The sequence below is a fragment of the Muntiacus reevesi genome, chromosome 2, assembly GCF_963930625.1.
Source record: "Muntiacus reevesi chromosome 2, mMunRee1.1, whole genome shotgun sequence".
NCBI classification, from domain to species: Eukaryota; Metazoa; Chordata; class Mammalia; order Artiodactyla; family Cervidae; genus Muntiacus; species Muntiacus reevesi.
Window position 1 is genome coordinate 262,036,725 of NC_089250.1, and position 69,900 is coordinate 262,106,624.

The window sequence follows — 69,900 nt, forward strand, 5'->3', positions numbered from 1 at the left end:
AAGTTTTTTTTCCCAACTATGGTGTTGGAGGACTCTTGAAAGCCCCTTGGACAGCAAAGAGATCAAACCAGTCAATCCTAGGACATTCTGGGAGATCACTGTAAGTTAACGATAGCCTCAAGAAAGCTTCTCAAGTGGCACAGGGTAAAGAGTCTGCCTGTTAGTACAGACACAAAAATGCAGATCTGAAAGATGCAGTTTCAATCCTTGGGTTGGGAAGATCCCCTGGAGTAGGAAATGGCAACCTGCTCCAGTATTCTTGCCTGGAAAATTCCATGGACAGAGGAGCTTGGAGGGATACAGTCCATGGGGTTGCAAAGAGTTGGATATGTCTGAGCGACAAAGTGCACACACACACACTAGAAAGCTATCAGTATGTCATGGCACGAAGCAGGCTTGCTTAACTATAAAGCCATCAATAAAAGCACGATCCATGTCACAGGTCATCAGGTAAAAGAAAAATATCACCAGCCTTCTACTGATTTGAATAAGTGCTATGATAATCCTAGTTTGACCTTAGAGGGTCAGACCCTCTCCTGCCCAACATGAAGAAGGAGTTAGTGATGTAAGCCTGATGTCAATTCAAAGAAAGCAGTCTTTTCCCCTTCCCACTTTCCTTTGACTTTATTCTTTTTTCCTTTTTTATTTTTCCTTTGACTTTAAATTGTAGCCCACTTAATCTGTGGGGTAGAGCCCCCTCACCTGCCTGCTTGCATCTCTTACAGGTGTCCTATATTAATAAATCTACTTCTTGCTTATCACCTTGCCTCTAGCTGAATTCCTTCTGCGCTGAGACACAAAGCACCTGAACTTCATTAAGTCCTGAAATCAAATACGTGGAAGACCAGGTTTTGGCCAGGTTTGAGTCCCTGCTGTGGGGGTTCAGGTCCCAAACTGGATTTTGGCCGGGTTCAAGTCCCAGTCTGAGGTGACTGGTTTCACTTCTCTGGATGAGGTAAGTCTCAGAAAACCTCAGTGACAAGGAGCAGCCTTCCAAGAAGCCATTAGAAAAGCTAGTGAGTTGGAACGTTTGTAGTAAAGAGTCATTTCTGGTTCTTCCCTGGTGGTCCACTTGTTAAGACTCCACACTTCCACTTGATTCCTAGCTGGGGAACTAAGATCCTGCATGCCAGGTGGCACAACCAAAAAAAAAAAAAAAAAAAGAGTTGCCTCATTTCTATGCCACAGGCTAATTAAATGGATCAAAAGTCATGTCCCAAATACCCACTGCTTAGCACATTAAGTGTCATGGAAATAGAAGTCCTACGTGGACATTCCTTGGATGTTTAATTCTAGCTCATTTTGGTAAGGAACCTGAATCCAATGCTCCAAATTGGTCTCTTTTAAGACATTAGATGTCCACCTTATGTCTTAGTTCTCAGTCTTCTAATGTCTGAAATAGACTAGATAACATCTCCCAGAGTCAAGACTAGTTTATGATACCTGCTCACCTCCCCAAGTTATTTTAAGAGTCAAACATGACTGTGTCAGCAGGAAGGTTATACATGGCCAGTTGCTTGGGAAAGGAGTTTTTCAGCTCTCGATCACTGGAAGGCTTTGCTCCAAATGAACTTCCCCCACTTATTTACTTCCTATCCTAGCCATTTGGGCTTCTCGTCATAGCTCTCGTCACTGGCTGCCAGCATCTTGTTTATTTCTTTTCTCCCCAAGTTGGTGTTAGTTCCAGTAGGGCAGGGACATCTCCCTGGTTGCTTGCCTAATCCCAGGCTCAGCAGCATGCCTGTCTAAGTGTTTCACACATTTTTGCTTTCATCAAGTTGTGTGTGTGAGTTGCTCAGTCATATCCATCTCTTTGCCACCCCGCAGACTGTGGCTTGCCAGGCTTCTCTTATCTGTGCGATTCTCCAGATAAGAATACTGGAGTGGATTGCCATTCCCTTCTCCAGAGGATCTTCCTGACCCAGGGATCAAACCCTGGTCTCCTACATTGCAGGCAGAGTCTTTACCATTTGAGCTAAAGGGAAGTCCTATTTATCATCAAGTTACTGTTCTGTTTTCATGTGTCTGTAGGTAGAAATGTAACTGAAAGTGGGGTCTGGCTACTCGCTGCTCAAAAGCCAATAAAGATGTAAAGTTGGTTGGAAGGAAAGTTGACTTTGTTTTGCATGCTGGCAACTGGGAGTAGGGGGAGGCTAAACGTCTGTCCCCCTCCCCCTCAACAATCTTCGGGCAAGAGCTTTTATAGACTGAGAGGGGGGGCTGCATGCAGAAAAACACAGTCAGCTCTGACAGTCTTTTATTTATTTTTTTTAAGGTTTTTTTTAACACTACATTTATTTATTTATTTTTGGTTGTGTGGGTCTCTGTTGCTTTGCACGGGCTTTCTCTAGTCGCGGCGAGTGGGTGCTACTCTTCCTTGTGGTACACAGGCCCCTTACTTGTGGCTTCTCCTAATTTGGAACATAGGCTTTAGGCGCACAGGCTTAGTTGTGGCACACAAGCTTACTTGCTCCACAGCATGTGGAATCTTCAGCACTGGCAGGTGGATTCTTACCTACTGTACCACCAGAGAAGTCCTCCGTTAGTCATCTTGAAATTGGTCATCAGTGATCGGACCAGCATCATCTTGATTCTTCCAAGTGCAATTCAGTTCCAGGGTCAGTTTGTTCCCATTTTCTTGAGGTCTGTTCTTGGAATCATGGTAGCTTAAGTCATGGCCACGGTCTTGTAGTAAACTTCTTCCACGCGGTGGGGGTTTTAGTATCTGGAAAACAGTTCACAGAATATGGCTTAGAATGTTATCTATATCTCTTGAGTAGGAACTAAAAGTCCTTGACTTTGCTTAATGACTAAACTATTATTGTTTTGTCCTGTTTGACTGCTTTTCTTTGCTTCTGCATTTTCTCACTTTCTGATAAAACTTGTTCTTTGGCGAAAGTTTTTTCCACAGACAAAAGGCAGTCAGGACATCGTGGGGAATGACCGTAGTGTCCTGTTACATTTCAGAAATAAAGCCCTTTGTGAATGGCCACTTCTTTGTGAGCAACCCAAATGATTTATTGACATATGTACTTTGTAAAGTGAAAAATCACTTTGCAGCAATGTACTCTGCTAAGGTATTTTGTAGACAGAAATATTGCTATCTGTTATGAAATACTTTGTAAACCACCCAGTATTTATCTATGCTGTATCCTATGTACATAGTAGAATCTTTGTAAATGTTAAAGTGCTTTGTAAGTTTAGGAGTACTTTAAAAAGTACAAAATGTTCTGTAAACAGCAAGAAGTTCTGTGTACGGCAATATACTCTGTAAACATTACAGAGGTTTCCTAAAGGCATTTTTTTTTTTAATGTGAAGTGATCCATACAAGTTGAATTGTTTTGTAATCATCAGGTGCTCTTAAAACTGTAAAATGCTCTATAATTGGAAAGATGTAAATTGCTGTATGCTTTTGAATAATCAAATTATTTACTAGAGGCAAAGTCTCTTGCATATTGTAAAGTACTGAGCTCACTAAATAACAAAGTAATGTGTAGACAGCAGTGTGTTTGTCAGTGATACCTGGTTTATTAATATAGGATTTGTTCTTTATAAAATAATTTGTGACTTCCCTGGCAGTCTAGTATATAAAACTCTACACTTCCACTGCAAGGGGGCATGGGTTCAATTCCCGGTCAGGGAACAAATATCCCACTTGCCTCGCAGGGTGGCCAAAAATTTTAAAAATTAAACAAATACTTAAAAAAATCAAATAATTCAAAATGGGATAGCTTTTGATGGACATGACCACTACAGAAATGGTCTTAACTACTTTGAAACATTTGACCCCAGGAGCCTAGAACATGCTTGGCACACACCAGAGGCTTAATAAGTGTTTCTGGGATGAATGAATATTTTGTAAACTTTAAAGTATTTTGCAAACACTAGAATGATTTTAGATATTATACCATAAATTACATAGATTATAAAGTATGATGTTTCAATAATCAGCAAATTGATTGTAGACTGTAAAGCATTTGGTCATTTTTTAACGCAGTTGGATATCTTCAAGGCAGTGCTTATTGTTAGTTGTTCACTGTTCATTTGTCAGTTGATCAGTTGTCTGACTCTCTATGACCCATGGGCTGCAGCACGCCAAGCTTCCCTGTCCTTCACCATCTCCCAGAGCTTGCTCAAACTCATGTCCATCGAGTTGGTGATGCATCCAACTATCTCATCCTCTGTCATCCCCTTCTCCTTCTGCCTTCAATCTTTCCCCGCACCAGGGTCTTTTCCAATGAGATGGCTGCTCTTTGCATTAGGTGGCCAAAGTATTGGAGCTTCAGCTTCAGCATCAGTCCTTCTAATGAAAATTCAGGACTGATTTCCTTTAAGATTGACTGGTTGGATCTCCTTGCAGTCCAAGCTACTCTCAAGAGTCTTCTCCATCACCACAGTTCAAAAGCATCAATTCTTAAGCGTTCAGCCTTCCTTATGGTCCAACTCTCACATCCATACATGACTACTGGAAAAACCATAGCTTTGACTAGAGGGACCTTTGCTGTAATGCTTGACATTTTAAGATCCATGATATGCTGACAAGTATTTGGAAAAGATAAACTTATTTTAATAATGCCTTCAAAATAAGTATTTTGTACACATAAAAATGTGATTTGAACTGCAAATTACTGCATCCCTTATAAAGTATTTTTTATAATTTAATTAATTAATTATTTGGGGCTTTGATGGGTCTTTGTTGCTGCACGTGAGCTTTCTCTAGTTGCAGCGAGCTGGAGCTACTCTCTGGTTGTAGTTTCTAGGCTTCTCATTGCGGTGGCTTCTCTTGCTGTGGACAGGCTTTGGGCACTTGAACTTCAGTAATTGTAGCACACAGGCTCAGTAGTTGTGATGGACGGGCTTAGTTGCACCGAGGCGTGTAGAAGTTTCCCAGACCAGGCATCAAACCCATGTCCCCTCTGTTGGAAGGCAGATTCTCATCCACTGTGCCATCAGAGAAGTTCTCATAAAGTATTTTATAACAATGTTTTGTAATACACATGAAGTAGGATTCCATTTATATGAAACTTCCAGAATAGACAAAGAAACATACCAGTGGCTAGAGGGATGGAAGAGTGGTGAGTTACTTGATAAGGGGATGAAGTTTCCTTTTGGGGTGATTAAAATGTTTTGGAAGAAAAAGATTATGGTGCAGAACATAGTGATTGTACTCAATGCCATGGAACTGTTTAAAGTGGTTAAATGTTAATTTTACAATATATGACTTTTACCAAAGACAGAGAGCAAGGGAGCACAGATAGCCATTGGCCAGAAAGAACAGAACTTTATTTTGGTCTCACTGGTTTTGGAGGATAAAATCAGATAGGGGAGGAAGATATACAGCATAGAAGTTGAGGGGCGAATTAGCCATGTCAATTCAAGGTAGGAGGAGGAGGGCAGGGGTGTGCAGAGCAGATGGAGACAAGGGTGGAGGCAGGAGACCTGGTGCTGATGCTGCTGTTCTGGGTAAGCTTGGGTCTAAATCTTGTTGTCCTCCTTTCGGGCCTCAGTTTTCCTAACTGTGCTGGGGATTTGCTGGTGACACTAAGATATTGCAGGTATTTCTTGACCCTGAAATATCCTCAGTTAACAGTGCAGGCCATCTGGGGATGAAGGTGACTACAGCAGGTTGGAGATGATGGGGAGACCACACAAGGGACTTTCCACAGGAGAGAGTGAGCAGGGAGGAGTCAGGAGCCTTCACACGTTAATTCTGGACAGAGGGAAGGGGCTGGAGGCAAAGACTCCGAGGGGATCTGGACCTCCTCTCGCCTTCCCCCTCCCCTGCAAGGCAGGAAGCTGACCTGGAACCCAGGGGGTGGTCGCGTTGCCGCTTTCTCCCTCAGCGTGAGGTCGATGTCTTCTGGGCCTTGGGAGACCCCAAGGAGAAGTTGTGCAGCAGAGAGGTCAAGAAGAGGAAGAGCTCTGAGCGGGCCAAGCTCTCACCCAGACAGAGGCATTTTCCTGTGGATGTAAGGGAGAAGGTGTCAATGGAGGGGGATCCCTGGAAAACGTGTGGTTGCCCCATCCCCACAGTCCTGAAATATGTGCATGCTCATTTACATAGATTTGCAGGCAAAGTACTTGCGATCCTATTCTTGTCCTCAGTACCAACACCAGTGTGTGTGTGGGGAGGTGGGGGTGGGGAGAGGGGGTGTATGTGCCAGTGCATGCAGGGGCGTGTGCCTGTAAGTTCTACTTCAGCTCCACCTCTTCCCAGCCTAACCCATACAAATGCCCTCCTGTGTCCCTCCTGGCACCTAGTCTTTTCCTATCTAGAAGTTGTGTGCCTCTATGTGTTAATTATAATCTCAACTAAGCCAATTTATGAGAAAATGGGAAAACACTGGAGAAATCTCTGGCAGCGTGCCCTGGCTATGAGGTACAGGGGAGCTGAAACCTCTGGCCTGTCCTGGAGTGGGTGGGCACTTGGCTGTATAAATGGTGACCTACTTCTAATCAGTGGATAAACTGCCTTTGCTCTAAGCTTCTAAGTGTCCGCACTCTTCTGGTCACTTTGGCCCTCCTGCCAGCTCCCTGGTTCTGCCCACCATCAGTAGGCAACAGAGTCAGCCTGCCAGACCCAATCCCCAAACCCCAACCCCTGGGGCTTCTGACTGCTCATGCCTGCATCATGCTTGATAAGTACCCTTGACTAGTGGCCTGCTTACCCTTGAGCCTCATTTTCTATCATAACACCCACTCATGTCTTCCCAGAAGATGAAGTCAGCCATCACAGAAGTGTCCATGTAGGTGGAGCCCTGAGTATCCACAACTGACTTCAGCACAGGCTGTGTCCACTGGAATAACCAAGAGAGGGACCAGTGTGTGCTTAGGCTGGGCCACAGTTTCGACTGCATCCTATTGACCCACAGTCTCAGTGGGAAGGAAAGGATCCCAGAGAGCTGCCTTGTGTGCGTGGCAAAGTTCATTACAGCTCATAAGTAGTCACAGCACATCTCTGGGCGCATAAACATCTCTGGCACATTGAACTTGGAAGGGACATGCTTTGTCCAATGACCTGCGAGCTAAACGGGTGCATGTTATTCTGTTTTCCTTGTTTCTTTGTGTGTTTGGATAGAGTTCCCACTAGCTCCATTTATACACGATTGTGATGACCTGTGGTGGGCATGTTGCCTGAGCAGAAAAATAAACTTTTTGACTTTTAGTTCTTGAGATATTAAGCATATTTATCATAGCTTAGCTGTGCCCTGACCTACATAGACCCTGAGTTCCTACTGGGTCTTGAGCAAGCCCTCTGCCTTCCTGGGCCTCTCTGTTCCAATTCTACAAGACAGAATGATTCAACACTCAGACATTGACTGTTTCTTTAAGAGGTCAAAGGAGAAAAACAATTTGATCACTTGACAGGAGCTGAAAAAATTATCAAGAATACTCAATGGGAGTATTAAATCAAAATTTTAAGAACTTGTTGTAAAATAGCGAGAAGAAAGATATTTCCTTTGGTAGAGTAGTCATAAAATATCTGGAATAGGCAATAGCCAGCATTCAGCTTCATCGAGAAAATAAAAATACTCTCAAAGTTAGGACTTGGACAAGATTTCTCACTATCAGTGCTACTACATCACATGATTCCAGAAATGCTAGCCCATGATATTAGGGAAAACATGACATGACATATGGCTTTAGCATAAGAAATAATTAAGTCATAATATTATCATTTACAGATGCTAACACCAGTTATTAGGAACACCCAAGAGAATAAATGAAACACTGTTCATTATGAAAGTAATACAAAGAGTTTGTTCAGTTATGACAGAAATATACACCCCAAAACCTCAGTGGATTTCTGATATACTTATTAAAACAATTAAAATGTTTTTAGAAGAGTGTTTCTGGACTGAAGTGTGTTCTTTCTGAAGGAACCTTGGAAGATAATTAAGTTTAAATGAGCTCATTAGGGTGGGGCCTCCTTGAGGGGAAAGGATTCTTACAAGAAGAGGAAGTGGTTCCAGAGCCCTCACTCTGCCGTGTGAGGCCACAGCAAGATGGAGGCCGTGTGCAAGCCAGGAAGACCAGAACCTGACCACGCTGGCACCCTGGTCGCAGACTTGTGGCTTCCAGAACCCTGAAAAATAATTTTTTTTGTTAAACCATCCAGTCTATGGCATTTTGTTACAGCAACCCACGGCTCAACCTGACAAAGAGGCTCTACGAACAATAGCCACAGTCTCCTCCTATGTTTCTTAGCAATAAATTTAGCAAGAAATATACAAAACCTAGCTAGAAAGTTCAAGATGCCTCCAATGATATGAGAAGGACTAAATGGACACACTATCTTTTGTCTAGGATATATTCAACGTGTAGACTTGTCAAAGCTATGTGAATCAAATTACAAATTTAGGTTAATCCTAATAAAATCCCAGTGGAATTTTTTTTTGAGTCTTTGACAAAATGATTCTAAAGTATGCTTGGAAGAAAAATAAACATGTTACAGGAAAAAAGAAGAGCAATGGCACCTGTAAAATATTAAAACACATTGTACAGGTAGAATAATTCAAATAATATTGTATAGCTAGAAAAAACAGATTAGACAGTCAATGTGAATGTGCATCATTATGAAAAAACAAACAGAAATATACCTAAGGAGATTAAACATTTTAAATATAAATTTCAAATAGTGGCTAAAAATTGAATCATTTGATAGGTGATGAATTATGGGTAACTGCAAAATTCTGGGAGTAAATATTCCTTAATTCCTCCTGGATCTCATTCTAAACTGGCTTGTATTTTAAATGTGAAACTAGCTAACAAGAAGTAAATCAATGAATGTTTCTTCTTTCTCTTCCTTTCTGTCCCTTTCTTTCTTTTTACTGTTCTTTCAGCTACTTAGCCATTATTTATCTGTCTACATCACATACCTTGAAAGTGAAAGTGAAAGTCACTCAGTGGTATCTGACTCTTTGCAACCTCATGGACTATACAGTCCATGTAATTCTCCAGGCCAGAATACTGGAGTGGGTAGCCATTCCTTTCTCCAGGGATTCTTCCCAATCCAGGGATCGAACCCAGATCACCTACCTTGCATATGTGTAAATGTTAAAAATATTTTTAAAGGACATCCTCTGTAGTATTAATATGTATGATTTAGCAGTGACTTAAAGGTTATTTTTAATGTCAACTTTTTACTTTACATCCTTATTTGTGTAAGTTAGAAGAAAAATGACTATTTTAACTTAGAAAAATTGTAAACACATTTCCTCATTGTTGGGACATAGCAGGTTCTTGATAATGGATCATTTATTTGTCTGTTCTCTGTGTTCAAGTGTGTGTCTGTGTCTCTCACTTTATCACTGAGTCTCCATCTTCCTCCCCCATCATACCTCATCCCTTCCTTCCCCCGTCCCCTCCCCACACCCCTACTATCCTTGTCTCTGTAGATGTCTTGCTTTCTCTGCCCTTCAAAATCTCATCTTTGCCAAAACGTGTTTGGGCCTGAACTGAGTCAGAAAGTTACACACAGAACAGGAGTAAGCAGGCATTCCCTTGGGGGAGAAAGAGCATGGCTTACCTATGGAGAATGGAATGAAGACTTCTGACTTCCTGAAGTTGCCCTGCGCATCCAGGAAGTGGCCAGGGTAGAAGGTATCTGGCTTCTCAAAGTGGCATGGGTCATGGAGGGCAGAACTCAGGATGGGATACATGGTAATGCCCTAAGAGGATGTTAAAGACAAGTGGACCCAAGTTACCATCAACAAAGAGTGGCTGAATCCATTATGGTGCCTCCACAGCTGATAATGAGCTTCACCCACTGTGTGGCTCTATAGTTGGTGGCAGGAATGTTGAAATGACTCTCCCCATTCAGTTACTAGTGTCCCATCCCTCCAGGTATCGTCACCAACCACCCTGATCCCTCATCCCCAAGACCCCTTGGTCTACTTTATGATCCATCAACTAAAAGGCTCACATCTGACTCAACAGAGCCCTTTAAGAAGTTGACTCCAGGACTAGGGCTGGAATATAATCTGATGGGTGCTGGTATCAATCAACCATTGGGTGATCAACACTGTAAATATCACCCCTAGGTGCACCTAGACTCAGCAACGTAAGCTACCATGAAAAAAATAAGTTAGAACCGTAGGCGTCGACCTGGATAATATATCTATACGTTATGCTGCTATCTGTGCTCACTCATGTCTGACTCTTTGTGACCCCATGAACTGTAGTCTGGCAGGCTCCTCTGTCCATAGGGATTATCCAGGCAAGAATACTGGAGTAGGTTGCCATTTCCTTCTCTAGGGGATCTTCTGATCCAGGGATTGAACCTGCAACTGCTGTGCCTCCTACATGGGCAGGTGGATTCTTTACTACTGGGCCACCTGGGAAGTCACCAGGGAAGCCCCTATCTATACAGTGTACTGTTATATTAAAAAAGGAAAGCCACACTCATACACACAGACACGCACCAACAAGTTTCAAATTGTACTGATATGGACTTAAAGACCAGAGGGGAAGGTGACGTGCACACGCGACACAAGTTGCAAAGTGACAGACACGGTATCAGTCAATTGTTGTGTATGTGGAAAATCGCTGCAGACAGTAACTGCAGCCATGAAATTAAAAGATGCTCCTTGGAAGGAAATCTATGACAAACCTAGACAGGTAGGTTTTAAAAAGCAGAGACACCACTTTGCCAACAAAGGTCCGTATATTCAACGTGATGTTTTTTTTCTAGTAATCACGTACGGATGCAAGTGTTGGACCAAGAACAAGGCTGAGTGCAAAAGAATTGATGCTGTTGAGTTGTAGGGCTGGAGAAGACTCCTGAGAGTCCCTTGGACTGCAAGGAAAACAAACCAGTCAATCCTAAAAGGAATCAACCCTGAATATTCATTGGAAGGACTGATGCTGAAGCTCCAATACATTGGCCACCTGATGCGAAAAGCCGACTCATTGGAAAAGACCCTGATGCTGGGAAAGATTGAAGGCAAAGGAGAAGCGTGCAGCAGAGGATGAGATGGTTAGATAGCATCACTGACTCAATGGACATGAATTTGAGCAAACTCTGGGAGATAGTGGAGGACAAGAGGAGCCTGGCATGCTGCAGTCCATGGGGTCCTGAAGAGTCAGACTTAGCGACTGAACAATAACAGTAACAAATGGGTTCATATAAACATAAAGGTGAGATGATAGAATAGCTTTTAAAAAACTAACTCTATTGTATAACAGATTTCAATACAGATATATTGCTTTTCAGCAAATCTAACATCTTGTAAAAGTAGAAAGATAAGATAGAATAAACAGGAGAGGACTTTTCTCTTTTTCTAAACTCTCCCTTTCTCCCACAAAAATCTAGAAATAAAAATTCTTCTTATCGTCCAACAATCAGACAACATCCATAGGACTGGGTGCAGACAACACCTTCCAATTGATTCTGTAGCCATGCTGGTCTCACCTTAGGGAGGTAATATCCCCAGAAATCAGTGTCCTTGATGACAGAGTGGGGAACACCAAAGGGGAGGAGATCACTGAATCTTTGAATCTCGTGGATGATGGCCTTTGTATACAGCATTTTTGCCTGATCTTTCAGGGCTGGGAGATGGTGTGCACCAATCACTCTGTCAATTTCTGCGTGGGCTTTCTCTGAGAATGATAAGGATGGGAGGAGGGTACACAATAAATGCTCATAACAGTGGACTCAACCAAGTGACCTAAAAATGACCTGCAGACTGTTGAGAGGCTTTTATAAATTCTTAAGTAAGATGTTGGGTTATCATTCCTTCTCAATGAAAGCATCAAAAAATAAAGTCAGAAGCTTCTTTGTGGGGAAGTCTTGTGTGATGTTTCTACTTAAGTTATGACAGAGGGTAACTTGGGTAAGGTTGGGTGGGTAGAAATTCATTCAACATTTAAGGATGCTTCCCCCTCTCCACTCTTCTAAAAATGAATTGTAGCTTAAAATGATGTCATATCCTTTTGTGCCACTGACAGCTAAGTGATATTAGATAAGTCACTCCCTTCTCTAGTCTTAAATTCATTCCTGTGGAATAATGGAGTTTGATCAGTTTCTCCAAGAAACTTTGAGAGCTTCTCCAAGTCTTATCTGCAGACCATCAACAAGAGAACCACAGCAGGGGCTTTTTAATTAGTTGTAAATCAGCAAAGTCGAGTTCTTAGTCAACCCCAAAAAGTAGTTGGTAAAAATGATGTACTTTGGTAGACGATGAAATGCATTGCAAATGGTAATGCTTTGTATTGAGCCTGGCTTATAAACTAGAAAGTATCTTAGTGTCACCCAAGAATTTTTCAAATTACAAAAAAATTCATAAATATAAACACCTTCTACACCAGAAGGTGCTTCACTGATGAAAAAACATTTTGTAAACCCTAAAGTGTTTTGTCAAATTCAAAGAGCTCTGCCTGCAACAAATCTTTATTACAAATTACAAATCCTGATAAGGGTGATTTTTTATTTTTCAGACTGCTCAGGATAGAACTTGTCTGTCTTATCCCATCAACCAACCACCTTCCTTAGAGATGGAAGGCATGATCTTAGAAACAGTCAATGTCCCCCGTCCCCACCTCCCATAAGCCCAGCTCACCTAAGACATCAGGGTTCTTGAGAAGAAGTAGAAACCCATAGCAAATAACGGATCTAGAGGTCTCTGTGTCAGCGAAGAACAGTGAGAGCACCGTGTGAATGAGATTCTTCTGGTGAAACTCATTCTCAGGATCTGAGTGCTCCTAGAGATGGGGATGGTTGATTTTTAATGTCTCCTCTTGTGAAGATTCCCAATGTCTGGGTATTCCTATCTCCCTACCAACACGTTACTCTATGTCAGTTATTCTTTTTCCTGATCATTTTTTCTTTAATCAAGGTCAACAAGGTAATAAAGGGGTGAGATCTGGAGCCAAAGTGCTTGGATTTCAAACTCAACCCTACCATTTACTAGCTCTGTGTCTTTGGGCAAGGGATATAAACTCTCTGTCCCTTAGCTCATCATGTGGGGTGTTTTGAAATAATATGTCCTGAGTGTTCATTGGAAGGACTGATGCTAAAGCTGAAACTCCAATACTTTGGCCACCTCATGAGCAGAGCTGACTCATTGAAAAAGACCCTGATGCTGCAAGGGATTTGGGGCAGGAGGAGAAGGCGACAACAGAGGATGAGATGGCTGGATCACATCACTGACTGGATGGACTTGAGTTTGGGTGAACTCCGGGAGTTGGTGATGGACAGGGAGGCCTGGCGTGCTGCGATTCATGGGGTCGCAAATAGTCAGATACGACTGAGCAACTGAACTGAACTGATGACACGCACCATACACTTGGGGTTAATTTGTTGTTAATATTGCTGATGTTGTTGTGTCCTTGGGTGTCATTGTGCTCTGGATTGGCCCTTGTGGCTGACATTCCAGGAATGATACCAAAAATGTTTAAAAACTAGTAGGCACTTGCCTACTAACAGTGAACTAAAATGGACTGGAATGGGTGAATTTAACTCAGATGACCATTATATCTACTACTGTGGGCCAGAATCCCTTAGAAGAAATGGAGTAGCCATCATGGTCAACAAAAGGGTCTGAAATGCAGTACTTGGATGCAATATCAAAAAACGACAGAATGATCTCTGTTCATTTACAAGGCAAACCATTCAATATCACAGTAATGCAAGCCTATGCCCCAACCAGCAATGCTGAAGAAGCTGAAGTTGGACGGTTCTATGAAGACCTACAAGACCCTATAGAACTAACACCTAAAAAAGATGTCCTTTTCATTATAGGGGACCGGAATGCAAAAGTAGGAAGTCAAGAAACACCTGGAGTAACAGGCAAATTTGGCCTTGGAGTACAGAATGAAAAAGGGCAAAGGCTAATAGAGTTCTGCCAAGAGAACGCACTGGTCACAGCAAACAGCCTCTTCCAACAACACAAGAGAAGACTCTACACATGGACATCACCAGATGGTCAACACTGAAATCAGATTGATTGTCTTCATTGCGGTCAAAGATGGAGGAGCTTTATACAGTCAGCCAAAACAAGACTGGGAGCTGACTGTGGCTCAGATCATGAACTCCTTATTGCCAAATTCAGACTTAAATTGAGGAAAGTAGGGAAAATCACTAGACCATTCAGGTATGACCTAAATCAAATCCCTAACGATTATACAGTGGAAGTGAGAAATAGATTTAAGGGACTAGATCTGAAAGATGCCTGATGAACTATGGACGGAGGTTTGTGACATTGTACGGGAGACAGGGATCAAGACCAATCCCAAGAAAAAGAAATGCAAAAAGGCAAAATGTCTGTCTGAGGAGGCCTTACAAATAGCCGTGTAAAGAAGAGAAGCCAAAAGCAAAGGAGAAAAGGAAAGATATACCCATTTGAATACAGAATTTCAAGGAATAGCAAGGAGAGATAAGAAAGCCTCCCTCAGTGATCAGTGCAAAGAAATAGAGGAAAATAATAGAATGGGAAAGACTAGAGATCTCTTCAAGAAAATTAAAAACACCAAGAGAACATTTCATGCAAAGATGGGTACAATAAAGGACAAAAACGGTATGGACCTAACAGAATCAGAAGATATTAAGAAGAGGTGGCAAGAATATACAGAAAAACTGTACAAAAAAGATATTCCCAGATAATCATGATGGTGTGATCACTCACCTAGAGCCAGACATCCTCAATGTGAAGTCAAGTGGGCCTTAGAAAGCTTCACTATGAACAAAGCTAGTGGAGGTGATGGAATTCCAGCTGAGCTCTTTCAAATCCTAAAAGATGATGCTTTGAAAGTGCTGCACTCAATATGCCAGCAAATTTGGAAAACTCAGCAGTGGCCACAGGACTGGAAAAGGTCAGTTTTCATTCCAATCTCAAAGAAAGGCAATGCCAAAGAATGCTCAAACTACTGCAGAATTACACTCATTTCACATGCTAGTAATGTAATGCTCAACATTCTGCAAGCCAGGCTTCAACAAAACGTGAACCATGAACTTCCAGATGTTCAAGCTGGTTTTAGAAAAGGCAGAGGAACCAGAGATTAAATTGCCAACATCCACTGGATCATCAAAAAAGCAAGAGAGTTCCAGAAAAACATCTATTTCTGCTTTATTGACTATGCCAAAGCCTTTGACTGTGTGGATCACAACAAACTGAAAAATTCTGAAAGAGATGGGAATATCAGACCACCTGACCTGCCTCTTGAGAAACCTGCAGGTCAGGAAGCAACAGTTAGAACTGGACATGGAACAACAGACTGGTTCCAAACAGGAAAAAGAGTACATCAAGGCTGTATACTGTCACTCTGTTTATTTAACTTATATGCAGAGTACATCATGAGAAATGCTGGGCTGGATAAAGCACAAGCTGCAATCAAGTTTGCCGGGAGAAATAGCAATAACCTCAGATATGCAGATGACACCACCCTTATGGCAGAAAGTGAAGAACTAAAGAGCCTCTTGATGAAAGTGAAAGAGGAGAGTGAAAAAGTTGGCTTAAAGCTCAATGTTCAGAAAACAAAGTTCATGGGGTCCAGTCCCATCACTTCATGGCAAGTAGATGGAAACAGTGGAAACAGTGGCAGACTTTATTTTTTTGGACTCCAAAATCACTGCAGATGGTGACTGTAGCCATGAAATAAAAAGACTTACTCCTTGGAAGAAAAGTTATGACCAACCTAGACAGCATATTAAAAAGCAGAGACATTACTTTGCCAACAAAGGTCTGTCTAGTCAAGGCTATGATTTTTCCAATAGTTGTGTATGGATGTGAGAGTTGGACTATAAAGAAAGCTGAGCGCCAAAGAATTGATGCTTTTGAACTGTGTTGGAGAAGACTCTTGAGAGTCTCTTGGACTGCAAGGTGATCCAACCAGTCCATCCTAAAGGAAGTCAGTCCTGAATATTCATTGGAAGGACTGATGTTAGAAGCTGAAACTCCAATACTTTGGGCACTTGATGCGAAGAGCTGGCTTATTGGAAAAGATCCTGATGCTGGGAAAGATTGAGGGCAGGAGGAGAAGGGGACGACAGAGGATGAGATGGTTGGATGGCATCACTGACTCAATGGACATGAGTTTGAGTAAACTCTGGGAGTTGGTGAGGGGGAAGCCTGGCATGCTGCAGTACATGGTGTTGCAAAGAGTCAACACAACTGAGCGCCTGAACTGAACTGAACTGAGGCACTTGCCAGACCAATCAGAAGAGATATCAGCTTCCACCAATCAGAATAAACATTGGCCTCTACCAGTCAGAGCAGACATATGTTTATGACCAATCAAAGCAGGGTTCGATCTCTGTCTGTCAGAACTGAGAGAAGTAGTGAGCTGCAACTCAGAGAAAGCTTAATTGGGTTACAGATCAACTCCTTATCTATCAGCTCTTCAGAGGCATTCCAGGATAAAGGCTTAGAGAAGGTTAGGAATGAATCAGGGGATGGTTGGACCATGCATTGCTTGCTAATCCTTACATAAGTATTTCAACATTGAAATTTCAGGTACATCACACACAAATATACTAGTTCAATGACAGTAGTGTGTTCATCACTCTTTCTCACATCCACCCCGCCCCTGCCCCGAATCTGGGGCAGCCCTTACCTTGTCCATGTGGAGCAGCAGGGAATCAATGAAGTCCTTTGGGTCACTGGGGTCTAGTGTCTTCCAGTGGCTCACAATATTCTCAGTGAAAAAAATCTTTCACTTCTTGAAGCATGCTGTACAAGCGGGTGTGTGTGCCAGAAAAGTGTTTCAAGATGCCTGGGAAGATTTCAACCATGTACAAGGCAGCAAACGAGGTCCCAGAACCCATTGTACTCACTGGGCTGGTGCTGTGTGTTCTGAGCTGCACATGCAGCAACATCCAAAGGGCATCGTTCACCCAGTGAACTTGAGGAGTATACCTCCCACCTGAGCACACACCCACACAGTCACCCAACTCACCCACACTCACACATACACACACACAGTGGTGAATAGACCTCTGCACTCCGAGCCAGTCACTCATATCTGCTGAGGTTTCTTCTCTCAAAGCCTGTCCTTGTCCAAGTTCTGATTCTGACACTCCAACTGACTGATGGCCTCACCTGGAAGGGTGCAGGACTTGGAGTGCTTACATAAAACTGATCTCTTGATGCATTCTGCCTTTGATGTTCAGGACAGAAAACATCTAACTCTTCCCATGATCCACCCACCTCGATTCCTGGCCCACAGTGCAATCTTTGACCTCACCTGGCTATAGAAGCAGCTGAGAATGGTGAAGACTTCATTCAGTGAATGTAGCAGCATATTAATCTAGGGTCTTAGTAATTAAAGTGCTCACCAGAGACAACAGGGCAGATAATGTTGGCGGTGATGGAGTTAAGGAGGACGTGGGGGTCCAGATAGGCCCCTAAGAAGGAGAGGTCTGTTATGAGGGTCCCCTGCATTGTCCTGGGAGACTGTCCTGACTAGTGCCATTTCAGCTTGTTTGATGGTTTTCTTTCTTTTCTGTTGGCCAACCAGATTTCATTGTTCCTGTGAGTTTCAGCTCTTCTTTGTAAGAGTCTCTACCTCTGTGTCTTTTGTTGTTTTCCTTACTCTCTGTCTTGGGTTGACTTTCTCTGGTCTGGTCTTTGGCTCTTTCTTTCAAAATCACCCTTTCTTCTCTATTCTCTCTCCTTAGCCCCATATGTCTTTGAGTCTCCTCTCCTTGACCTCACTGACATTCTGTGTTCCTCAGACCCCATATCTCTTTTTATTTTTTTCCTAAGTCTTTTCCTAATCTGCTCCCAGGTTCATTTTGTGAGTGTTCTCAGGATCTCTCTGTCTCTTCTCTGTTTCTGTCTGCTTTCTCTACCTCTCCCTCTCTCTCTGTCTCCATCATTTTCTTTCTTTTTTCCTTCTCTGTTGTCTATATCCTTCTCTTCCTCTTCCTATCTCTGCATCTCTCTCTCCTCTGTCCCCATTTCATCCCCATGTCAACCCAGCCTGCACTCACCATGGGATTTCCAAAGCTCCTCCACCAGACACTGAGCCTCCTCCTTGATTCGTTCCTCAATACTCCTCTTCCCCATCCCAAAGGCCTTCTTGGTGGTCACAGAGAATCACTGTAGACTCTTCCAAGACTTTCCACTGGCAAAACCTAGACCTGATGATGGGGCATGGAGGGAAGGTTGAGAAGACACATGGGATGTTCCCTCCTTCCCTCCCTAGTCCTCACCCTTGTCCCAAACTCACCTGTTCCCTGGAAGACAGGGTCAATGATGGTGACATGCCCTTGGCCAGAGAAGGCCTCGGCCTGATCCACCAGGACCTCCCTCATCACCTCATACCCCTACAGGATGACAGCAGACCGAGACCCCAGGTAGATGGTAGACATCCATGTATTTCTCCTGCAGCTGTGGGGGCAGAGTCCAGGTCTCACTCTCTGACTCAACAGAAGGCTCTCAACCTCAACCCTGGACCACACCTCCCAGTTAGCCTACCCTGCAGGCTGCAGCCCCGTCAGGGAAGAGCAGAGACTGGAACTCTGTGGTCTCCTCCGAGCCTCACATATACCACCTGACCCCAAGCATCCTCATCTCTTGGCTTTTCCAAGAGCCCTCCCAGCTTTGGATTTAAGAATTACAGAGATTCCTACATCCAAGCTATAGAATGACTCCCTATCACTCTGTCCCAACCCACACAGGATCTCAGTTCAAAGTCTCAAGTCTATCAGAATCTCTCTCTGAAGGGAACCCTCCTATACTGTTGGTTGTAACGTAAATTGGTGCAATCACTGTGGAGAGCAGTATGGAGGTTCCTTAAGAAACTAAAAATAAAGCTTCCATATGATCCTGCAATCTCATTCCTGGGCATATGTCCAGAGAAAACCATAGTTTGAAAAGATATATGCACCCCAGTGTTCATTGCAGCACTATTTACAATAGCCAGGACATGGAAGCAACCTAAATGTCCATTGATGGGTGTTTAGGTAAGGAAGTAGTGCATATATATATAATATGGAATATTACTCTGCCATGAAAAAGGATGAAGTAATGCCATTTGCAGTAACATAGATGAACCTAGAGTTTGTTATGCTGAGTGAGGTAAGTCAGACAGAGAAAGACAAATATCATGTGGTATCATATATATATTTGAAATCTAAAAAAATAATACAAATGATCCTATTTACAAACCAGAAATTCAGTCACAGATGTAGAAAACAAGCTTATGGTTACCAAGTGGGAAGAGGAGTGGTAATTGGGAGATTGGGGTTGACATATAAACACTACTATATATAAAATACGTAACTAATAAGATATTACCATATAGCATAGGGAAATCTACTCAATATTCTCTAATGACCAATATAGGATTGGAGTCTAGAAGAGAGGGGATATGTTAATAATACAACATTATAAATCAACTATACTCCAATAAAAATTAATTAAAAGAAAAACAGAAGTAGTATCACATATGTAGAAGACAAACTTATGGTTACCTAGGAGGAAAGTGGGGGGCTAAAAAATTGGGAGAGTGGGATTAACATATATACACTTATGTTTGTATAAGATAGATAGCTAATAAGAACCTATTTTATAGCACAGGGAACTACTCAATATTCTGTAATGACCTTTTTGGGAAAAGAATCTAAAAAATAGTGGATATATGTATAACTAATTCACTTTGCTATACAGCAGAAAGTAACACAACATTATAAATCAACTATATCCAATAAAAGTTAATTTCAAAAACAGTACAGAAGCCATTAAGGACAGAGTCTTCTACTGCACCCTCCAAAGTACTGATGATCTTTATCATATATCTTTATTATTTTGAAAACCCATTTGGCACATATTATGAAACTGTACTGGGGACTGTGTTAAAAGCCTTAAGAAAGAAAAGATACATGCAACCTAATGATCACTCCAGCATTATTAACCATACCCAAGACATAGAAGCAACCTAAATGTCCATTGATAGAGGAATGGTTAAAGAAGATGTGTTACATATATACAATGGAATATTAGTCATAAAAAAGAACTAAATAATGTCATTTTGCAGCAACATGAATTAGAGGTGATCATACTAAGTGAAGTAAGAGAGAACAACAAATATAATACGCTATCACTCATAAGTGGAATATAATTTTTTTTAATTGATACAAATGAATGTATTTACCAAACAGAGTAATGGATGTAGAAGAGAAATTTACAGTTACCAACGGTGAAACATGCAGGGTATGGAAAGATAAACTAGGAATTTGGGATTGACATACACACACTACCATATATAAAATTGATAATCAACAAAGACCTACTAGTATAGCACAGGGAACCCTACTCAATATTCTGTAATAACTTATATGGGCAAAGAATCTGGAAAAGAATGAATATATATAAATGTATAACCGACCTACTTTTCCGTAAACTTGAAGCTAACGCAACATTGTAAGTCAACAGTACTCCAATAAAATTTTTTAATGAAAAAATAATTTCTCTCTCCACTCAACTTTGTTTCCACTCCTCATAGGACGTGTCATAAGCTTCCCTAGTGGGCACAGAGGGCCAGATCAAGACTGCAAGAAGACAGTCTCTTGCAGGGGGTAGGGCAAGGGGTAGGGCAAATCCCACCCAAAGTTGACCCCCAGCTCCCTCACTGCCTCTGAACTGTTTACCATCCACCCATCTCTGGCTTTCCAACCCCCTGCCCTTTCCATCTCACCACCTGGAATGGCTTGAGAAAGCCTTTATGGCCCAACTGAAAGATGTTCCTTAGGAAGGGCAGAGGCTGGGGTCCAGGGGGAGGTGGCCCCAGGAGGCAGGGTGGCCCCAGAAGAGCAGGAAGCCAATGAAGAGGATGAGGAGCAGGATGGCAGAGAGAGCCATGGTCCATGCCTGCCTTCAATGCTGCTGTTTCTCTTGAAGGTTGTCTGCTCTGTTCTTTGTTATTTTGCCCAATGTTTTGGGAACTATGTTCCAGGATCCTACCTTGGCAGAGTTCCTGCTTTTGAAACCCCCAGAGACATGAAGGAGCCCAAAGGCACAGGCGCTGCAGAGGCCATGCAGTTTATCCTCTCAGCTGGATCCCAAGCCAGCTTTTGATAAGCTCCTGATGGGCTGGAGGTATCTTGGTGGGCGATGCCCTTGAACAGAGAGTATGTCCCCCAAGGAAGAGGGGTGGTATCAGCCAGAGGAACTTGTGGAGGCTGGGTGTAGGGTGGTGGCCCTGCAAGGGCGGCTGTAGCCAGTTTTGTGGGTGAGTGGCATTGCGTTATGAGGGGCTAAGGTTAGCTGGCCAGCAGAAGAGGGCGTCCCGTGCCCACTGGCTGTGGGGGTTTGTGCATCTGTGGAGTGAGGTGTGGAAGCGGAGGTGGGGTCTGATGGAAGACCTAACGCTGTGTGGTCTGAGTTTGGGGGTTCCTCAGCAAATTTTTATTTTATTTTATTTTGCTTTATTAATTTTATTTATATCCAACAAAGAGCATGTGTTTTTGTTCAGTCGCTCAGTTATGTCCGACTCTTTGTGATGCCATGGACTGCAGCATGTCAGGCTTCCCTGTTCTTCACCATCTCCTGGAGTTTGCTCCAACTCATGTCCATTGAGTCGGTGATGCCATCCAACTATCTCATCCTCTGTCATCCCCTTTTCCTCCTGCCTTCTATCTTTCCCAGCATCAGGGTCTTTTCCAGTGAGTCAGTTCTTCCCATCAGGTGGCCAATGTATTGGAGTTTCAGCTGCAGCATCAGTCCTTCCAATGAATATTTAGGACTGATTTCCTTTAGGATGGACTAGTTGGAACTCCTTGTGGTCCAAGGGACTCTCAAGAGTCTTCTCCAACACCACAGTTCAAAAGCATCAATTCATTGGCTCTCAGCCTTCTTTATGTACAACTCACACATCCATCCATACATGACTACTGGAAAAACTGTAGCTTTGAATAGATGGACCTTTGTTGGCGAAGTAATGTCTCTGCTTTTTAATATACTGTCTAGGTTAGTCATAGTTTTTCTTCCAAGGAGAAAGCATCTTTTAATTTCATGGTTGCAGTCACCATCTGCAGTGATTTTGGAGTCCAAGAAAATGAAGTCTGTCACTGTTTCCATTGTTTCCCCATCTATTTGCCATGAAGTGATGGAACCAGATGCCATGACCTTCATTTTTTGAATGTTGAGTTTTAAGCCAGCTTTTTCATGCTTCTCTTTCTCTTTCATCAAGAGGCTCTTTAGTTCCTCTTTGCTTTCTGCCATAAGGGTGGTGTCATCTGCATATCTGAGGTTATTGATATTTTTCCTGCAATCTTGATTCCAGCTTGTGCTTCATCCAACACAACATTTTGCATGATGTATTCTGCATATAAGTTAAATAAGCAGGGTGATAATATACAACCTTGACATACTCCTTTCCCAATTTGGAACCAGTCCATTGTTCCATGTCCAGTTCTAATGTTGCTTCTTGACCTGCCTACAGATTTCTTAGGAGGCAGGTCAGGTGGTCTGGTATTCCTATCTCTTTCAGAATTTTCCACAGTTTGTTGTGATCCACATAGTCAAAGGCTGTGGTGTAAACAATAAAGCAGAAATAGATGTTTTTCTGGAACTATCTTACTTTTTTGATGATCCAATCCAATAGGCATTGGTAGTTTGATCTCTGGTTCCTCTGTCTTTTCTAAATCCAGCCTGAACATCAGGAAGTTTATGGTTCATGTGGTGTTGAAGTCTGGCTTGGAGAATTTTGAGCATTACTTTGCTAGCGTGTGAGATGAGTGCAACTGTGCGGTAGTTTGAACATTCTTTTGCACTGCCTTTCTTTGAGATTGGAATGAAAACTGACCTTTTCCAGTCCTGTGGCCACTGCTGAGTTTTCCAAATTTGCTGGCATTTTGAGTGCAACATTTTAAAAGCATCATCTTTTAGGATTTAAAATAGCTCAACTGGAATTCCATCACCTCCACCAGCTTTGTTCATAGTGATGCTTTCTAAGGCCCACTTGACTTCACACTTCAGGATGTCTACTCTAGGTGAGTGATCACACCATGGTCATTATCTGGGTCATGAAGATTTTTTTTGTATAGTTCTTCTGTGTATTCTTGCTAACTCTTCTTAATATCTTCTGCTTCTGTTAGGTGCATACCTTTTCTGGCCTTTATTGAGCCTATCTTTGCATGAAATGTTCCCTTGGTATCTCTAATTTTCTTGAAGAGATCACTTGTCTTTCTCATTCTATTGTTTTCCTCTATTTCTTTGCTTTTTTCACATAAGAAGGGTTTCTCATCTTTCCTTTTTATTCTTTGGAACTCTGCATTCAAGTGGGTATATCTTTCCTTTTCTCCTTTACCTTTTGCCTCTCTTCTTTTCTCAGCTATATGTAAGGCTTCCTCAGGCAACCATTTTGCCTTTTTGCATGTCTTTTTCTTGGGGATGGTTTTGATTACCAACACCTGTAAAATGTTAGAAACCTCCGTCCATATTTCTTCAGGCACTCTATCTATCAGATATAATCCCTTGAATCTATTTGTCACTTCCACTGTAATAATTGTAAGGAATTTGATTTAGGTCATACCTGAATGGCCTAGTAGTTTTCCTTACTTTCTTCAATTTAAGTCTGAGTTTTGCAGTAAGGAGTTCATGATCTGAGCCACAGTCAGTTCCCAGTCTTGTTTTTGCCGACTGTTGTAGACTTTTTAATGATACCCATTCTGACTTTTGTGAGGTGATACCTCATTCGTTTTGATTTGCATTTTTCTAATACCTGTCAATGCTGAGGATCTTTTCATGTGCCTGTTCACCATCTGTATGTCCTTTTGGAGAAGTGTTTACTCAAGTCTTCTGCCCAGTTTTTGATTGGGTTGTTTACTTTTGGTTATTGAGTTATATAAGCTGTTCGTATATTTTGGAAATGAAACCCTTGTTGGTCGCATCATTTGTAAATAATTTCTCCCGGTCTGTAGGTTGTTTGTTTTTTCATTCTTTTAAAGCAAAAGTTTCCTTTGCTGTGTCAAAGCTTACAAATTTGACAAGGTCTCGTTTGTTTACTTTTTTTTGTTTACTTTTATTCTTATTTCTGTTGCCTTCGGAGACTGACCTAAGAAAACATTGGTACAATTTATATCAAGGAATATTTTGCCTATTTTCTCTTCTAGGAACTTTATGGAGTCTCGTGGTGTCTTTTAGGCCATCTTGAGGTATTTTTGCGCAGGATGTGAGGGAGTGTTCTAACTTCATTGATTTATCAATAGCTGCAAATGTTCAGCTTTCCCACCACCACTTGCTGAAGAGACTATCTTCCCTCCAAGGTGTATTCTTGTCTCCTTTGTCAAAGATTAATTGACTGTAGGTGTGTGGGTTGAGCAAAGTATTTTCTGTCTTGCAAGTCACTGCTGAAGACCTTGCTATCTTTAGAGCCAATGGGAATAACTTTCACCTTTTCATTCACCCTATGTCCTGGCACGGTGCCACAACTAGAGATAAAGCCCACGTGCAGCAATGAAGATCCAAGTGCAGCCAAAAATAAATAAATAACATTTTTTTAAAAAGAAATACCTTCAATAACTTAGTGTTACAACCATCCCTAGAACAGTTAGGGTAACAGAGGCCCCAGAGGAGGGCAAGATTTAGATCCTGTTTCTCAATGACCCTGCCCACTGTGACATGTGAATGAATATAGGGAGAGTAATACTGATGGTCTCTGTGCCCACAAAAGGAGTGAAAAAAGAATAGTGAGGAGGTTCTGATGCTGACACTTGTTTCTTGAGATCAGTTTCTAGGAACAGTTCAGAGTTTGTGCTACTTATGTAGATTATTAACCAATATTTTGTTCTCTTTTCCCAAGAAACAGACAGAAAATGCATTTTCCCACTCACTTTGAAGTTAGACATAACCATGTGACTTGCTTTGAAAGTGGAATATGAGTTAATGTTATTATCCTTATTACTGAAACAACACACTGTTGAAAAAACTCTCTTCTCACTACTAAGAAAAACTCAGAATAGGATGGCCTCCTATTAGAGACAGAGCCACAAATATTAATATTCAAGAGAAACAAAAGTATAGAGAGACAATAATCAAAAATTATCTCAAGAATAATGAGAGAGACAGAGAAAAAGAGCAAAGCAAGACAAGAATTGAATCTCATCCAGTGGAGAAAGGGCTCACACAGATCCTATTTTCTTCTTTTACTGAATCACCTACAGCATTATTGCTTCAGTCAGTGTATGCTTAATTATGCTGTAGTAACAAACAATCCCAGAATCTCAATCGCTTACAAGAGCTAAGCGTATTTCTTGGTCACATTTATTTTTATGGAACATCAACAAAAGATTCTACTGCGCGTCTTCTTCATTTGGTGACTCAGCTGAAGAGACAGGCTTCTTTGGGGATTTTGCTTGTCTAGCAACAGAGTTAAAAGAGGGATGATGGCAGACTATGCAATGGCTCTTACAGATTTCACTCTAATAACACTCAGCACTTCTGCTTGTATTCCATTGGCCAAAGTAAGTCATATGTCCAGGCTGGACATCTGTAGCATGGGAAATATAGTCTATCTGTAGAGCATCCCAGCCCTGGGGTCTAACACAAGGAAGACAAGTCCCCTTAGCTGGTTTGAAAACCAGCAGGGCTCACCAGAGGGCTATGACTTTGCTCTTAAGATAGCATTCACGGTTGGGTTGCTTACTCCTAGTCACAGCAGTAGGTGATATGGAAAAATGCAGAAGCTATCTGGAAGATAGAATAATGGAAAGCATTCAATCAGGACAGCAATAAGAAAAACAAATTTTTTAAAAAGAGGATAGTTTAAGGTAGTTCTGGGACATCAAGCATACCAACATTCATATAACAGAGGTCCAATAAGGAGAAGAGGGAGAAAGGGGCAGAACGTCTTTGATAGCATTATAGTGGAAAACTTCCAGAAGCTGAAGAAGGAGACAGATTTCCAAGTACAGGAAGCCTGGAGAGTCTCAAAGATGAACCCAAAGAGATCCACACCAAGATGTATCACGGTTAAAATGGCAGAATTAAAGAATTTTCAAGGCAGCAAGAGAACACAAAGTCACAAGAGACTTTAAGACTATCAGTTGACTTTTCCGCAGATTCTTTGCAGGCCAGAAGGAAGTGATATGATATGGTCAAAGTGCTGAAAAGGAAAACACGGCAACCTAGGATACTCTGCCCAGTAAGGTTATCATTCAGAGTTGAAGGAGAGATAAAGGGTGTTGCAGACAAGCAAAAAAGTAAAAAAGTTCATCAATACTAAACTGAACTTACAAGAAGTGTTAAAGGGTCTTGAGTGAAAAAGAAAAGGTTACAACAGAGTAACTTTTTATTGGAAGTAAGAATTTGAAAGGAAGGAAAAATCTGACTAGTAAAGGCTGTGGATCAACCACTTAAGTAAGCTAGTATTATAAAAAGGTTAGAAGACAATATCTGTAAAAATAACTCAAACTACAATAAACAGTTAAGAGATAAACATTAAGATGTAAAAATATGGCATGAAAAATGTAAAATGTGAAGGAAGGGAGTAAAAAAGGTAGAGTTTTTTTTAGACTACAAAGGGACTTAAATGACTTAAATATAAATATTTAAGTCATTTAAAAATGTAAATATAAATAAACTTAATTATCAGTTTAAAATAAGTATATATAGATATAAGTCAACATATAGAAACTCCATGATAACAATAAATTAAAAGCCTATAATAGATACCCCCCCAAAAAAAACTAGAAAGAAAGGAATATAAGCTCAACACAAAAGAAAATCATCAAACCAAAAGGGAAGAGACTAAAAGGTGAAGAACACCTTCCTTCCATTACCCTCATAGATAGTAAAACAAAAACAGGGCATCCTTGTTCTTGAATGTTCCTAGCAGTTCCATTCACAACACCCAAAATGTGGAAGCAACCCACATGTCAATCAGCTGGTGAGGGAACACACAAAATACACATTGTGTGGTATTTCCACACAATGGAGTACTATTTGGCCATAAAATGAATGATGTACTGATACCTGCTACAGTATGATTCAATCCTGATAACATTAAGCTAAATGAAAGACCCAGAGACAATCACTTACTGTATGATGCTATTTATATGGAATTTCCAGAATAGGTAAATTCACGTGAAAAAAAAAAGCATACTAATGGTTGTTGGGGGTCAGTGGGAGGAGAGAACTGGAGACTGACATATTTTAGCAGGATGGAGTTTTGTTATGGGATGATGAAAATGTTTTGAAATAGATGGAATTGATCCTTACACAACATTATGATTGTACTAAGTGCCATTGAAATGTACATCTTAGAGGGAGGAGCTAAGATGGAGGAGGAATAGGATGGGGAGACCACTTTCTCCCCTGCAAATTCATTGAAAGAACATTTGAACGCTGAGCAAACTGCACAAAACAACTTCTGATCGTTAGCAGAGGACACCAGGCGCCCAGAAAAGCAGCCCATTGTCTTCAAAAGGAGGTAGGACAAAATATAAAAGAAATGTACACCTTAAAATAGCTGTGGTTAATGTTACAATGTGCAAATTTTACCTAAAAAGAGAGACAGGCAGCACAGATAGCCATTGTCCAGAAAGAACAGAATTTTATTTTGGTTTCACTGGTTTTGGAGGATAAGCTCAGAGAGGTAAGAGATATTTTGGAGTCATGCAGCGCAGAAGTTAAGGGTTGAATTAGTCATTTCAATTCAATGGAGGAGGAGCACAGGGGTATGCAGAGTAGATGGAGACAAGGGGAGGGAGGCAGGAGACCTGGTTCTGATGCTGCTGTTCTGGGTAAGCTTAGATCTAAATCTTGCCCTCCTCTGGGGCCTTAGTTACTCTAACTGTTCTAGGGATGGTGGTAACACTAAGTTATTGAAGGTAATTCTTTTTTAAAAATTTTATTTATTTGTTTGTTTTTGGCTGCACTTGGATCTTTGTTGCAGCATGTGGGCTTTCTCTCTAGTTGTGGTGATTGGAGACTACTCTCTAATTGTGCTGCTCGAGTTTCTCATTGCAGTGGCCTCTCTTGTTGCGGAGCACAGGCTCTAGAGCAAGGGCTTCAGTAGATGTGACCCACAGGCCCAGTTGCCTTGTGGCATGTGGAATCTTTCCAAATCAGGAACTGAATCTATGTCCTCTGCACTGGTAGCTGGATTCTTTACCACTGGACCATCAGGGAAGTCCAGCCCGTATTTCTTGACCCTGAAATATCCTCAGTCAACAGTGCAGGCCACCTAGGGATGAGTGGCGACTACAGCAGGCTGAATGATGGAGAGACCACAAAAGGGACTTTCCATAGGAGAAAATGGTGGAGCAGGGTGGAGCCTGCACGTATTAATTCCGGACAGGGTCAGGGGCCGGATGCAAGGACTCAGAGGACATCTGTGCCTCTTCTTGCCCTCCCCGTCCTCTGCGGGACAGGAAGCGGACCTGGAACACAGGGGGCGCTCTCCCCAGCCCATTCTCCCTGGGCGTGAGGTCGATGTCTTCAGGGGCCTTGGGAGACCCCAATGAGAAGTTCTGCAGCAGAGAGGTCAAGAAGAGGAAGAGCTCTGAGCGGGCCAAGCTCTCACCCAAACAGAGGCGTTTTCCTGCGGGTGTAAGGGAGGGAGTATCATTGGAGGATAAGATCAGAGAGGTTAAGGGAGCTATTTTGGAGTCACACAACACAGAAGTTGAGGGTTGAATTAGCTACTTCAACTTGAAGAAGGAGGGGGGCAGGGGTGTGCAGAGTAGATGGTGACAAGCAAAAAGTAAAAGTTCACCAACATGAAGCTGAACTTGAGAACACTTGGTTGCCCCACTCCCCGAAACCCCAGGATATTGGCATGTTCATTTACATAGATTTACACACGAGGTGTTCTGATCCTATTCTTGTCCTCAGTACCAATAACACCAACAACATCAGTAGGGGCTGAGAGTGGGGGCGGGCATAGGGTGAGCAGTTTGCACATTTCTATCTTGTATTTCAGTTCTGCCTCCTCTGGGATTATCCAGTACAGTGGCCTTCTCTGTTCCTCCTGGTACCAAGTCCTTTCATGTCTCAAGTTCTTTCATTTTTTGTGTGTCTCTTGTTAAGTATACTGTCAACTAAACCAATTTATGAGAAAAAAAAAGTGAAAACGCTGGAGAAATCTGTGGCAGTATGCTCTAGGTATGAGGACCATGAGAGAGGGGTTCAGGGGAGCTGAAACTTCTGGCATATCCTGGAGTAGGTGGGCACCTGGCTGATCAAATATTGACCTATATCTGATCATTTGCTCTAAATTTCTCAGTGTCCCCACTTTTCTGGCCACCTTGACCCTCCTCCCAGCTCCTCGGTCCTGCCCACAATCAGCAGCCAACAAAGTCAGCCTCCCAGACCCAATCCCCACACCCCAACCTGTGGAGGTTCTGATTGGTCATGCCCTCGTCATGCTTATAAAGACTTGAATAGCACTCTGTCCACCTTTGCCTCATTTTTCTGAATCTCAGAACACCTACTCATATCTTCCTGCATGATGAGGTTGACCACCACAAATTGTCCCATCAAGGTGGAGCCCTAAGTATCCACAGACTTCAGCACAGGCTGTGTCCACTGAAATAACCAAGGGTGAGGCCAGCATGTCCCTGGGCTGGGCTAGAGTTTCCACTGTATCCTGTTGACCCGCAGTCTCATGAGAAGGAAAGGAGCCCAGAGAGCTGTCTTGTGTGTATGGCTAAATTCACTATGCTTCATAAGCTAGTCATAGATCATCTCTGGGTGTATAACATCTCAGCTACATGGAACTTGGATGGGATTTTCTTAGTCCCATGAAGTGAGGGCTAAACTTATGCCTGTCATGCTGTTTTCCCTCTGTCTTCCTGTTTCAGGATAGAGTCCTCGTTAACTCCTTTTTCTACATGACTGTGATGGTTTGGGATGGGCATGTTGCATGATCAGGAAAACAATCTTTTGGTTTTAAGTTGCTGAGATGTTCAGAAAGTTTATCACAGCTTAGCCCTGCCCTGACCTCCGTAGATCATGACTTTCTACAGGGTCTTGGGCAAGTCCCCTGAACCCTGAGCCTCTCTTTTTCCAATTCTATAAGAGAGAGAATGAGTCAACACTCAGACATCAAAGGAGAAAAGCAATTTGATCATCTTGACAGGACCTGAAAAGATTATTAATATTCAATATAACATCCTGATCAAATTTTTCAAAAAATAAAAGCTTGTTGTAAAATAGAGATTAAAAAGATCTTTCCTTAATTTCATTTAGAATTGAGAAAAATTGGGACCTTCTCTAGCAGTCCAGTGGTTAGTACTCTGCATTTTCACTGCAGGGGACACAGGTTCAATTTCCAGTCAGAAATCTAAGATCCCATAAAATGTGCATTGTGGCCAAAAAAGAGAATAGAATTGAGAAAAATATATGGTAGAATCACTGACTCAATGGACATGAGTTTGAGCAAACTCTGGGAGATAATGAAGGACAGGGAAGCCTGGCATGCTGCAGTTCATGGGGTCACAAAAAGTCAGACATGACTTATTGACTGAACAATGAAATATGTTAGAACAGCCATAAAATATCTGGAATAGATCATAGCCATCATTAAGCTTAAGAGAGAAAATAAAAATATTTTCCTTAAAGTTAGAAGTCAAGGAGAAGGAAATGGCAACCCACTCCAGTATTCTTGCCTGGAAAAGTCCGTGGACAGAGGAGCCTGGCGGGCTGCAGTCTATGGAGTTACATGACTGAGCATGTGTGCACGAGGGTAGAGGGAGATGGGTTGGTAACAATAAAGTGGTAGAACTGAAAAAAAAAGTCACTACTTTTTCTGTCACTACTATTACTTCACATGATTCCAGAGGTGCTAGTTCATGATATTAGGGAAAACATGTGACTTTAACACAAGAAACAGAAAAGTCAAAATATCATCATTTGCAGATGCTAACACCAATTATTTGGAAAACCCAAGAGAATGAAAAATGGTTATTTGTAAAAGTAATATAAGAAAACTGTCTGGTTATGACAGAAATATACATTTCAAAATACCAATGGATTTCTGATATACCTATTCTAAAAATTTAAAATCCTACACCAAAAAATTGCTGTCAACTTAATCGTGTCCTTTCAGAATTTATATGTTGCAGCCCTAACTTCCAACGCAATGGTATTTGAAGAAAGGATCTTAGAAAGTAATTGGGTTGATCTCTTTTTGGCCGCCCCTCACGGCATGTGACATCTTAGCTCCCTGACCAGGGATGGAACCCATGCCCACTCAGTGGGAGTCTGGGGTCTTAACCACTCAACCATCAGCAAAGTCTGGTTATTAGGTTTGCATGCATGCTTGCTAAGTCACTTCCATTTTATGGACTGTTTGCGACCTATGGACTGTAGTCTGCCAGGTTCCTCTGTCCATGGGATTCTCCAGGCAAGAATACTGGAGTGGGTTGCCATGCCCTCCTCCTAGGGATCTTCCCAATCCAAGGATCGAATCTGTCTGTGTCTTACCTCTCCTGCTTTGGCAGGCAAGTTCTTTACCACTAGCACTATCTGAGAAGCCCATAAGGTTTAGATAAGTTCATTAGAAAAGTTCCTTAGGCCTCCATGAGGGAATAGTGTTCTTCTTTGTTTGTTTGTTTAAAAATTATACCATTTTGTATTCTCTAAACTTTCAACAATACGTTAGCTTTATAATCAGAAGAAAAAGCTACTAAAGAGCAAGAAAGGAAGGAAGGAATGGAGGGAGGCAAGGAGGAAGAATGCCCTCATGCCCTCATGTGGTAAAAACAATTCCAAGGAATTGAGTTCTTTTTTTTTTTTTTCTGGGAACCGGCTTTATTTGCCTTGGAAGCCTCTGGCTGGGAGTCACACAGCCCCCAGAGGGCACCTGTGCCTGCCCTTGCCGACAGAGGACAGCAGGCTCTTCATCTATGAATCTGATGCTTTCCTGCAGTACCCACCACATGGCGGCTTTCTGCTGTCTCACATTCTGAGCTTCCCAGGGTGGAATCTGTCTTTTAGGACATGTGGCACTTGCCCCATGAGAATGGGACATGGCGACTGTGGGGTCAGGAATTGAGTTCTTATAGAAGAGGAAGTAATACCAAAGCCCTCACTCTACCACGTGAGGTCATAGCAAGATGGCTGCCGTGTGTGAGCTGGAAGACAGACCCCATGAGAACTTGACCATGCTGGCTCTCTGAGAACAGACCTCCAGCCTCCAGAAATATAAGGAGATGAATTTCTGTTGTGTAAGCCACCCAGTCTGTAGCCTTTTATTATGGCAGCCTGAGCTGATAAAGAGGTTCTATCAACAATAGCAAAAATCTCTTCTCATGTTTCTTAGGAATAAATCTAGCTAGAAGTATTCAAAACATATTTTTAAAAAAAATTCAACTGATATAGAGTTGATTCAAAGGAAATGTTGTCTTCTTGACTGTGTGTGTGCTCAATCGTGTCCAGCTCTTTGTGAGCCCACAGACTGTAGCCTGCCAGGTTCTTCTGAACATGGAGTTTCCCAGGCAAGAATACTGGAGTGGGTTACCATCTCTTCCTCCAGGGGATCTTCCCAACCAAGGAGTTGAACCTGTGTCTCCTGCATTGGCAGGCATAGTCTTTACCATTGAGCCACCTGGGAAGCCCTTCTTCTTGACTGGGCTGTCAAACTTATTCAAATTTGTAAAGCTGTCAAAGTTATTAAATGTAAACTACAAATTCAGGTTAATCTTAATAAAATTACAGGGGGAGTTTTTGAGACTTTGACAAAATAATTCCAAAGGACACTTGGAAGAAAAACAAAATATGTTTAAAATAACCATAAAACTATCTATAGAAGAGGAGTAATACAGAGAGACTAGCAACTGCAAAATATTAAAACATATTTCCTGGGTAGAAATAGTCAAGCAGTATTATATAGATAGAAAGACAGATCAGTAAATGAACCAGAATTAGATCTACTCAGATTGAAATTTTTTGATATGATAAATTTCAAGTCAGTGACTAAAAGTTGAATTATCTTATAGATGATTGAATTAGGTTTTGTTGTATAGTTGCCCAGTTGTGTCTGACTCTTTTGCGACCCCATTGCCTGTAGCCCACCAGGCTCCTCTGTCCTTGGGATTTCCCAGGCAAGAATACTGGAGTGAGTTGCCCTTTCCTTCTCCAGGGGATATTTCTGACCCAGGGAGCGAAACTGTGTCTCCTGCATTGGCAGGTGGGTTTCTTACCACTGAACCACATGGGAGACCCGATTGAATCAGGGCACACATGCAAATCCAAGAACGAATATTCCTTCAATCTCTGTTCTTTAAGTGCCTTCTGAACCTCACAGTAGTCCATGGCTCGGATTAACCATTGACAAACAAGAAATAAATCATTGAATCTTCCTTTCTTTTTACTATTCTTTCATTTTCTTACCTATTGTCTACGTATCTATCTGTGTATTCATGTATGTACCTATTTATCTACCTACTACCTATCCATCTAAACCTTTGTGTTTGTATACATACTAATAAAAGGACATCTTCTGTTACTAATAAGTCTGATTGAGTGGTAAGTTACAGGTGATTTTCAAATTGAATTTTATTCTTTCTTGCTTTGTATAAACTAGAAAAATAGTGGTTATTTTAATTTTCAGAGAAAATGTGGGAAATGCCTTTCCCTGATCTTAGCACATAACAGGTGCTTGGTAATGGATCATTTATTTGTCTGTTATTTTGAATGTGCAAGTGTGTGTCTGTGCTGCCACTTTATCTCTGTCGCTGAGTCTCCATCTTCCTCCTCCATCATACCTCATCCCTTCTTTTTCCCTTCACACTCTTTGACTCTGTAGATGTCTTTCTCTATCCTTCAGAGTTGTCATCTTTTCCTAAAAACGTTCACCTGGTGTTTGGAGTTGGATCAAGAAAGAAAGTCACACACAGAGCGTGGGTGAGCAGGCACTTTCATGGGGAAGAAGGAGCATGACTTACCCATGGAGAATGGGATGAAGACTTCCGGCCTCCTGAATTTGCCCTGTGCATTCAGGAAGTGGTCAGGATAGAAGGCATTTGGCTTCTCAAAGTGGCGTGGGTCTTGGAGGGCAGAGCTCAGGATGGGGTACACCGTAATGCCCTAAGAGGATGTTAAAAACAAGTGGAACCGTCAGTTCATCAGTTCAGTCGCTCAGTGGTGTCTGACTCTTTGCAACCCCATGGCTGTCAGGGCCTCCCTGTCCATCACCAACTCCCAGAGTTTACTCAAACTCATCTCCAGCTTTTATAACAGATTGAGAAGGAAGAAGTACCCAACCTGCAGTATATTTTCAGATCTGTGTTCTATTTCTGGACAAGATAAACAATTACTGTTTAAAAAACAAAAAAAAAACCCTCATCTCCATTGAGTTGGTGATGCTTTCCAAACATCTCATCTTCTGTCTACCCTTCTCCTCCCGCCCTCAATCTTTCCCAGCATCAAGGTCTTTTCCAATAAGTCAGCTCTTCACATCGGGTGGCCAAAGTATTGGAATTTCAGCTTCTAACATCAGTCCTTCCAATGAACACTCAGGACTGATTTCCCTTAGGATGGACTGGTTGGATCACCTTGCAGTCCAAGGGTCTCTCAAGAGTCTTCTCCAACACCACAGTTCAAAAGCATCAATTCTTTGGTGCTCAGCTTTCCTTATAGTCCAACTCTCACATCCATACATGACTACTGGAAAAACCGTACCTTTGACTAGACAGACCTTTGTGGGCAAAGTAATGTCTCTGATTTTTAATATGCTGTCTATGTTGGTCATAGCTTTCCTTCCAAGGAGCAAGTGTCTTTTAACTTCATGGCTGCAGTCACCATCTGCAGTGATTTTGGAGCCCAGAAAAATAAAGTCTGCTACTGTTTCCCCATCTATTTGCCATGAAGTGATGGGACCAGACCCCATGATCTTAGTTTTCTGAATGTTGAGCTTTAAGCCAACATTTTCACTCTCCTCTTTCACTTTCATCAAGAGGCTCTTTAGTTCTTCTTCACTTTCTGCCCTAAGGGTGGTGTCATCTGTATAACTGAGGTTATTGATATTTCTCCCAGCAATCTTGATTGCAGCTTGTGCTTCATCCAGCCCAGCATTTCTCATGATATATTCTGCATATAAGTTAAATAAGCAGGGTGACAATATACAGCCTTGATGTACTCCTTTTCCTATTTGGATCCAGTCTGTTCCATGTCTAGTTCTAACTGTTGCTTCCTAAACTGCATACAGATTTCTCAAGAGGCAGGTCAGGTGGTCTGGTATTCCCATCTCTTTCAGAATTTTCCACAGTTTGTTGTGATCCACACAGTCAAAGGCTTTGGCATAGTCAATAAAGCAGAAATAGATGTTTTTCTGGAACTCTCTTGCTTTTCTGATGATCCAATGGATGTTGGCAATTTGATCTCTGGTTCCTCTGCCTTTTCTAAACCCAGCTTGAACATCTGGAAGTTCATGGTTCACGTATTGCTGAAGCCTGGCTTGGAGAATTTTGAGCATTACTTTGCTAGTGTGTGAGATGAGTGCAATTGTGCGGTAGTTTGAGCATTCTTTGGCATTGCCTTTCTATGGGATTTGGATGAAAACTGACCTTTTCCAGTCCTGTGGCCACTGCTGGGTTTTCCAAATTTGCTGGCATATTGAGTGCAGCACTTTCAAAGCATCATCTTTTAGGATTTGAAAGAGCTCAGCTGGAATTCCATCACCTCCACTAGCTTTGTTCATAATGATGCTTCCTAAGGCCCACTTGAGTTCACATTCCAGGATGTCTGGCTCTAGGTGAGTGATCACACCATCATGATTATCTGTGTCATGAAGATCTTTTTTTGTACAGCTCTTCTGTGTATTCTTGCCACCTATTCTTAATATCTTCTGTTTCTGTTAGGTGCATACCATTTCTGTCCTTTATTGAGCCCATCTTTGCTTGAAATGTTCCCTTGTTATCTCTAATTTTCTTGAAGAGATCTCTAGTCTTTCCCATTCTATTTTCCCTCTATTTCTAGTTTTCCTCTATTTCTTTGCACTGATCACTGAGGGAGGCTTTCTTATCTCTCCTTGCTATTCTTTGGAACTCTGCGTTCAAATGGGTATATCTTTCCTTTTCTCCTTTGCTTTTGACTTCTCTTCTTTTCACAACTATTTGTAAGGCCTCCTCAGACAGCCATTTTGCCTTTTTGCATTTCTTTTTCTTGGGATTGGTCTTGATCCCTGTCTCCCGTACAATGTCACAAACCTCCATCCATAATTCATCAGGCACTCTGTCTACCAGATCCAGTCCCTTAAATCTATTTCTCACTTCCACTGTATAATCGTTAGGGATTTGATTTAGGTCATACCTGAATGGTCTAGTGGTTTTCCCTACTTTCCTCAATTTAAGTCTGAATTTGGCAATAAGGAGTTCATGATCTGAGCCACAGTCAGCTCCCAGTCTTATTTTTGCTGACTGTATAGAGCTTCTCCATCTTTGGCTGCAAAGAAGATAATCAATCTGATTTCGGTGTTGACCATCTGGTGATGTCCATGTGTAGAGTCTTCTCTTGTGTTGTTGGAAGAGGGTGTTTGCTGTGACCAGTGCATTCTCTTGGCAAAACTCTATTAGCCTTTGCCCTTTTTCATTCTGTACTCTAAAGCCAAATTTGTCTGTTAAGCTAGATGTTTCTTGACTTCCTACTTTTGCATTCCAGTCCCCTATAATGAAAAGGACATCTTTTTTGGGTGTTAGTTCTAGAAGGTCTTGTAGGTCTTTATAGAACCATTCAACTTCAGCTTCTTCAGCATTGCTGGTTGGGGCATAGACTTGCATTACCGTGATGTTGAATGGTTTGCCTTGTAAATGAACAGAGATCATTCTGTCGTTTTTGAGATTGCATCCAAGTACTGCATTTCAGACCCTTTTGTTGACCATGATAGCTACTCCATTTCTTCTAAGGGATTCTTGCCCACAGTAGTAGATATAATGGTCATCTGAGTCAAATTCACCCATTCCAGTCCATTTTAGTTCGCTGATTCCTAAAATGCCAACATTCACTCTTGCCATCTCCTGTTTGACCACTTCCAATTTGCCTTGATTCATGGACCTAACATTCCAGGTTCCTATGCAATGTTGCTCTTTACAACATCAGACCTTGCTTCCATCACCAGTCACATCCACAACTGGGTGTTGTTTTTGCTTAGGCTCTGTCTCTTCCTTCTTTTGGGGTTATTTCTCTACTGATCTTCAGCAGCATATTGGGCACCTACTGACCAGGGGAGTTCATCTAACAGTGTTCTATTTTTTTTCTTTTCATAGTGTTTATTGGGCTCTCAAGGCAAGAATACTGAAGTGATTTGCCATTCCCTTCTCCAGTGGACCTCATTTTGTCAGAACTCTCCACCATGACCCATCCATCTTTGGTGGCCCTAGATGGCGTGGCTCATAGTTTCATCGCATTAGACAAGGCTGTGGTCCATGTGATTAGATTGGTTACTTTTCTGTGATTGTAGTTTCAGGGCTATCTGCCCTCTAATGCCCTCTCCCAGCGCATACCATCTTACTGGGGTTTCTGTGACCCTGAACCCAAATGACCACTAACAAAGAGTGGCTGAATCTATTATGGTGCCTCCACAGCTGATTATGAGCTTCATCCACTGTGCAGCTCTATAGTTGGTGGCAGGAATGTTGAAATGACTCTCCCCCATTTGGTTACTAGTGTCCCATCCCTCCAGGTATTTTCTCACCAACCACCCTGATTCCTCATCCCCAAGACCCTTTGGTCTACTTTATGATCCATCAACTAAAAGGTTCACATCTGACTCAGCAGAGCCCTATAAAGAGCTGCTCCAAGACTGGGGCCAGAATATAACCTGATGGGTGCTGTTCGTTTGGTGATTCAAAACTCTGGAAATCACCTCTAGATACACCTATACTCAGCAATGTAAGCTACCACACATACACACACACAAAAATAAGTTATAACCATAGGCATTGACCTGAACAATATATCCACAACAAACTGTTGTATTAGAAAAAGAAATGCACACTCACATACACACACACACACACACACACACACACACACACACACACAAATTGAAAATTGTGCTAGATGCACAGAAAGACGAGGTCACTCAGTTGCAAAGTGACTGTCACAGTATGAGCCAAATGCTGTGTGTATGGATATATATAAACACATGGGTTCATATAAACATTAAGAAAAAATGATTTTCAAAGGGTTTAAAAAACCAACTCTACTGTATAACAAGCTTCAAAAGTATATTCTACTTTCTCCAGCAAACCTAATATCGTGTAAAGGTAATAAATACGACTGAACAAAAGAAAGAAGACTTCATTATATTTCTCTTCTCTTCCATAGAAATCTGGAAATGAAAATTCTTATCATAGTCCAACAACCAGATATGAAACATAGGATTGGAGGCAGACAGCACCTGCAATCAAGATTTGTGACCCTGCTGGTCTCACCTTAGGGAGGTAATATCCCCGGAAGTGAGTGTCCTTGATGACAGAGTGGGGGACACCAACAGGGACTAGGTCACTGAATCTCTGAATCTCGTGGATGACGGCATCTGTATAAGGCATTTTTGGCCGATCTTCCAGAGCTGGGAGACGGTGTGCACCAATCACTCTGTCGATTTCTGCCTGGACTTTCTCTGAGAACAGTTCAGGTGGGAGGAGGTTATGTCAATAAATGCCCATAACAGTGCACTCAACCAAGTGACCTGAAAATGACCTGCAGGCTGATGAGAGGGTCTTGTAAATTCTTTTCTAAGATGTTGGGTTATCATTCCTCTCAATGAAAGCATCAAAAAAGATATCATAAGCTTGTTTGTGGAGAAGTCTTGTCTGACATTTCTACTCTAGTTATGACAGAGGGTAACTGGGGTGAGGACGGGTGGGTGGAAATTCATTCAACGCTTAAGGGTGCTTTTTGCTTTTCCAACTAAAAAGGAGTTCTAGCTGAAACTGGTGTCATCTCCTTTTGTCTCACTCATGTGCTATGTGATCTTAGATAAGTCATTCCCTCAGGCTGGCCTTAAATTCATCCTTATGAAAGAATGGAGTCTGATGAGGTGAGAGTATGTCCAAGTCTGATCTGCAGACCATCAACTGAGAACCAATGGAGAGGCTTTTTAATTAGTTGTAAATTGGCCATTTCCTTCTCCATGTAAATTGGCAATATATGTGAAAAAGTCAAATTCTTAGTTCACAGAAAAGAGTAGTTGACGAGAATCCTGTACTTTAGTAGACAGCAAAATGCACTGCAAAAGGTAATGCTTTATGTCAGGAGCATTCTTTGAAAACCACAAGGCACCTTACCATCTCTCAGGACAGATTGCAAAACACTTCATAAGTACAAACACGTCTACCCCAGACGGTGCTTGCCTGCATGAAAAATTCTTTGTAAAGTAAATCCTAAAGTGCTTTGTCAACTTTAAAGAGCTTTGTCCCTAGCAAACTCTTATTACAAGTTACAAGTGCCTATGTGCTGTGCTTAGTTGCTCCGTCATGTACGACTCCTTGCAATCCCATGGACTGTAGCCCACCAGACTCCTCTGTCCATGGGGGTTCTCCAGACGAGAATATTGGAGTGGGTTGCCATGCCCTCTTCCAGGGGATCTTCCCAACACAGGGTTCCAACCCAGGTCTCCCCCATTGCAGGAGGATTCTTTCCCAGCTGAGCTACTAAGGAAGCCCTCTAGGGGTGATTTTTTTTTCTCCCAGATCGCTCAGGACAGAAGTTATCGGTCTTAGCCTGTCAGCCTTCCAGAATGGCCTTAAAGACCCTCATTCCTCCCCGGCCCCAACCTCCCATATGCCCAGCTCACCTAAGACATCAGGGTTCTTAAGGAGGAGTAGGAACCCAAAGCAGAGTGTGGAGCTGGAGGTCTCTGTACCAGCAAAGAACAGTGAGAGCACCGTGTGAACGAGGTTCTCCTGGTGAAACTCACTCTCAGGATCTGAGTGCTCCTAGAGATGGGGATGGGTGATTCATAACATTTCCCTCTGCAGAAATTCCCAGTTTCTGAGTCTTCTTATCTCTCTACCAACACCATGTTCCTCTGTGCCAGTTATTCTTTTTCTTGAACCTTTTTTTCTCTAATCAAGGCCAAAAAGCTACCAAAAGGGTGAGCTCCAGAGTGAAAGTGCCTGGACTTCAAATTCGGACCTTAACATTTACCATCAGTGTGTATTTGGGCAAGGAATATAACCTCTCAGTGCCTTAGCACATCCTCATGGAGTTATTTTGATAATGTATGATAAACTCAATGAAAGTTAAAGGTTAATTTGTTGATGTCATTGCTGTTGTTGATTCTCTCTGTCCTTGGATGTCATTGCACTCCTGATTGGCCTTTGCAGCTGACACTCCAGGGATATTGCTGAAGATATTTAACAGCTAGTAAGCACTTGCCAGAACAGACATTGGTCTCAATCAGTTAAAACAGATGTGGGCTTCTGACCAATCAGAACAAACTTAGTTCTGTGCCTCTCAGAATTGGGGGAAGGAGTGAGATCCATCTCAGAGCAACTTACTGGGCTACATGTTAACTCTTTGGTCTTAATTTCTTTAAAAGCATTCCAGAAGGAAGGCTTGGAGCGGATTAGGAAGGAGTAGAGGGGAGGGATTGGACCAGGGACTGCTTGCTAATACTTAGGAAAGTATTTAAATATTTAAAGAACACATACATCCCACACAAATATACGAGCTCAATGTCAGCAGTGTGTCCATCACTCTCTTTCTGGTTCCCCCGGGGCAGCCATTGCCTTGTCCATATTTAACAACTGGTATGGCTCTTGCCAGACCAATCAGAACAGACATTGGCCTGCACCAATCAAAACAGACATTGGTTTCTATCAGTCTGAATATACATGGAGCTTGACCAATCAGAACAGACTTGACTCTGTCACAACTTGGGGAAGGAGTGAGCTGTGTCTCAGAGAAAGTTTACTGGGCATATGTTAACTGCTTAGTTACCATCTCTTTAAAGGCTATTGGGAGGAAGGCTTGGGGAGGTATAGGAAAAAATGGAGGATTGTGGACCTTGGCTTTCTTGCTAATCCTTAGAGAACTACTTCAACATTTAAAGAACAGGTACATCGCACCCAAAGATATCAGTTCAATGCCAGTACGGTTTCCATCGCTCTGTTTCCCACCCCCAACGCCCATCCGGGGCAGGCCTTGCCTTGTCCATGCGAAGCAGGAAGGAATCAATGAAGTCCTTAGGGCCACTGGGATCCAGCATCCTCTGGTGCCTCTCCATGTTCTCAATGATAAAATCTTTCACTTCTTGAAGCATGCTGTACAAGCGGGTGTGTGTGCCAGGAAAGTGTTTCAAGATGCCCGGGAAGATTTCAAACACCTACAGGGCAGCAGACAAGGTGCAGAACCCATTGTACTCACTGGGCTGGTTCTATGAGTGTTGATGTTCTGAGCTGCACACGTAGCAACATCTAAAGGGCATCATTCACCCTGTGGACTTGGAGGGTGTGCCTCCCAACAGAGTGCACACCCGCACACTCATACACACACATGCACACACACACACACACACACACACACACACACACACACACACACAAACAGTGGTGCTTGGACCTCTGCACCCAGCTCCAGTCACTCTCACATCTACTGAGGTTCCTTCTCTGGAAGCCTGTCCTTGTCCAAGGCCTGATCCTGATCCCCGAACTGACGGATGGCCTCACCTGGAAGGGCCACTAAACCTTCCATGTTTAGTGTTCAGGATCAGAAAGTATCTGATCTTTTCATGGGGTCCACCACCCTGATTGCTGGGCCACTATGCAGTTGATGACTCACCTGGGTATAGAAGGAGCAGAGAATGATGAAGATTTCATTAAGTAAATGTAGCAACCGTAATAGTCTAGGGTCTTGGTAATTAAAACGCTCACCAAAGACAATGGAGCAGATTATGTTGGCGCTGATGGAATTAAAGAGGAAATGAGGATCCAGGTAGGCCCCTGAGGAGAGAGGTCTGTCAGGGGGAGGGGTCCCCTGCACAGTCCTTCTTGTTGGCTCTGACCTGACTGGTGCCATCTCATCCTAGTTGGTGCCATCTCATGCTAGCTTCTTTGATTAGTTTCTTTGTCTTTCTCTTGGCTGACTGGGCTTTCATTGGGTATCTACGATTTTCTTTCTGAAAGTCTCCATCTCTGGGTCTCTTGTTGCTTTTCTTGGTCTGTGTCTTGGGCTGACTTTTTCTGGACTTTCTCTGGTCTTTTCATTCACTCTTTCTTTCAGACTCACTCCTTCTTCTCTGTTCACTTGCCATATCTTTGTAGCCCCTCTCCTTAACCTCACTGACATTCTGTGTCCCCTAACTTTAATAACTCCCTACTCCCTTTACTTTTTTCTTTTGCTTTTCCTTGCAGTTTCTCTTCCTAGATTTATTGTGTCACCTTCTCCATATCTGTCTTGCTTTTGCTGTGTTTCTCTCTGTCTATGCTCTCTGTGCTTCTGTCCACTTTCTCTGCCTCTCCCTCTCTCTTTGCTAGTCTCTGTCTCTCTCTGTTTTTCCTCATTCTCTTTCTCCTTTTCTGTCTCGATCTCCTTCTCCTCTCTTTTTCTGAACCTGTTTCTGCCTCTCTCTCTCTTTGTCTCTGAATCTCTCTTTATCAGACATATGCCCTCTCCCCCTCTCTCTCACCCCATCTCATCCCCACCTCCACCCAGCCTGCACTCACCCTGGGATTTCTGAAGCTCCTCCACCAGACACTGAGCCTCCTTCTTGATTCGTTCCTCAATAGTCCGCTTCCCCATCCCAAAGTCCTTCATGGTGGTCACAGAGAATCGCCGTAGAATCTTCCATGACTTTCCATTGGCAAAGACGACACCTGATGGTGGGGCATGGAAGGAAGGTTCAGAAGACACATGGGATAGTCCTTCCTCCTCTCCCTAATCCTCACCCTCATCCCCCACTCACCTGTTCCCTGGAAGACAGGGTCAAGGATGGCGATGTGCCCTCGGCCAGAGAATGCCTCGGCCTGATCCACCAGGGCCTCCCTCATCGCCTCGTACCCCCACAGGATGACAGCAGGCCGAGACCCCAAGTAGACAGTAAAGACATCTCCATATTTCTCCCGTAGCTGTAGGGGCAAAGTCCAGGTCTCACTCTCTGACTCAAGAGAAGGATCGCCACCTCACGCCTGGATCACACCTCCCAGTTAGCCTACCCTGCAGGCTGCAGCCCCATCAGGGAAGAGCAAAGACTGGAACTCTGTGGTCTCCTCTGTACCTCATATATATCACCTGACTCCAAGCATCTGCCTCTGTTGACTTTACCCTGAGCTCTCCCAGCTTTGCTTTCAAGAATTACAGAGGGCATGGTCCTAAGTTGGCAGAGGAATAGGACAAGGAGACCACTTTCTCCCTGACAAATTCTTCAAAAGACCATTTGAACGCTGAGCAAATTCCACAAAACAACTTCTGAATGCTGGCAGAGGACATCAGGCACCTAGAAAGCCAGCCCATTGTCTTCGAAAGGGGGTAGGACAAAATATAAAAGATAAAAAGGGAGACAAAAGAGTTAGGGACAGAGACCCATCCTGGGAAGTGAGTCTTAAAAGAGGAGAAGCTTCCAAACACCAGGAAACCCTCTCACCGGCGGGTCTGTGGGGAGTTTTGGCATCTCAGAGGGCAACATAACCAGGAGGAAAAATAAATAAATAAATAAAACCCACAGATTATGTGCCTAACAGCAACTCCCAGCAGAGAAGGAGCCTAGACACTAGCATCCACCTCCAGCAAGCAGGGGCTGAACAGGGAGGCGTGGGCTGCTTTGCTTAGGGTAAGGACTGTGCCTAAAAGCCCCAAGGGCAATCTGAGAGAGCTAATGTGAGATAGCAACCCAAACTGGGATAGCCGGGGGGGGGGGGGGGGGGGGAAGAGAGAGAGAGAGAGAGAACTATCCCACAAAAAGCCCGGCAGCCAGAGCTGGAAAGGGTCAATCTCGGCCCCAGAGGGGCATCCTCCTCTACCAAACTGCGAGCAGTTTGGATTCTGGACGTTCGACATCCACCAGGAGGGTCACAGCCAGAGATCAGCTTCCCAGAAGAGACACACAGTACACCTGAGATGGCGCGCCTGCTGCGTACCCAGGAAACTGAGTGGCTGGGATGGGGGAGGCAATAAGAGACAGCCACTACCTGGGGAGAGTGCGCTCACCAAGCCCCTGGTCCCTGAGCTGCTTGGACCGGGGAAGAGCACAAAACGCAGGCCCAACCGAGTCTGTGCCTTTGTGGAGTACCTGAGAACCTGAACCTGAGTGGCTTAGACCTGGGAAATGCACACAACCCAGGGCCCACTTTAGACAGTTCCCCTGCAGAGCAACCTGGAGCCTGAGCAGTGTAGACTGGGAAAGCACACACGCCATGAGCAGGGGCAAACCCAGTGTGGCTGAGACACTGCTAGCACTCCCCACACACGCCAGTGATATTTGCTTGCAGTATTCCTCCCTCCCCACAGCACAACTGAACAAGTGAGCCTAAATAAGTGACCACCTTTGCCCCGTTGTGTCAGGGCAGAAATAAGACACTGAAGAGACCTGCAAGCAGAAGAAGTCAAAATAAACAGAGAGAACCACTTTGGAAGTGACAGGTACAACAGATTAAAGCCCTGTAGTTAGCACCGACTACTGGAAGGGGCCTATAGATCTTGAGAAGTATAAGCTGAAACAAAGAACTATCTGAAACTGAAATAACCCCACATTGTCCACAACAACCCCAGAGAAATTCCTAGGTATATTTTTACTATTATAATTTAAAATTTTTTTTAAATTAAAAAAAATGTTAAGTCCTCTATTACTCCTTTAACTTTCATTTTTATAACCTATTATTACCTTGCAAAAAAAAAAAGGACCCTATTTTTGAAGCAAACTTCATATATATTTTTTTAATAAATTTTGTGATTTTTTTTTTAATATTGTATTTTTGAGAGTCTAACCTCTACTCTGGATTTTTAATCTTTGCTTTTTGGTATTTGTTATCAATTTTGTACCTTTAAGAATCCAATCTTCAGTACCCATTTTTACTTAGGAGTGTGATTAATGGCTTGATTACTCTCTTCCCCTTTTGACTCTCCTTTTTCTCCCCCAGGTCACCTCTATCTCCTCCCTTCCCCTTCTCTGTGAATCTCTTTGTGTTTTCCGGGCTGTGGAGAACATTTAGGGAACTGATTACTGCCTAGATCTGTCTCTTTCCTTTTGATTCCCCTTCTTCTCCTTCTGGTCACCTCTATCTCCTTTCTCCCTCTTCTCTTCTCTATGTAACTCCATGAACCTCTCTGAGGGTTCCAGACTGTGGAGAGCACATAGGGAATTGATTACTGGCTAGATTGCTCTCTCCCCTTTTTTTTTTTTTTTTTTTTTTTTTAATATTATTTTATTAGTTGGAGGCCAATCACTTTACAACATTTCAGTGGGTTTTGTCATACATTGACATGAATCAGCCATATAGTTACATGTATTCCCCATCCCGATCCCCCCTCCCACCTCCCTCCCCACCCGACTCCTCAGGGTCCTCCCAGTGCACCAGGCCCGAGCACCTGACTCATGTATCCCACCTGGGCTGGTGGTCCGTTTCACCATAGATAATATACATGCTGTTCTTTCAAAACATCCCACCCTCACGTTCTCCCCCAGAGTTCAAAAGTCTGTTCTGTATTTCTGTGTCTCTTTTTCTGTTTTGCATATAGGGTTATCGCCACCATCTATCTAAATTCCGTATATATGTGTTAGTATACTGTAATGTTCTTTATCTTTCTGACTTACTTCACTCTGTATAATGGGCTCCAGTTTCATCCATCTCATTAGAACTGATTCAAATGAATTCTTTTTAACGGCTGAGTAATATTCCATGGTGTATATGTACCACAGCTTCCTTATCCATTCATCTGCTGATGGGCATCTAGGTTGCTTCCATGTCCTGGCTATTATAAACAGTGCTGCGATGAACATTGGGGTGCACGTGTCTCTTTCAGATCTGGATTCCTCAGTGTGTATGCCCAGAAGTGGTATTGCTGGGTCATATGGCAGTTCTATTTCCAGTTTTTTAAGAAATCTCCACACTGTTTTCCATAGTGGCTGTACTAGTTTGCATTCCCACCAACAGTGTAAGAGGGTTCCCTTTTCTCCACACCCTCTCCAGCATTTATTGCTTGTAGACTTTTGGATAGCAGCCATCCTGACTGGCGTGTAATGGTACCTCATTGTGGTTTTGATTTGCATTTCTCTGATGATGAGTGATGTTGAGCATCTTTTCATGTGTTTGTTAGCCATCTGTATGTCTTCTTTGGAGAAATGTCTGTTTAGTTCTTTGGCCCATTTTTTGATTGGGTCGTTTATTTTTCTGGAATTGAGCTTCAGGAGTTGCTTGTATATTTTTGAGATTAATCCTTTGTCTGTTTCCTCATTTGTTATTATTTTCTCCCAATCTGAGGGCTGTCTTTTCACCTTACTTATAGTTTCCTTTGTTGTGCAAAAGCTTTTAATTTTCATTAAGTCCCATTTGTTTATTTTTGCTTTTATTTCCAATATTCTGGGAGGTGGGTCATAGAAGATCTTGCTGTGATTTATGTCGGAGAGTGTTTTGCCTATGTTCTCCTCTAGGAGTTTTATAGTTTCTGGTCTTACATTTAGATCTTTAATCCATTTTGAGTTTATTTTTGTGTATGGTGTTAGGAAGTGTTCTAGTTTCATTCTTTTACAAGTGGTTAACCAGTTTTCCCAGCACCACTTGTTAAAGAGATTGTCTTTTTTCCATTGTATATCCTTGCCTCCTTTGTCAAAGATAAGCTGTCCATAGGTTCGTGGATTTATCTCTGGGCTTTCTATTCTGTTCCATTGATCTATATTTCTGTCTTTGTGCCAGTACCATACTGTCTTGATGACTGTGGCTTTGTAGTAGAGTCTGAAGTCAGGCAGGTTGATTCCTCCAGTTCCATTCTTCTTTCTCAAGATTACTTTGGCTATTCGAGGTTTTTTGTATTTCCATACAAATTGTGAAATTATTTGTTCTAATTCTGTGAAAAATACCGTTGGTAGCTTGATAGGGATTGCATTGAATCTATAGATTGCTTTGGGTAGAATAGCCATTTTGACAATATTGATTCTTCCAATCCATGAGCACGGTATGTTTCTCCAACTGTTTGTGTCCTCTTTGATTTCTTTCATCAGTGTTTTATAGTTTTCTATGTATAGGTCTTTTGTTTCTTTAGGTAGATATACTCCTAAGTATTTTATTCTTTTTGTTGCAATGGTGAATGGTATTGTTTCCTTAATTTCTCTTTCTGTTTTTTCATTGTTAGTGTATAGGAATGCAAGGGATTTCTGTGTGTTAATTTTATATCCTGCAACTTTACTATATTCATTAATTAGCTCTAGTAATTTTCTGGTAGAGTCTTTAGGGTTTTCTATGTAGAGGATCATGTCATCTGCAAACAGCGAGAGTTTCACTTCTTCTTTTCCTATCTGGATTCCTTTTATGTCTTTTTCTGCTCTGATTGCTGTGGCCAAAACTTCCAACACTATGTTGAATAGTAGTGGTGAGAGTGGGCATCCTTGTCTTGTTCCTGATTTCAGAGGAAATGCTTTCAATTTTTCACCATTGAGGGTGATGCTTGCTGTGGGTTTGTCATATATAGCTTTTATTATGTTGAGGTATGTTCCTTCTATTCCTGCTTTCTGGAGAGTTTTAATCATAAATGAGTGTTGAATTTTGTCAAAGGCTTTCTCTGCATCTATTGAGATAATCATATGTTTTTTATCTTTCAATTTGTTAATGTGGTGTATTATGTTGATCGATTTGCGGATATTAAAGAATCCTTGCATTCCTGGGATAAAGCCCACTTGGTCATGGTGTATGATTTTTTTAATATGTTGTTGGATTCTGTTTGCTAGAATTTTGTTAAGGATTTTTGCATCTATGTTCATCAGTGATATTGGCCTGTAGTTTTCTTTTTTTGTGGCATCTTTGTCTGGTTTTGGAATTAGGGTGATGGTGGCCTCATAGAATGAGTTTGGAAGTTTACCTTCTTCTGCAATTTTCTGGAAGAGTTTGAGTAAGATAGGTGTTAGCTCTTCTCTAAATTTTTGGTAGAATTCAGCTGTGAAGCCATCTGGTCCTGGGCTTTTGTTTGCTGGAAGATTTCTGATTACAGTTTCGATTTCCTTGCTTGTGATGGCTCTGTTAAGATCTTCTATTTCTTCCTGGTTCAGTTTTGGAAAGTTATACTTTTCTAAGAATTTGTCCATTTCATCCAAGTTGTCCATTTTATTGGCATAGAGCTGCTGGTAGTAGTCTCTTATGATCCTTTGTATTTCAGTGTTGTCTGTTGTGATCTCACCCTTTTCATTTCTTATTTTGTTAATTTGGTTCTTCTCTCTTTGTTTCTTAATGAGTCTTGCTAATGGTTTGTCAATTTTGTTTATTTTTTCAAAAAACCAGCTTTTAGCTTTGTTGATTTTTGCTATGGTCTCTTTAGTTTCTTTTGCATTTATTTCTGCCCTAATTTTTAAGATTTCTTTCCTTCTGCTAACCCTGGGGTTCTTCATTTCTTCCTTCTCTAATTGTTTTAGGTGTAGAGTTAGGTTATTTATTTGGCTTTTTTCTTGTTTCTTGATGTGTGCCTGTAATGCTATGAACCTTCCCCTTAGCACTGCTTTTACAGTGTCCCATAGGTTTTGGGTTGTTGTGTTTTCATTTTCATTTATTTCTATACATACTTTGATTTCTTTTTTGATTTCTTCTATGATTTGTTGGTTATTCAGAAGCGTGTTATTTAGCCTCCATATGTTGGAATTTTTAACAATTTTTTTCCTGTAATTGAGATCTAATCTTACTGCACTGTGGTCAGAAAAGATGACTGGAATGATTTCAATTTTTTTGAATTTTCCAAGACCAGATTTATGGCCCAGGATGTGATCTATTCTGGAGAAGGTTCCGTGTGCACTTGAGAAAAAGGTGAAGTTGATTGTTTTGGGGTGAAATGTCCTATAGATATCAATTAGGTCTAGCTGGTCCATTGTATCATTTAAGGTTTGTGTTTCCTTGTTGATTTTCTGTTTAGTTGATCTATCCATGGTTGTGAGTGGGGTATTAAAGTCTCCCACTATTATTGTGTTACTATTAATTTCCTCTTTCATACTCGTTAGTGTTTGCCGTACATATTGCGGTGCTCCTATGTTGGGTGCATATATATTTATAATTGTTATATCTTCTTCTTGGATTGATCCTTTGATCATTATGTAGTGACCTTCTTTGTCTCTTTTCACATCCTTTATTTGAAAGTCTATTTTATCTGATATGAGTATTGCGACTCCTGCTTTCTTTTGGTCTCCGTTTGCGTGAAATATTTTTTTCCAGCCCTTCACTTTGAGTCTGTATGTGTCCCTTGTTTTGAGGTGGGTCTCTTGTAGACAGCATATATAGGGGTCTTGTTTTTGTATCCATTCAGCCAATCTTTGTCTTTTGGTTGGGGCATTCAACCCATTTACATTTAAGGTAATTATTGATAGGTGTGGTCCCGTTGTCATTTACTTTGTTGTTTTGGGTTCACGTTTATACAACCTTTCTGCATTTCCTGTCTAGAGAAGATCCTTTAGCATTTGTTGAAGAGCTGGTTTGGTGGTGCTGAATTCTCTCAGCTTTTGCTTGTCTGTAAAGCTTTTGAATTCTCCTTCATATCTGAATGAGATCCTTGCTGGGTACAGTAATCTAGGTTGTAGGTTATTCTCTTTCATTACTTTCAGTATGTCCTGCCATTCCCTTCTGGCCTGGAGGGTTTCTATTGATAGATCAGCTGTTATCCTTATAGGAATCCCTTTGTGTGTTATTTGTTGTTTCTCCCTTGCTGCTTTTAGTATTTGTTCTTTGTGTTTGATCTTTGTTAATTTGATTAATATGTGTCTTGGGGTGTTTCGCCTTGGGTTTATCCTGTTTGGGACTCTCTGGGTTTCTTGGACTTGGGTGGCTATTTCCTTCCCCATTTTAGGGAAGTTTTCAGCTATTATCTCCTCGAGTATTTTCTCATGGCCTTTCTTTTTGTCTTCTTCTTCTGGAACTCCTATGATTCGAATGTTGGGGCGTTTCACATTGTCCCAGAGGTCCCTGAGGTTGTCCTCATTTCTTTTGATCCTTTTTTCTTTTTTCCTCTCTGCTTCATTTATTTCCACCATTTTATCTTCTACCTCACTTATTCTATCTTCTGTCTCCGTTATTCTACTCTTGGTTCCCTCCAGAGTGTTTTTGATCTCATTCATTGCATTATTCATTTTCAATTGACTCTTTTTTATTTCTTCTAGATCTTTATTAAACATTTCTTGCATCTTTTCAATGCTCTCTCCCCTTTTGATTCTCCTCTTCTCCTCCTGGTCACCTCTATCTCCCTTCTCCCTCTACCCTTCTCCATATAAGTCTGTGAACCTCTCTGGGTGTCCCTCACTGTGGAGAATCTTTTCACCATTAACCTAGATGTTTTATCATTGGTGCTGTATGGATGGAGAAGTCTTGAGGCTACTGTAAGAATAAGACTGAAAACCAGAGGCAGGAGGCTTAAGCCCAAAACCTGAGAACACCAGAGAACTCCTGACTCAGGGAACATTAACTGATAAGAGCTCATCCAAAAGTCTCCATACCTACACTGAACCAAGCACCATCCAAGAGCCAACAAATTCCAGAGCAAGATATACCCTGCAAATTCTCCAGCAACACAGGAACATAGCTCTGAGCTTCAATATACAGGCTGCCCAAAGTCATACCAAACCCACAGACATCTCAAAACTCACTACTGGACACTTCATTGCACACCAGAGAGAAGAAATCCAGCTCCACCCACCAGAACACCAACACAAGCTTCCCTAACCAGGAAACCTTGACAAGCCACTCATCCTACCCCACCCATGGGGAGGAAGATCCACAATAAAGAGGAACCACAAACTGCCAGAATACAGAAAGGCCACCCCAAACTCAGCAATCTAAACAAGATGAAAAGGCAGAGAAATACTCAGCAGGTAAAGGAACATGATAAATGCCCACCAAACTAAACAAAAGAGGAGGAGATAGGGAGTCTACCTGAAAAAGAATTCAGAATAATGATAGTAAAAATGATCCAAAATCTTGAAAACAAAATGGAGTTACAGATAAATAGCCTGGAGACAAGGATTGAAAAGATGCAAGAAATGTTTAACAAGGACCTAGAAGAAATAAAAAATAGTCAATCAATAATGAATAATGCAATAAGTGAGATAAAAAACACTCTGGAGGGAACCAACAGTAAAATAATGGAGGCAGAAGATAGGATAGGTGAGGTAGAAGATAGAATGGTAGGAATAAATGAAGCAGAGAGGAAAAAAGAAAAAAGAATCAAAAGAAATGAGGACAACCTCAGGGACCTCTGGGACAATGTTAAATGTCCCAATATTAGAATCATAGGAGTCCCAAAAGAAGAAGACAAATAGAAAGGCCATGAGAAAATACTTGAGGAGATAATAGTTGAAAACTTCCCTAAAATGGGGAAGGAAATAGTCACCCAAGTCCAAGAAACCCAGAGAGTCCCAAACAGGATAAACCCAAGGAGAAACCCAAGACACATATTAATCAAATTAACAAAGATCAAACACAAAGAACAAATATTAAAAGCAGCGAGGGAAAAACAACAAATAACACACAAGGAGATTCCCATAAGGATAACAGCTGATCTTTCAATAGAAACACTTCAGGCCAGAAGGGAATGGCAGGACATACTTAAAGTGATGAAAGAGAAAAACCTACGGCCCAGATTACTGAACCCAGCAAGGATCTCATTCAAATATGAAGGAGAAATCAAAAGCTTTACAGACAAACAAAAGCTCAGAGAATTCAGCACCACCAAACCAGCTCTTCAACAAATGCTAAAGGATCTTCTCCAGACAGGAAACACAGAAAGGGTGTATAAACTTGAACCCAAAACAACAAAGTAAATGGCAATGGGATCATACTTATCAATAATTACCTTAAATGTAAATGGGTTGAATGCCCCAACCCAAAGACAAAGACTGGCTGAATGGATACAAAAACAAGACCCCTATATATGCTGTCTATACAACACCCACCTCAAAACAAGGGACACATACAGACCGAAAGTGAAGGGATGGAGAAAGACATTCCACACAAGTGGAGACCAAAAGAAAGCAGGAGTAGTAATACTCATATCTGATAAAAATAGACTTCAAAACAAAGGCTGTGAAAAGAGACAAAGAACATTACATAATGATCAAAGGTTCAATCCAAGAAGAAGATATAACAACTATAAATATATATGCACCCAACATAGGAGCACCACAATATGTAAGGCAAAGGCTAACAAGAAAGGGGAAATTAACAATAACACAATAATAGTGGGAGACTTTAATACCCACTCACACCTATGGATAGCTCAACTAAGCAGAAAGTTAACAAGGAAACACAAATTTTAAATGATACAATGGACCAGTTAGACCTAATTGATATCTATAGGACATTTCACCCCCAAACAATGAATTTCACCTTTTTCTCAAGTGTACACGGAACCGTCTCCAGGATAGATCACATCCTGGGATGTAAATCTAGCCTTGGTAAATTTAAAAAAATGAAATCATTCCAAGAATCTTTTCTGACCACAGTGCAGTAAGATTAGATGTCAATTATGGGAAAAAAAGCTATTAAAAATTACAACATATGGAGGCTAAAAACACGCTTCTGAATAACCAACAAATCACAGAAGAAATTGAAAAAGAAATCAAAACATGCTTGGAAATGAATGAAAATGAAAACACAATAATCCCAAACCTATGGGACACTGTAAAAGAAGTGCTAAGGGGAAGGTTCATACCATTACAGGTTTACCTCAAGAAACAAGAACAAAGTCAAATAAATAACCTAACTCTACACCTAAAGCAACTAGAAAAGGAAGAAATGAAGAACCCCAGGGTTAATAAAAGGAAAGAAATCTTAAAAGTTAGGGCAGAAATAAATGCAAAAGAAACTAAAGAGACCATCACAAAAATCAACAAAGTTAAAAGCTGATTCTTTGAGAAGATAAATAAAATTGACAAACCATTAGCCAGACTCATCAAGAAACAAAGGGAAGAGAATCAAATCAACAAAATTAGAAATGAAAATGGAGAAATCACAACAGACAACACAGAAATACAAAGGATTTTAAGAGACTGCTATCAGCAACTATATGTCCATAAAATGGACAATTTGGAAGAAATAGACAAATTCTTAGAAAAGTATAACTTTCCAAAACTGAACCAGGAAGAAATAGAAAATCTTAAGAGACCCATCACAAGCAAGGAAATTGAAACTGTAATCAGAAATCTTCCAGCAAACAAAAGCCGAGGACTAGAAGGCTTCACAGCTGAATTCTACCAAAAATTTAGATAAGAGCTAACATCTATCTTACTCAAACTCTTCCAGAAAATTGCAGAGGAAGGTAACCTTCCAAACCATTCTATGAGCCCACGATCACCCTAATACCAAAACCAGACAAAGATGCCACAAAAAAGGAAAACTACAGGCAATATCACTGACGAACATAGATGCAAAAATCCTTAACAAAATTTTAACGGAATCCAACAACATATTTAAAAGATCATACATCATGACCAAGTGGGCTTTATCCCAGGGATGCAAGGATTCTTTAATGTCTGCAAATCAATCAATGTAATACACCACATTAACAAATTGAAAGGTAAAACCCATATGATTATCTCAATAGATGCAGAAAAAGCCTTTGATAAAATTCAACATCAATTTATGATTAAAAAAAAAAAAACCTCCAGAAAGCAGGAATAGAAGGAACATACCTCAACATAATAAAACCTATATATGACAAACCCACAGCAAACATTATCCTCAATGGTGAAAAAGGGAAACCATTACCGCTAAAGTCAGGAACAAGAAAAGGGTGCCCACACTCACCACTACTATTCAACATAGTTTTGGAAGTTTTGGCCACAGCAATCAGAGAAGAAAAAGAAATAAAAGGAATCCAGATTGGAAAAGAAGAAGTAAAACTCTCACTGTTTGCAGACGACATGATCCTCTACACTGAAAACCCTAAAGACTCCACCAGAAAATTACTAAAGCATACAGTAAAGTTGCAGGATATAAAATTAACACACCAATCCCTTGCATTCCTATACACTAAAAATGAGAAAACAAAGAGAAATTAAGGAAACAATTCATTTCACCATAGCAATGAAAAGAATAAAACTTAGGAATATATCTACCTAAAGAAACAAAAGACCTATATATAGAAATATATATATATATAGACCTATATATATGCATATAGATATAATATAGATCTATATATAGAAAACTATAAAACACTGATGAAAGAAATCAAAGAGAACACAAATGGATGGAGAAATATACCATGTTCATGCATTGGAAGAATCAATATAGGGAAAATAAGTACACTATCCAAAGCAATCTATAGATTCAATCCAATCCCTATCAAGCTACCAATGGTATTTTTCAGAGAACTAGAACAAATAATTTCACAATTTGTATGGAAATACAAAAAACCTCGAATAGCCAAAGCAATCTTGAGAAGGAAGAATGGAACTGGAGGAATCAACCTGCCTGACTTCAGGCTACACTACAAAGCTACAGTCACCAAGATTGTATGGTACCGGCACAAAGACAGAAATATAGATCAAAGGAACAAAATAGAAAGCCCAGAGATAAATCCACACACATATGGACACCTTATTTTTGACAAAGGAAGCAATAATATACAATAGAGAAAAGACAATCTCTTTAACAAGTGGTGCTGGGAAAACTGGTCAACCACTTGTAAAAGAATGAAACTAGAACACTTTCTAACACCATACACAAAAATAAACTCAAAATGGATTCAAGATCTAAACCTAACACCAGAAACTATAAAACCCCTAGAGGAAAACATAGGCAAAACACTCTCCGACTTAAATCACAGCAGGATCCTCTATGACCTACCTCCCAGAGTAATGGAAATAAAAGCAAAAATAAACAAATGGGACCTAATTAAACTTAAAAGCTTTCACACAACGAAGGAAACTATAAGCAAGGTGAAAAGACAGCCTTCAGAATGGGAGAAAATAATAGCAAACAAAGCAACTTACAAAGAGTTAATCTCAAAAATATACAAGCAGCTCGTGCAGCTCAATTCCACAAAAATAAGCCACCCAAACAAAAAATGGGCCAAAGAACTAAACAGGCATTTCTCCAAAGAAGACATACAGATGGTTAATAAACACATGAAAAGATGCTCAACATCACTCATTATCAGAGAAATGCAAATCAAAACTACAATGAGGTACCATCTCACACGGGTCAGAATGACTGCTATCCAGAAATCTACAAAGAGTAAATGCTGGAGAGGATGTGCAGAAAAGGGAACCCTCTTTCATTGTTGGTGGGAATGCAAACTAGTACAGCCACTATGGAGAACAGTGTGGAGATTCCTTAAAAAACTGGAAATAGAACTGCCATATGACCCAGCAATCCCACTGCTGGGCATACACACTGAGGAAACCAGAATTGAAAGAGATACGTGTACCCCAATGTTCATCACAGCACTGTTTATAATAGCCAGGACATGGAAGCAACCTAGATGTCCATCAGCAGACGAATGGATAAGGAAGCTGTGGTATGTATACACAATGGAATATTACTCAGCTATTAAAAAGAATGCATTTGAGTCAGTTCTAATGAGGTGGATGAAACTGGAGCCTATTATACAGAGTGAAGTAAGTCAGAAAGAAAAACACCAATACAGTTACTAATGCATATATATGGAATTTAGAAAGATGGTAATGATAACCCTATATGCAAGACAGCAAAAGAGACAGATGTATAGAACAGCCTTTTGGACTTCATGGGAGAAGGCGAGGGTGGTATGATCCGGGAGAACAGCATTGAAACGTGTGTATTATCATATGTGAAACAGATCGCCAGTCCAGGTTTGATGCATGAGACAGGGTGCTCAGAGCTGGTACACTGGGATGACCCAGAGGGATGGGATTGGGAGGGAGGTGGGAGGGGGTTCATTATGGAGAACTTATGTATACCCATGGCTGATTCATGTCAATGTATGGCAAAAACGACTACAAGATTGTAAAATAACTAGCCTCCAATTAAAATAAATAAATTAAAAAAAAAAAAGAATTATAGAGACTCCCCACATCCAAGCTATAAAATCTCTCCCTCCCAACCCACAGCTCAAAGTCTCACATCTATTCGAATGTCTCTCTCCAAAGGAACCCTCCTACACTGTTGGTAAGAATGTAAATTGGTTTAGCCAGTATGGGGAACAGTATGGATGTTCTTCTGAAAACTAAGAAGATAGTTGCCTTATGACCCAGGAATCCCACTCTTGAGCTTATATCCAAAGAAAATCATAAGTTGAAAAGATACATACCCCCCAGTGTTTACTGCAGCACTGTCTACAATAGCCAGGACATGGAGGCAACCTAAATGCCCATAGATAAAGGAGTGGGTAAAAAAGAAGTGGTACATATATACAATGGTATATTACTCAGCCTTAAAAATCAATGAAGTAATGCCATTTTCAGCAACATAGATGGACCTTGAAACTGTCATCCTGAGCAAAGTAAATCAGACACAGAAAGACAAATATATGGTGTCACATATACATTGAATCTTTAAAATAATGGTACAAACAGACTTGTTTACAAAAGAGAAGTTGAGTCAAAGATCTAGAAAGCAAACTTACAGTTACCCAGTAGGGAAAGGGAGTGTGATAAATTGGGGAATTTGGATTAACATATATACACTACTATATATAAAATGAAAGTGTTAGTCACTCTGTTGTGTCCAACTCTTTGAGATCTCATGGAGTATAGCCAGCCAGGTTCCTCTGTCCATGGAAAACTCCAGACAAGAATACTGGAGTGGGTAGCCAATCCCTTCTTTAATGATTCCACCCCCTTTGTCCTTCCCATCTCACCGCCTGGAAAGACTTGAAGAGGCCCTTCTGGTCCATTTGCAAGACATTCCCCAGGAAAGGCAGAGGCCAGGGGCCAGGGGGGAGGCGGCCCCCGGAGGCAGGGTGGCCCCAGAAGAGCAGGAGGCCAATGAAGATAATGAGTAGCAGGATGGTGGAGAGAGCCATGGTCTGGGCCTGCCTTTGATCCCGCTGGCCCTCTTAAAGGTAGCTTACTCTGTTGTTTGTTATTTTGCCCCATGGGTGGGGAAGGTGTGCCAGGATCCTCCCTTGGCAGAGCTCCTGCTAACTCTCCAGAGAAAACAGGGAGCCCATAGGACCAGGTGCTGCAGAGGCCATGATGTTTATCATCTGTGGATCCCAAGCAGCTTCGAATAAGCCCTTGTGGGTTGGAGCTGTTTTGGTGGGCGACTTCCTTGAATAGAGAGCATGTCCCCCAAGGAAAAGGAGTGATGTCAGCTCCAGGAACTTGTGGGGCTCTGTTTAGAGTGTTGGCACCACAAGGGCAGCTCTCAGAGAGTTTTATCAGGGAGTGGCATTGCATCACGAGAGACTGAGTTTAGCTGGCCAGCAGAAATGGGCATGCCCGCTGGGGCTTTGGGTTTGTCTGTACATCTGTGGAGAGTGTGGTGTGGAGGAGGAGGCAGGATCTGATGGGAGACCTAACTCCATGTGGTCTGAGATGATTCATTCATTCATTTCACAGCAGGTGTTTTGTTTTATTTTATCTTACCATTTTATTTTGCCTCATCATGTGACATGTGGAATCTTCCCCAACTAGGGTAGGAACCCATGCCCCCTGCAGTGGAAGTTTGGAGTTAATCACTGGACCAACAAGGAAGTTCCTTCGGCAATTATTTTAGACACCTGTCACCTGCTACATACTGCTCCAGGTATTGAGAGTAGAGTGTAGAACAAGACAGTATGTTTTCCCTCAAGCAACAGGCATTGAGGGGAAGGAGAATTCAGTTCAGTAGCTCAGTCATGTCCGGCTCTTAGCCCCCATGGACTGCAGCATGCCAGGCCTCCCTGTCCATCACCAACTCCCAGAGCTTATTCAAACACACATCCATTGAGTCAGTGATGCCATCCAACCATCTTATCCTCTGTTACCCCCTTCTCCTCCTGCCTTCAATCTTTCCCAACATCAGGGTCTTTCCCAATGAGCAGGTTCTTCGTATCAGGTGGCCAAAGTATTGGAGCTTCAGATTCAGCATTAGTCCTTCCAATGAATATTTAGGACTGACTTCCTTTAGGATGGACTGGTTGGATCTCCTTGCTCCCTAAGGGACTCTCAAGAGTCTTCTCCAACACCACAGTTCAAAAGCATCAATTCTTCAGTGCTCAGCTTTCCTTATAGTCCAACTCTCACATCCATTCATGACTACTGGAAAAACCATAGCTTTGAGTAGATGGACATTTGTTGGCAAAGTAAAAGTCTTTGCTTTTTAATATGCTATCTAGGTTAGTCATAACTTTCCTTCCAAGGAGCAAGTGTCTTTTAATTTCATGGCTGCAGTCACCATCTTCAGTGATTTTGGAGCCCCCCAAAATAAAGTCTCTCACTGTTTTCATTGTTTCCCCATCTATTTGCCATGAAGTGATGGAACCAGATGGCATGATGTTAGTTTTCTGAATGTTGAATTTTAAGCCAGTTTTTTTCACTCTTCTCATTCACTTTCATCAAGAGGCTCTTTAGTTCCTCTTTTCTTTCTGCCATAAGGGTGGTGTTATCTGCATATCTGAGGTTATTGGTATTTCTCTTGGCAATCTTGATTCCAGCTTGTGCTTCATCCAGCCCAGCATTTTGCATGACGGTCAGGAAGCAACAGTTAGAACTGGACATGGAACAACAGATTGGTTCCAAATAGGAAAAGGAGTACATCAAGGCTGTATGTTGTCACCCTGCTTGTTTACTTATGTGCAGAAATCATTATGAGAAATGCTGGGCTGGAAGAAGCACAAGCTGGAATCAAGATTGCTGGGAGAAATATCAATAACCTCAGATATGCAGATGACACCACCCTTATGGCAGAAAGTGAAGAGGAACTAAAAAGCCTCTTGATGAAAGTGAAAGAGGAGAGTGAAAAAGTTTGCTTAAAGCTCAACATTCAGAAAACTAAGGTCATGGCATATGGTTCCATCACTTCATGGGAAATAGATGGGGAAACAGTGGAAACAGTGTCGGACTATTTTGGGGGGCTCCAAAACCTCTGCAGATGATGATTACAGCCATGAAATTAAAAGACGGTTACTCCTTGGAAGGAAAGTTATGACCAGCCTAGACAGCATATTAAAAAGCAAAGACATTACATTGCCAACAAAGGTTCATCTAGTCAAGGCTATGGTTTTTCCAGTGGTCATGTATGGATGTGACAGTTGGACTATGAAGAAAGCTGAGCACCGAAAAATTGATGCTTTTGATTTGTGGTGTTGGAGAAGACTCTTGAGAGTCCCGTGGGCTGCAAGGAGATCCAACCAGTCCATCCTGAAGGAGATCAGTCCTTGGTGTTCATTGGAAGGACTGATGCTGAAGCGGAAACTCCAGTACTTTGGCCACCTCATGTGAAGAGTTGACTCATTGGGAAACACCCTGATGCTGGGAGGGATTGGGGGCAGGAGGAGATGGGGATGACAGAGAATGAGATGGTTGGATGGCATCACCGACTTGATTGACATGGATTTGAGTAAACTCCGGGAGTTGGTGATGGACAGGGAGGCCTGGCGTGCTGCGATTCATGGGGTCGCAAAGAGTCGGACACGATTGAGTGACTGAATTGAACTAAACTGACTCTGCATTATATAAGTTAAATAAGCAGGGTGATAATATACAGCCTTGACATATTCCTTTCCCAGTTTGGAACCAGTCTGTTGTTCCATGTCCAGTTCTAATGTTGCTTTTTGACCTTCATACTGATTTCTCAGTAAGCAGGTAAGGTGGTCTGGTATTTCCATCTCTTGAGTTTTCTACAGTTTGTTGTCATCTGGACAGTCAAAGGGTTGGCATAGTCAGTAAAGTAGGAGTAGATGTTTTTCTGGTATTCTCTTGCTTTTTAAATGATCCAACAGATGTTGGCAATTTGATCTCTGGTTCCTCTTCCTTTTCTAAATCCAGCTTGAGCATCTGGAAGTTCACAGTTCACGTATTGTTGAGGCCTGGCTTGGAGCATGACTTTGTAGGGTGTGAGATGAGTGCAAGGGCAAAGCAGAAAGCTTTGAAAGAAAGGCAAAAGAGAAGCTAAAGGCAAAGGAGAAAAGGTAAAGTATACCCATTTGAATGCAGAGTTCCAAAGTATAGCAAGGAGAAATAAGAAAGCCTTCCTAAGTGAAAGACGTAAAGCAATATAGAAAAACAATAGAATGGGAAAGACTAGAGATCTTTTCAATAAAATTACAGATACCAAGGGAACATTTCATGAAAAAATGGAAGGAGAATTCTCACCTCTCAAAAGATCCCTAGTGATTAGACAATAAGTGAGTCATGTGTAACCTGCTCGGGATCACAATAAATGAGTCATATGTAAACTGCTAGGATCACCTGCCCCAGGGATGCCAGATATAAGATGTTTATTTGCGGCTCAGGGTACTGGAAGGGGAATATCAGGGAATCCAAGACCCCATTATAGAACCACACAGCTCAGGGGCCATGGGCTGATGGGCCCCTTCATGAAGGGAAGGAGGAGGGAGAGGCAAGAAGATGAAGATGAGGGAGGACCACTCTGTACAACTATGACCTCCAACATGGATGTGATGGACAACACCACACTAAGTAAAAAAAAGCCAGACACTAAAAACCAAGATGGTATAATTCATTTATATGAAATGTGCTGAACTGGTAAATCCATGGAAACAGCAAGCATTTGGTGTTACCAGGGGCTGAGGAGAAGGGCAAATGGGGAATGACTACTAACGTGTACCAGGTTTTCTTCTGGGTGATGAAAATATTTGGAACTAGAGAGTAGTGGTGATGGTCAGGTTTGTGAATGAACTAAATACCACCAAATCATACACTTTAAACTAGTTAGTTACATGATGTGAACTTCAGCCTCATTTTAAACTATCTCGGGGCAGAAAGGAGCTGAGTGAAAAGTTTGAGCTCAAGAGCCAGGGACCCACAGTGTGAATCTCGCTTCTCCACTCACTAGCCAGGTGATCTTGGAGCACTCTGGCCATTGCCTAGCTTCTGTTTACTCATCTGTAAGGTGTGCAGAATCAATTGAACCCACTTCAAGGGGCTACTGGCAGGAGGACTCAAGTGAGCTCATGGATGCACAGATTAAGGAGCACAAGGTGATGAGAAAAGGAAGCTGTGGTTGTGTTGAAGAGGGGAGAAGTCACTTGGGGTGAGCTGTGGTCTCAGAGCAGAAGTAGAGAGAGATACTGAGCCATGTTTTCCCATTCAGCCCTATTTTCTACACATAGAACACTGCTGACATTCTATAAATGGGGGAAGAAAAACACCTCCTTGAGTTTAGAAGAGCTGCGGAAGGACAGAAGGAGGTGAGACTGAAGATGGGACTTTCCCAAGGAAGTGGCATCCATGGAGGGGAGGGGTGCTGGCTCACAGCACAGGCTCCTCAGAGGCAGGAAGACAGGGAGAGAGTCCAGGGGCAGTTCTCTGCAGAGGTGGGGACACACGTGACCCTGGCATCCTTGATCACCTTCCCTCAGCCTCTTTGATGGGGCAGGAAGTGGATCTGGAACATCAAGGAAACTTTGCCCTCCCCACTGTCCTGGGGAATGAGGTCAATGTCTTCAGAGGTCTAGGGGCTGGCCATGGAGAAATTCTGGAGGATGGCAGTGAAGAAGAGGAATAATTCTGTGTGAGAGATGCCATCGCTGAGACAAATAGGCTTTCCTGTGAGCTCAGAGGTTCACGATGTGGACAACAGGTGCTTGCACATTCTTTGCCCTGTCATCTTCCAAAGTCCAGACACCTGTGTCCATTGCAAGATATTTGTGTGAGATTGACTTTTAACCTGTCTTTCAAGGCTGACTCCTAGAGAAGTCCCAGATCCTCTGAAAGTAGGTGTGTTTTGTTGGCTGGATGTAACTTTCTCATCTTTCCATGTCACTGTTTGTAGCATTTGTTTGATTTCCAAAGAGTTCAGTGGACCCACAGAATGTAAGCAGATACTTCTGCTCAGATATGTGTATGAATGTGTGTGTGCTTCCACATGGAGGTATGGGCATATTTCTGACTTGACATTTTTACTGTCTTTCATGTCTAATATGGGAAGAACAGTACCTATCTTGTAGGGCTATTATGAAGTAAAAGAAGTTAATATTTGTTAAAATTCTTAGAATAACACCTGATCCACATCTAGGCCTATTTAGAAGTTAGGACACATGAACTTAGCAATACTCAGGGAAGAGCTCCCATGTGGTTATTCTATAACCAGTTCTGCAAGCAGGCTCTTCCAAAAGAGCCTGACTTCTGCTCCCTCCCACTCGGTCCTCCCCATCCCTTGGGCTCTCTCTGCTCATGGTCATCTGCCTCAATCCTTTTTCCTGTCTATACCTCCTGTCAGGCACTGTTTCTTTCTATACTCTTTCCCTCTTCCTTGTTCTGCCTTCTTTAATCTTGTTTAATTCACCTTCTCTGTCTATGCCAGTCTGATTCTGTCTGCAGTGCTTTCCCATTTTACAGTCTCCCTACTGAGTTCCCTTTTCTCTGCTTCAGTGTTTCTTCTTTGCTATTTATGTCACTCTCTCTTTTCCTCTCTGTCTTACCCTGTTTCTCTCCTTCTTCTTCCTCCTCTTCCTCTTCATCCTTCTCCTCCATCTACTTGTGTTACCTCACATCTCTCTCGATCTTTCTGCCAGTATTTCTCCTGTCTTTCTCTGTCTCTGTCTTGTCTCTCTGTCTTCCTTTCACTATATCCTTATCTGTCGCTCTCTTTACTTGCCACATCTTTGCCTCTCTCTAAGCTTAGAAGAGGACTGTTGAATGGATAAACTGACTCCCATACATCAACCCACATGTCCCCCCAGCTGAAGATCAGTTGAAGGAGGAGGCCATTGCACTGGGCAGAGCTAGGGTTCCTGGGTCAGTGAAGTCATTGGTACAATTCAAGACTAAGGACTTGATGATAATGAAAACCCCAATCACAGAAAACTAAACAAAATTAAAAGGCAGAGGATTATGCCTCAGATGAATGAACAAGATAAAACCCCAGAAATATATGGTATATATATATATATATACAATAGAATATTACTTAGCCTTTAAAAAGAATGAAATAATGCCATTTGCAGAAACATGGGTGGATTTAGAGATTGTCATACTGATTGGAGTAAGTCAGAGAAGGAGAAATATCAGATGACACCCCTTATATGTGGAATCTAAAAAGAAATGATACGAATGAACTTACAAAACAAAAAGAGACTCACAGACTTAAAGAATGAATTTATGGTTGAGGAGGAGGATGCAGGGAAGGGATGCTTAGGGAGTTTGGGACCAACATGTACACACTGCTATACTTAAAATGGATGACCAACAAGGATATAGCACAAGGAACCCTGCTCAATGCTATGTGGCAGCCTGGATGGCACAGAAATTTGGAGGAGAATGGATACATGTACATGTATGGCTGAGTCACCTCACTGTTCACCTGAAATAATCACAGTCTTGTTTGTTTGTTAATTGGCTATGTGAGACTGAGAGTGTTAGTCACTCAGTCATGTTCGATTCTTTGCGACTCTGTGGACTGTAGCCTTCCAGGCTCCTCTGCCCGTGGAATTCTCCAGGCAAGCATACTGGAGTGGGTGACCATTCCCTTCTCCAGGGGATCTTCCCAACTCACGGATTGAACCTGGGTATCCCACATTGCAGGCTGATTCTTCATCTTGTGAGTCACCAGGGATACCCCAATACAAAGTAAAAAGTTTAAAAAAAGAGTAAGTGTGGAAAGTGTTTCAGTAAGGAAATGAAACAGATGTGGAACCTGGGACCCTTCACTGCAGTGCTACAATGCTTGCACATGGACATACCTCTCCACAGTAGACAAAAGGTGGAACAATCAACATGTCAATCAACTGATGAAAGAATACACAAAATGTATTTCCACACAATGGAATACTAGTCAGCCATTGAACAAATGACATACTATTATCTGCTACAATGTGGATGAACCTTGAAAACATGGTAAATGAAAGAACCAGAGATAGTCACTTATTGTATAATGCCATTTATATGAAATTTCCAGAATAGGTAAATTCATACCAAAAAAAAAAAAAAAAAAAAAAGCATTCTGATGGTTTTCAGGGGCCTATGAGAAAAAAGAATCAGGACCTGACATCTTAATGGGATGGAGTTTTTTTTTTTTTTTTTTTTTAATATTTATTTGTTTTAATTGGAGGATAATTACTTTATAGTATTGTGATGGCCAATTTATAATGATGTGTGGGATGGAGTTTTTTATGGGGTTATGAAAATGTTTTGGAATAGATAGAATTGATGGTTACACAATATTATGGTTGTACAAAATGCCATGGAAATGGACACCTTAAAATGCTTATGGTTAATTTTACAATATGTGTATTTTACCTAAATAAGAGACAGGGAAACAAGGCAGCAGACATAACCATTGCCCAGAAAGACAATGGTTCACTGGTTGTCATGGGTAAAGTCAGAGAAATAATGGAAATATTAAGTCAGGTAGCACAGCAGTTGAGGACTGAACAAGACAATTCAATTCAAGGAGGTAAGAGAAGGGCAGGGATGTGCAGAGTAGATGGAGACAAGGGAGGGAAGCGCAGAACCTGGTGCTGATGCTGCTGTTCTGGGTAAAGTGAAGTAGCTCAGTCGTGTCTGACTCTTTGTGACCCCGTGGACTGTAGCCCTCCAGGCTCCTCTGTCCATGGGATTCTCCAGGCAAGAATACTGGAGTGGGTCCCCATTTCCTTCTCCAGTAAGCTTGGATCTAAGTCTTGCCCTCCTTTGGTGCCTCAGTTACCCTAACTGTGCTAGGGGCAGTGCTTGCATGCTGAGTTGCTGCAGAATGTCTAACTCTTTGCAACCCTAAGTACTGTAGCCCACCAGGCTCCTCTGTCCATGGGATTCTCCAGGCAAGAATACTGGAGTGGGTCCCCATTTCCTTCTCCAGTAAGCTTGGATCTAAGTCTTGCCCTCCTTTGGTGCCTCAGTTACCCTAACTGTGCTAGGGGCAGTGCTTGCATGCTGAGTTGCTGCAGAATGTCTAACTCTTTGCAACCCTAAGTACTGTAGCCCACCAGGCTCCTCTGTCCATGGGATTCTCCAGGCAAGAATACTGCAATAGATTGCCATGCCTTCCTTCAGGGGATCTTCTTGACCCAGGGATCGAACTCAGTCTCTTATGTCTCCTGCATTGGCAGGTGGGTTCTTTACCACTTGTGCCACCTGGGAAGCCCAGGGCTAGTGGTAACACTAAGTTTTTGAAGGTATTTCTTGACCCTGAAATATTATCAGTCAACAGAGCGGGCCATCTGGGGATGAGTGGTGACTATAGCAGGCTGGATGAAGGAGAGACCAGAGAAGAGACTTCCACTAAGAGAGTGAGCAGAAAGGAGTCAGGAACCTGCACATGTTAATTTTGGACAGAGGCAAGGGCTGGATGGAAGGACTCCGAGGGGAAATGCTCCGCTTCTCACCATCCCCCTCCCCTGTGGGGCAGGAAACAGACCTGGAACACAGTGGGTGGCCTCCCTGCCACATTTGCCTACAGCATAAGGTCGTTGTCTTCTGGGGTCTTGGGAGAACTCAAGGAAAGTTCTGCAGAAGGGAGGTCAAGCAGAGGAAGAGCTCTGAAAGTGGCGTGGGTCTTGGAGGGCAGAGCTCAAGATGGGGTACACGGTAATGCACTAAGAGGACGTCGAAGACAAGTGGATTCAAACAGCCATCAATAAAGAGTGGCTGAATCCTTTATGGTGCCTCCACAGCTGATAACGAGCTTCGCCCACTGTATGGCTCTATAGTTGGTGGCAGGAATGTTGAAATGACTCCCCCCATTTGGTTACTAGTGTCCCATCCCTCCAGGTATCCTCACCAACCACCCTGATCCCTCATCCTCAAGATCCCTTGGTCTTCTTTATGATCCATCAACTAAAAGGCTCACATCTGACTCAACAGAGCTCTATAAAGAACTGACTCCAGTACTGGGGTTAGAATATAACCTGATGGGTGCTGTTCATTCAGCTCAGTTCAGTTCAGTTCAGTTGCTCGGTCGTGTCTGACTCTTTGCGACCCCACGAACCGCAGCACACCAGGCCTCCCTGTCCATCACCAACTACCAGAGTCCACCCAAACCCATGTCCATTGAGCCAGTGATGCCATTGAACCATCTCATCCTCTGTCGTCCCCTTATCCTCCTGCCCTCAATCTTTCCCAGCATCAGGGTATTTTCCAATGAGTCAGCTCTTCACATCATGTGGCCAAAGTATTGGAGTTTCAGCTTCAACATCAGTCCTTCCAATGAACACCCGGGACTGATCTGCTTTAGGATGGACTGGTTGGATCTCCTTGCAGCCCAAGGGACTCTCAAGAGTCTTCTCCAACACCACAGTTCAAAAGCATCAATTTTTCGGCCCTCAGATTTCTTTATAGTCCAACTCTCACATCCATACATGACCACTGGAAAAACCATAGCCTTGACTAGATGGACCTTTGTTGACAAAGTAGTGTCTCTGCTTTTTAATATGCTGTCTAGGCTGGTCATAACTTTCCTTCCAAGGAGTAAGCATCTTTTAATTTCTTGGCTGCAATCACCATCTGCAGTGATTTTGGAGCCCAGAAAAATAAAGTCAACCACTGTTTCCACTGTTTCCCATCTATTTGCCATGAAGTGATGGGACCAGATGCCATGATCTTAGTTTTTTGAATGTTGAACTTTAAGCCAACCTTTTGATGCTCCTCTTTCACTTTCATCAAGAGGATCTTTAGTTCTTCTTCACTTTCTGCCATAAGGGTGGTATCATCTGCATATCTAAAGTTATTGATATTTCTCCCAGCAATCTTGATTCCAGCTTGTGCTTCTTCCAGCCCAGCGTTTCTCATGATGTATTCTGCATATAAGTTAAATAAGTAGGGTGACAATATACAGCCTTGATGTACTGCTTTTCCTATTTGAAACCAGTCTGTTGTTCCATATCCAGTTCTAACTGTTGCTTCCTGACCTGCATACAGGTTTCTCAAGAGGCAGGTCAGGTGGTCTCTTTCAGAATTTTCCACAGTTTGTTGTGATCCACACAGTCAGTAGCTTTGGCATAGTCAATAAAGCAGAAATAGATGTTTTTCTGGAATTCTCTTGCTTTTTCAATGATCCAGCAGATGTTGGCAATTTGGCCTCTGGTTCCTCTGCCTTTTCTAAAACTAACTTGAACATCCGGAAGTTCGCGGTTCACGTATTGCTGAAGCCTAGTTTGGAGAATTTTAAGCATCACTTTATTAGTGTGTGAGATGAGTGCAATTGTGTGGTAGTTTGAGCATTCTTTGGGATTGCCTTTCTTAGGGATTGGGATGAAAACTGACCTTTTCCAGTCCTGTGGCCACTGCTGGGTTTTCCCAATTTGCTGGCATATTGATTGCAACACTTTCAAAGCATCATCTTTCAGGATTTGAAATAGCTCAACTGGAATTCCATCACCTCCACTAGCTTTGTTCATAAAGATGCTTCCTAAGGCCCACTTGACTTCACATTCCAGGATGTCTGGTTCTAGGTGAGTGATCACACCATCGTAATTATCTGGGTCATGAGGACCTTTTTTGTACAGTTCTTGTGTGTATTCTTGCAAGTATTCTTAATATCTTCTACTTCTGTTATGTCCCTGCCAATTCTGTCCTTTATTTAACCCATCTTTGCATGAAATTTTCCCTTGGTATCTCTAATTTTCTTGAAGAGATCGCTAGTCTTTCCCATTCTATTGTTTTCCTCTATTTCTTTGCATTGATCGCTGAGGAAGTCCCTTAAATCCATTTCTCACTTTCACTGCTGTTCATTGGGTGATTCAATACTGTGAATATCACCTCTAGGTACACCTATACTCAGCAATGTAAGCTACTACAAAAAAAAAAAAAAAAAAAAAGAGTTGTAACCATAGGCATTGACATGAACAATATATCTGCAACAAACTGTTATATTAAAAAAAAGAAAGGCACACACACACACAAATTGCAAATTGTGCTGCTGCTGCTGCTAAGTCGATTCAGTCGTGTCCTACTCTGTGGGACCCCATGGACTGCAGCCTATCAGGCTCCCCCCATCCATGGAATTTTCCAGGCAAGAACACTGGAGTGGGTTGCCACTGCCTTCTACCAAATTGTGCTAGATGCATAGAAAGACAAGGTCACGCAGTTGCAAAGTGACTGTCACAGAATGAGCCAAACATTGTGTGGGTATACATAAACACATGGATTCATATAAACATTAAGAAGAAATGATTTTTAAAGGGTTTAAAAAACCAACTCTACTGTATAACAAGCTTCAAAAGTATATTCTACTTTCTCCAGCAAACCTAATATTTTGTAAAGGTAATAAATATGACTGAGAAAAAGAAAGAAGACTTTAGTATATTTCTAAAATCTCTTCTCTTCCATAGAAATCTGGAAATGAAAATTCTTATCATAGTCCAAAACCGGATATGAACCATAGGATTAGAGTCAGACAGCACCTACAATCAAGATTTGTGACCCTGGTGGTCTCACCTTAGGGAGGTAATATGCCCAGAAGTGAGTGTCCTTGATGACAGAGTGGGGGACACCAACAGGGACTAGGTCACTGAATCTCTGAATCTCGTGGGTGATGGCATCTGTATAAGGCATTTTTGGCCGATCTTCCAGAGCTGGGAGACGGTGTGCACCAATCACTCTGTCGATTTCTGCCTGAATTTTCTCTGAGAACAGTTCAGGTGGGAGGAGGTTATGTCAATAAATGCCCATAACAGTGGACTCAACCAAGTGACCTGAAAATGACCTGCAGGCTGATGAGAGGGTCTTGTAAATTCTTTTCCAAGATGTTGGGTTATCATTCCTCTCAATGAAAGCATCAAAAAAGATATCATAAGCTTGTTTGTGGAGAAGTCTTGTCTGACATTTCTACTCTAGTTATGACAGAGGGTAACTGGGGTGAGGACGGGTGGGTGGAAATTCATTCAACACTTAAGGGTGCTTTTTGCTTTTCCAACTAAAAAGGAGTTCTAGCTGAAACTGGTGTCATCTCCTTTTGTCTCACTCATGTGCTATGTGATCTTAGATAAGTCATTCCCTCAGGCTAGCCTTAAATTCATCCTTATGAAAGAATGGAGTCTGATGAGGTGAGAGTATGCCCAAGTCTGATCTGCAGACCATCAACTGAGAACCAATGGAGAGGCTTTTTAATTAGTTGTAAATTGGCCATTTCCTTCTCCATGTAAATTGGCAATATATGTGAAAAAGTCAAATTCTTAGTCCATGGAAAAGAGTAGTTGACGAGAATCCTGTACTTTAGTAGACAGCAAAATGCACTGCAAAAGGTAATGCTTTATGTCAGGAGCATTCTTTGAAAACCACAAGGCACCTTACCATCTCTCAGGACAGATTGCAAAACACTTCATAAGTACAAACACGTCTACCCCAGACGGTGCTTGCCTGCATGAAAAATTCTTTGTAAAGTAAATCCTAAAGTGCTTTGTCAACTTTAAAGAGCTTTGTCCCTAGCAAACTCTTATTACAAGTTACAAGTGCCTATGTGCTGTGCTTAGTTGCTCAGTCATGTACGACTCCTTGCAATCCCATGGACTGTAGCCCACCAGACTCCTCTGTCCATGGGGATTCTCCAGACGAGAATATTGGAGTGGGTTGCCATGCCCTCTTCCAGGGGATCTTCCCAACGCAGGGTTCCAACCCAGGTCTCCCCCATTGCAGGAGGATTCTTTCCCAGCTGAGCTACTAAGGAAGCCCTCTAGGGGTGATTTTTTTTCTCCCAGATCGCTCAGGACAGAAGTTATCGGTCTTAGCCTGTCAGCCTTCCAGAATGGCCTTAAAGACCCTCATTCCTCCCCGGCCCCAACCTCCCATATGCCCATCTCACCTAAGACGTC

General features: G+C 41.9%; 1 protein-coding gene and 2 pseudogenes across 1 annotated transcript; all 3 read right to left on the reverse strand.

The window, feature by feature from the left end:
• LOC136157501 (cytochrome P450 2B4-like) overlaps window positions 1–20,802 on the reverse strand; it is a 22,259-nt pseudogene extending 1,457 nt beyond the window's left edge.
• A 7,427-nt stretch (window positions 20,803–28,229) lies between these two features.
• Window positions 28,230–57,012, reverse strand: LOC136157502 (cytochrome P450 2B4-like). Its single transcript, XM_065919366.1, has 9 exons — window positions 56,848–57,012; window positions 42,797–42,959; window positions 42,558–42,707; window positions 41,674–41,834; window positions 41,042–41,218; window positions 39,686–39,827; window positions 38,322–38,509; window positions 33,834–33,975; window positions 28,230–28,486 (listed from the first exon to the last, which is right to left on the reverse strand). The coding sequence occupies exons 1-9, from the start codon at window positions 57,010–57,012 to the stop codon at window positions 28,230–28,232; spliced, it is 1,545 nt and encodes a 514-aa protein (XP_065775438.1).
• An 8,601-nt stretch (window positions 57,013–65,613) lies between these two features.
• Window positions 65,614–69,900, reverse strand: part of LOC136157503 (cytochrome P450 2B4-like) — a 15,180-nt pseudogene continuing 10,893 nt past the window's right edge.

Bases quoted from the DNA above. Each gene is read 5' to 3' on its own strand.
- LOC136157502 (XM_065919366.1), bottom strand. From the start codon at position 57,012: ATGGCTCTCTCCACCATCCTGCTACTCATTATCTTCATTGGCCTCCTG. The intron at 42,708-42,796 runs GTGAGTGGGGGA...CCCCACCATCAG, and splicing joins CCCTGTCTTCCAGGGAACAG to GTGTCGTCTTTGCCAATGGA. The intron at 41,835-42,557 runs GTGAGTGCAGGC...CTCTCTCCTCAG, and splicing joins GGAGCTTCAGAAATCCCAGG to GGGCCTACCTGGATCCTCAT.